The sequence below is a fragment of the Panthera uncia genome, assembly GCF_023721935.1.
Source record: "Panthera uncia isolate 11264 chromosome C1 unlocalized genomic scaffold, Puncia_PCG_1.0 HiC_scaffold_4, whole genome shotgun sequence".
In the NCBI taxonomy this organism is placed as follows: domain Eukaryota; kingdom Metazoa; phylum Chordata; class Mammalia; order Carnivora; family Felidae; genus Panthera; species Panthera uncia.
In genome coordinates, this window is record NW_026057585.1 from 17,908,558 (window position 1) to 17,980,646 (window position 72,089).

A 72,089-nucleotide genomic window follows, 5' to 3' on the forward strand; every position below is an offset into this window, starting at 1 on the left:
GACTTTATATATTTCCAATTTGTATGGTTTTTGTTTTATGCACTGGCTATCAGTAGATATTGAAGTGGGGAGATTAGTGTGCACTTTCTCATTTTGTTCTCAATCTTGGGGGAAAGAATTAGTTTTTAGCCACCATCAGGACATCTGTATGTTTTGTAAACACTATTTACCAGATTTAGGAAGCTCTTTTCTAGTCCTATTATTACTAAGATTTTATTAAGAATGAATGTCTATCAAATGCTTTCCTTTCATTTATTAAGATGATCATGTTTTGTTTTTTTTCCACCTTAGCCTCTTGATATGGATTACTTTTACTGATTTTCAAAGGTTGGGCTAGCCTGTATTTCCCAAGAAAAACTGCATTTGGTCATGATTTATAAAACTCTTTACACATTACTTGATTCAACTTAATATTTTGAATCTACACTCATGTGAAATATTGATATGTAGTTTTCTTGTATCCTGTCTTGTTTTAGCATCAGGGTAATACAGGACTCATAAAATGAATTTGGAAGTATTCTCTTGTATAGAATTGTTGGTTTCCTCATTAATGTTTAGCAAATTTCACCAGTGAAGCTATCTATCTAGGCCTTTAGTTTTCTTTGCAGAAAGATTTTAACTACAAAGTAAATTTATTAAGTAGCTATAGGATTGTTCAGGTTACCTACTTCTTGAACAAGCTTTGATATTTTGTCACTTTTATGACATTGGCCTATTTCATCAAAGTTGTAAATTTATGGAAACACATTTTCAAAATATTCTAAATATTTTCTTACAACTTTGGGGGTATTTTTTCTTTGCAATTTGGCCAGAACTTTCTCAGTGTTATTGATCTTTTAGGCATTAGTTTTGTTTACAATACTTTCTACTGTTCTGCTTACAATTTCACTGATTTATTTATTATTTCCTCTTTCTGATTGTTCTGGGTTTAATTTGCTCTTCTTTTTCTAGTTACTTAAGGTGGAAAACTGAATCATAAATCTGATTTTTCTTCTTTTCTAATATAAGCAAATTCTCACTAAACACTCTTTTGGTATATTCCACAAATTTTTTATGAATTTTCACTTTCATTCAGTTCAAATACTTTTTAATTTCCATTAAGAATTGTCTTGATCCACGTTATTTAGAAATATTAATATCCAGAAATTTGAACATTTTTCACATTTTTTCTGTTACTGATACCTAATTTAGTTCAACTAAGGTCAGACAATATACTTTATATGATCTGTTAAGGTTTTGAACTTATTAATGTTTTATCAGTACCAAATCATGTGTCTTCCAAATGAATCACTGTTGTTTAGTTCTTGGGATGGAAAGGAAGAAAAATCTTACTATTTATGCATAACAGGTAAACATACAGTTCAAAAACAAAAAGTATACTGTGATATTAAAATTTCATGTAGAGTGATTAGTGAAAAAAATTCTAAAAATGTTCCTTTGGGGAGGGCATATGAAAACATAGCTGCAAAACACTGGATTAGAGGTGTTCCACTATTTTATTTTAAGTTGTGATATAGGTCATACAGAAAGATGCAAAACAACAACAACAAATTACAGACCCCATGTCCCAAGACCCAGATTTAACAGATGTTAATATTTTACCAAAATATTCTTCAAATAACTTTTTAAAAGAAATGTACAATATATAGAGCTATCCAAACCTCAATCTTTCCTTCCACCCTTTTCTCCCACAGCAAGATATTAAATGCCTCCATAAATATTATTTAATGGTATTTTATGCATCTTTTTCTAAGCTCTGAAGTTTCATACAATAAATTACCTCTTGCTCAGACTTGCTTCTTGAATTCTTAAGATTTTCAAATATCCTAGTGTATCAGTACTATATCATAATTTAAAAAAATTAACATTTCTCGTATAGTCAAATACCCCTTTTCTCATTTTCAGTTGATGTAGTTTCTAATAGATGTAACCCCTTTTAATCACAGATGTTCTAACATGTTGATTCATCTCCTAACTTCACCCCAAGGCATTAAAGCTTATGCTTGTTGCATACAGGTTCTCCCTTTCCCAGTATTTTTTCAATATTTAGTGAGTTTGAGCCATTTACTTTAGATTTCTTACTGGCCTTTATGTGAATCCAATACCTCTATAACAGCTTCCTTTCAGAAAATGTCAGAGTAGGATATATAGTAACTTCAGTTCTTGGATAGAACTGAATAGAATGAGAACACTATTCCTCCTGAGATCATCAGTTCTCTTATGTACCTAACATATGTGGTTGGCTATCACCTCTCCTGAGCAATCATACTGAGGTCAATATTCTTTGTTTTATATGTATTAGTGAGTTATAAATAAAACAAATATCTTACTAACTTACAGCTAAAGTTTATTAAAAAAAAAAAAAAAAAAACTCCTCCATTGCTCACAATGGGAAATGTTCTCTTCTTATAGGGTGATGAAGATCAAATAATTACTGTAAGTACAGGTGCTCAATAAATATTATTTTCCCTTACTTCTTTTAAAAGCCTTGATATATCTTGATATTGATTTTAAAGGAGTCTTATTTGTATAGCATATACTTTCCAAATCATCTAAAGCAGAAACCTGAATGCTACTGCCTTTTGATTTACCTAATCAGGATTATGCTGATTCCATTTATGTTACTATAGTAGGAGGCAGAGCCATGCTAGGTTGGGATGAGGAGCACCTGCATTATTCTGTGCCTGACTACTTAAATTTTATACCCTATAGGTCTCACTTCCCTCATACTAATCCCAGCCTTTGTAGAAGGCATAAATGGAAAATCACATGGAAATAAAAGTATATATTGTATATTGTAGTAAAACATTTGATTTTGGCTGTCAAGTACCTACTTTCTTAATTTCATAGCACTGTGCTTTTCCTCTGAAGAACAAACCCTTTCTAACTCTCACTTTATGTGGTTTATATGAAACTTCACTCCTTATGCTTTAAGGGTAACATGTATGACCCATAGTCAGCCCATAAGGGTGCCAAATCCCTCCAGCAAAAGGAAAAAGTACTTATTTAAAGTTTACTTTGTTTATAGTAACTAAAAAATTCAATGACAGACTAGCTGTTAGGGTTTTTAGTATAGGTTTAAATTATTAGTACTTCTCCATGATTTTTTTAAAAAACTCACTGATAACAAACAATTATCACAATTACCAGGATAATGCTTAGCAGCTCCAGGTATAGCTCTATCCAGTTGAAAGAAAGGAAGGAAGGAAGGAAGGAAGGAAGGAAGGAAGGAAGGAAGGAGAGAGAGAGAGAGAAAGAAAAGAAAGAAAAAGAAAGAAAGAGAAAGAAAAGAAAAAAGAAAAGAAAGAAGGAAAGGAAGGAAGGAAGGAAGGAAGGAAGATCTGTACAAGCCCTGGAAATCCTTCTAATTGGACCTATTCGGGTCATATGCTCAATTTATGAAATAGACACAGTGGTGGGATGGTTGTGCATTATCCATAAACAGGTTAATAATTCCTGGACACCAAAGTTCTTAAACTTGCCAAGAAGTCTCATCGTCCAAGTGTGGCAAGAAGTGTGAAGGCCAAGGACAGGCTGTCCACAAAATGTGCCACCTTGGCATACTAATTATTAAGAATGCTCTCCCCCTCCCCACCTTGTCTCCAGAAAGCAGGAAATAAATGAAAGGCACTCTCCCTGAGGTATCTTTATCACCAGAGATAGGAAATTCAGAGCTATGAAGGTTGTGTGAACATGTCTTGTTAGTTTTAGTAATTTACAGCCATAGCCTAAACTCTGTTTAGAATCCTTCACTATTTGAAGCTCCCAAATTAAGTTTTCTTTATCTTGTCAATTCCTCATTGATTTATGTCTGTGTTGGAGTAAGCAGTTAGGTTCTAACAGGATACCTGGAGACCAGCAACAAGGAAGTCATGGCCAGCTATCAGAAACGTCAGAGAGAGGGGCGCCTGGGTGGCGCAGTCGGTTAAGCGTCCGACTTCAGCCAGGTCACGATCTCGCAGTCCGTGAGTTGGAGCCCCGCGTCAGGCTCTGGGCTGATGGCTCGGAGCCTGGAGCCTGTTTCCGATTCTGTGTCTCCCTCTCTCTCTGCCCCTCCCCCGTTCATGCTCTGTCTCTCTCTGTCCCAAAAATAAATAAAAAAAAAAAAAAAAAAAAAAAAAAAGAAACGTCAGAGAGAGGCCTGTCCTGGTAGCAGTCCACAAGAATCTGGATCAAACCTGACAGGCCCAAGATGGCAGATGCCATGACAGGAAACCCCAGACCAAATTAGTAAGAAAAAGTATAAAAGCCTGCTTCCTGCCCCAAGTAATAAATATTCCACCCCCTAGTTAACAACTGTCAGTAAAAGTTAGAAACCCAACCCCTAAGGCACACAGCTCTCTCTTGAGCTCACTTGCTCTCATATCTCCAGAGTATACTTTTCAGTTTAATAAACTTTCCTGCTTATGTCGCTCATCCACTGTGTTGTGTGCCTGTCCTTGAGTTTTTTCAAGACAAGACAGACAGCTCTTGACAACTCCTTCAGCTAGGTTGAGGCCCCCCCTGGCCTGGAATCTCCCTGGGTCTCCCCAGTTCACCTGGCAACATCTGCATAAAATGTACAGAAGCATAAAACTTGAATATTTAAGACTTCATGTTATTATTGGGCCTCCATTAATTAAAATTTGTTTTTTTCCTACTATGAATTTGTTTCATGTCAGCTTAATTCTTAGACCAGTTAGAAGAATCTTGAAGGAAATTTTTTCCTCCCCAACAGTTGGCTAGTTGGCAGGATAAACTTTAACTGGCTAAATATTGCTCACCCTGAGATTGCTGTAGTTGAGAAATCCTGGCACATCTGAGACAGCTGGCAAAAGGTAAGATTTCTTACCATGTCAACCTCCTGCAATCTGTCTGCAAGGTCCGGTGGAACAAGCGGCATGAGTCCTTTTTCTTTCTAAATTTAGAGGAGCGAGAGAAAATATTTTTGGAAATAGTTGCTTGGGCTTAGCAATTCGAATTAATTTGGTAAAGAGTACTCTTGGTTTTTACTGACTGATTTCCTCCCAGAGATCGTCGCTCCATTGTTATAAAAAGGAATTACTACAGGTTAAGAATATCAGCAAAGGCCCTTACAAGTCTGCTGTTCAAACTAGTATTACAGACTTCTGAGTTCACAATTCTCATCAGACTGGCATATGTTTTGACAAACTTTGCTGTGTGGGTCTCCCACGTAAAAACTGGATGAGGTTTTTCCTTTTGTCTTGCTTTATGTCTTGAGAACTTGGATTTGTGATCTGTGAATATATTCTCTCTGGTCTCCACCACTCTGGAGGGTGTACTTACTGGGGTGCACCTTGGTAGCCACAGAGAGTGAGGATGTGAGATATGAAGTTGAAAGCAGCACTCTCTTTGTCCAGCCAAGCCAGCTCTCAGAAAGGTAAGTCATAAAAGGTCCCAGTCCATAAGGGACTTTTGTGGTTTGCTGCTTATTACTGCTGAAAAGTCCCATTCCAGTAGCATCTGCCTGGTGTCACAGATTAGTGGGTCTATGATTGGAGGTATCTCAGGTTTCTGTGTGCTATCAAAGACACTGTTTTCACTAAATTCATCCACACTGCCTCTGTAACAAAGGTTTTTGCTTCCTTAGACTATTTCTGGGAGCTAACTTTGGGATCATGAGAACTGTATCTATCATCTATGCCCTCTAGATATGCCTCTCACATTCATGGCCTAAGTCTAGAAAGTCACCTAGGAGTCTTTCCATAAAAAGGCTTATCGGTTTGAGTTGCTATTAAAATTAGTAAGATCTTGGGGTGCCTGGGTGGCTCAGCAGTTATGCATCCGACTTTGGCTCAGGTCATCATTTTGCAGTTCATGAGTTCGAGTCCTGCATTGGGCTCAGCGCCGACAGTTTGGAGCCTGGAGCTTGCTTCAGATTCTACGTCTCCTGCCCTTTCTGCCCCTCACCCGCTCATGCTCTGTCTCTCTCTCTCTGTCAAAAAATAAACATTAAAAAATAAGTTTTTCGGGGGCGCCTGGGTGGCGCAGTCGGTTAAGCGTCCAACTTCAGCCAGGTCACGATCTCGTGGTCCGTGAGTTCAAGCCCCGCGTCAGGCTCTGGGCTGATGGCTCCGAGCCTGGAGCCTGTTTCCGATTCTGTGTCTCCCTCTCTCTCTGCCCCTCCCCCGTTCATGCTCTGTCTGTCTCTGTCCCAAAAATAAATAAAAAAAAAAAAATAAGTTTTTTTAAATAAATAAATAAAATTAATAAAATCTTACTCATCAATGGTGAGACAATAAATCCTTCACATTGGCTGTTTCAAAAAAATTTCTTTATACAGAGCTCTTGTCTTAATAGTATAATAATTGCGAGCCTTAGGGATTCCCTTGACAAAATGAAAGAGAAATTAGACCTAAGACAAATACTGATGTCTACATTCAAAGTAAATTCCCCTTCTTAAAATCTGGCCCCATCTGCCTATTTTAACTTCCCTTTCCGTACAAAAAGTACTCCAGCCTAAACTCTAGATTCAAAGTATATAGGTTACTTATGTCAATGCTAAATAAAAACCCGTGAAGTGGAATTTAACAAAAGCACTGAAGCAAGTGATACAGCTCACTTTCCTGTTTCATAAGAACTCCTACTTTCCAGAGCTCTGTAATCAGGCTCTGCCAGCTGTAGGCATTCCTATGCAATATCATTTGTAGATATATCCTGAACCACCCCACCCAGGGGGAAAAAATTTCATGTCCCTAGGAGAGCAGTAAATCTTAAAAATTACAAAGCCCGTTTTTACCTCCACTTTCAGAAGATCCCACCAAATTTAGAAAGAAATTAGAAGATTAGTAGCCACTCACAACCTCCCCACTACAGAATAAACAGATGCCCATAATTTCTTATGGCCTTCCTACAAATGAACAGCAGAAGGCTGATATTCAGGGGCTAACAGAAGCCAACATTGAATTGTGAAGGCTTCTGTTAAAATAATTTCTACAGAATTTTTTACAAAGATATAAATCTTCTGATTCCCACTTTAGTTGAAATCTCCCTGATCTAAAGAGGCAAGTTTAGTTAAAATGGCTGATCAATCCTGATATTCTAGCTGTAATTCAGTTCTTTGTGGGAATTAGAAACAAGTTTGCCTGCCAAATTTCTACAAAACCAAAAATGCAACTCTAGAAGCAAATCACCCCCTCCCCCCTCCCCCCACCCCCCCGCAGTCTACCAATTCCAAAACCTCACCTATTCCTCTTGACACATTTATAGATACTATAAAGATCAGGATATTGAAGCAAAATTGTCCTGTATTTTAGAAAAAGGTAAATTCTAAACAGCAATTATCCTGTAACTCCTAGAAAACACACACACACACACACACACACACACACACACACACACTTTACATTCTTTTTCTGTCCCTTAAAGTCATAAATCTTATATCTCTGAAGTGTAAATACAGCCCACAACTACCAAGGCAAAGGAAAAAAAGAAGGAAGCAGGCCTTTTTTTTTTTTTAATTCTTATTTATTTTCGAGAGAGAGAAACAGAGCACAAGTTGGGGAGATGCAGAGAGGGAGACAAAGAATCCGAAGCAGGCTCCAGGCTCTGAGCTGTCAGTACAGAGCCCTATGTGGAACTCAAACTCATGAATCAGGAGATCATGACCTGAGTCAAAGTTGAGTCATTTGGCTCAACCAAATGAGCCACCTGGGCACCCCCTGAAAGCAGCTCTTTTTAAAAAGTACACTGCAAAAGGGCTCTCTTGCCCCTTTTTCTCTTCAAATATTGCTAACTGTAAGGCTTCTGCCTTTGTCAGTATATGTATCTATTGTAGATATATGGCTGTTTCTAACTCCAGTTGGTATTGCTAAAATTAATTTGTAAAAGACCTCTGTTTAATTTGCTTAAAGAAAATTAAGCACATAATAATTTTGAATTCCTAAAATTTCTCAAAAATAAAAAAGAAAATCCAAATGAATTTCAACTTCATGTGATCTGGGAAAGTATTTGGTATTAAAACTAACTGAAGGTTTTAGTTTAATTAAAATAGACATGTCTTTAGAGTTATCAGCATTAAAATAATACTTTTATTCCACCTGGGTTTACTGAAAGTCAAATAAGTTCATGTAATCTCTACTGCAAAACTTGTCAGCCCAAAACAATATAAACTGAGAATAATGTCAGATTCTGCAGACAGAGTTGTTTTTGTGGGCAACCTACACCTAATTGTTAAGAACAAGTAAGTAGACAGATATAGGTAAGATAAAACGGTTTTAGGTAAACTTTTAAAATATTGTCCCCAAATCTTTTTGGTAATCTGAAACCTAAAAGTTTTGCTAACTGAGGAGTTAAGGTAAATTTAAGGAATATCTAATAAATCATTTCCAAATATGATAAAATAATGAAACATTAATTACTGAACATAGATTTATCTACTTTTGGCTTCCTTGTTACAGAGAAACTAAAGATAAGCTTGAGTCTGATACTGAACATTTTATGTTTTACTGAAAGATTATATTTTGAAGAAGCACATTTCTTGAAATTATGAATTATGTCTCATGTCAATTTAATTCTTAGATCAGCTAGAAGAAACTTGAATAATAGAGGAAATTTTCCTGCTGAACAGAGGCAATAGAAGTTCTGGTCATCACAGTGGAGAAATTGACTGTCTAAGATCTCAGAATGTTTACGTCACCTTTGGAATCGGTGTGAGTTGAGAACCACCACAACTACTACTACAAGAGTTAATATTTATGGAGAATTTGAATACAATATAGATATACATATATCAGACTCGTTAAGTATTTTATATTCATCACACATCTTTACAACAACCCTAAGTATTATGATTATGCCCAGGGAAACTGATAGAGAAGGTAATAACTTGACCAAGGCCATAAAGCAATTAAGCCTTAGAAACAAGATGTGATGTTAGAATATACATCTATAAAACCACTGCAGTATACCACTTTTCAGTAAATTAACCTGAACTTCCTGTCACTGTAGAAAAGTTTTATGATTAATTTTTAAAAACTGTTTTTTGCATACCTAACACAATTACATGTTCTAAGGAATAATTTTATTTAGCTCTTAGCTCACTGCTCCTGTCATAAATCTTAATAATTTCAAAATCCACTTAGATATTTCTTTTAATACCCAAGTTTCTCAATATCTTTAATTAATCTCTTTCCATGACTCTGCTTTCACTCAACTACCATGTCCACATCCTGGAACTTGCAGTCACTAATTACCGTATTCTCTCTACTATTGTCAATTGCAGTCACCTTACTCTCTTATTTCAACCTCCCAAATTTGTACTTCTTACTCTAGTATATAACTCCAACATATCTTTAATCATACTGCAATCTGTAATTGATCATACCATTTCTCCATTGTGTCTTAACCTTCATTTTCTCACTTTGCTCTTTACGCAGATCTCTTTCTACACCCCTTCTTTATACTCATTCCCTTGAGTGTATCAACACTTTTTCATTTCTCCCACTTGGCTGTATTCACCTAGGAATATTCCAATTCTAATTAAATTCAATTCTGTCTACTTAGTGATAGCACCAATTCTAGAATACTTGGAAATGAACATAGAACTATTTGACTAGTGTCACTTAAATTAACAACAGACTTCAAAACACCACTTAAGTACCTTCTAGCCATCCTTCTAAGTCTATTCACTCTGCCATTCAAGTGTCTATTTTACACCTTCCTTTTTGCCCCTGGATCCAACACTCTTTTCCTCTTCAAGATCTTACTTCCTTCCTATTTCACTGAAAAAAATAGAACACAACTTCTACATGCTCCTACTATGTATCTACCAAACTATAACCATTTAGACTTACACAATCTGTCCCTTCTGTTGCTATTAATGAGATGTTTGCATGCCCATCTTTAAAACTAACTCTTCTATTTGTACACCATATCTGTACCTCCAGCAATATCCCTTTCCCTCCTATATCATCCTTGGTTTTGCTTTTTCCTCTACTGGATTAGTCCACACAAATGTGCTATATCCTAAATCTTTATAAAACAAAACAAAATCAAAAACCTTTTTCATACTGTATCTCCCTAGATTAAGAGAACATTTTTCTATTCCCCTTGAGAGCAAGACTCTTCTAACAGTCATCTTCATTTCTCACTATATTAAATTCCTCTCTGCTATTCTCTCTAATACCTCCTCTCATTTCTTCCATCCATCAAATCAGTTTGTCAGGAGAGAGGTGTGTTAAGAACAGATCTGATGTAGTTGACCACCCCTTCCTACTTGAGATACCTTCTTCATTTGGCTTCTGCCTATTCCTTAGTCTTCTTTACATATTTGACATCTAAACACAAGCATGTTCCCGGATTCACTTCACCATACTTCTAATGCTTACCTTTAAAATTTCTATTTTCTTTATTTCACGATGCTATGAGGAATAAAATGTGATTCACAACAGCATTCTAACAAAGACCCAAGTCTTTGGGCAGTGATTCTAAGATGAAGCTACTATTACATATTCACAGGACACTTTTAATAAACAAATTAAATATATCAAAGTTTTATATTAACACATAGCTGAAACTAATTTCACTAAGACAACAGGATACTTTTGTATGGAAAACATTTACACCTTTAAGGTTTGGGGGCACCAAAATAAAAGACAATTAAGAACAAGAATACAAATCCCCTGAAGTGGGAAAAATCTCCTACTACTAAAACAAAACAAGCAACAACAAAAAACAGCAAAACTCATAGCCAAACAAACCACTCCTAAAATAATTACAAGAAATAAGAAGTAACATTAGTATAAAAAAAAAAAAAAGTATGTGAGTGCAGTGGTATCCAGGTAAGAAGGAAAAAAAAGCTGTATCCGTAATCATAAAAGAAAATTTCTATTTAGTATTGTAAAATTACCTGAAAAAAAAATTTTTTTACCTGAAAAAATTTTTATGTAATTATCAAATTACACTTTCCAAATGTATTAAACATAAAGAAAAATTAAGAACATTTATTGGAAAGAAAATAATTTATTATATATGAGGAAGATGATTAAAATAACATGTAATATATCCCCAATAAACAGATTTAAATGCATATAGATTTAATTTTTAAATATACTTTAAAAGCTGTTACGCACAGTTCCATAGTCCAGGTGTCAATTTCTTCTCCTCAAAGTTGGAAAGCAGTTGGAAGACATGGAAGCAAAAGGAACCTAAAACACCATAAGAATTCATTAAAAATAATGATTATAAAACATTTCAATTGTTTTAAAATAACTAAAAGCTAAAACATTTATATTTAGAAAATTAGTGAATCATGTCAGTACTACAAATTTTTGATTGTCAACATAAACAGCTTATATGGAAATGGATTTATAACATTAGAAAATAAAACATTTTAACTGTCTCTATTAAAAAATAGCAATTTCAACATCTGCAAATTTTCATACTCTTAGAGTGATAATTTATTAACAGAATTTTGAATTATTTTCATAGTACTAGTAATAGCAGGATTTGCAAGAAATGTAGAGGCTCTAATTCTTGATTTTCCTACTTGTAGAAGGTTGGATGGCTACGCATCTAACCATTCTAATCTAAGCAGTATCTAAACTGGTCAGCCCTTGTAACTACTGAAGGAACCTTTTCGAATTAGATTCTTGGTCTCATTCACAGAAATTCTGATTTATTAGTTTTAGGAGAAAGCCCAGGAACCTTTATATGTAAAAATCCTTCCTCAGTGGTTCTCAACCTTGGTCACACATTAGGAGGGTTGAAAAATTCCAGTATCTATGTTGTACGCCAGACCAATTAAATCAAAATGGAGAGAAACCTAAGCAATAGTGTTATTTTTCAGGGTTTTTTTCTTTTTTCTTTATCAGTATTTTTGAAAAGTTTCTCAGGTGATTCCAAAATGTGGCCAGGATTAAAAACCACTGTTTTGGGTAATACCAGTCAACAACTAGTCTGGAAACCATTGTTATTATGTATACCTACCAGTATTGTTTCTTTTCACTTAATGTGCTACCCTGAGTCAACATTATGTCTTCTCCTCTCTGTTCCTCTTTTCTTATTCCTTTTGTTTTGTTTAGAAAAAGAAAGAGGAAAAAAGATACTTCTGCTTGCTATCTATCTCAAAAGACATATCAATATTAAAACCTCAGAGGTGAGGTCTGCTCCTCTTATTTGGAACTGACAAGGAAATCCAGTTATTTTAATTTTCATTATGTGTACTTTTTTAAATGAAAAAAATCCTTTCCCCAAACAAAATTTACAACACATTATATAGAATACCTAAACCAGATACATCACAAAACAGAAGGCATGTTACTGAATTAGGTTTAGGAAATACATAAATATAAGAAACAAGACTAATTTCTGTGTTAAAGCAAATGCATACATTCTCCAAGTAAATACGTTGACCTGATTCACTAACTTTCCCTGGAAAAATTACATAACCTCAAGAATGGCATAGAAAATTCAGCAACAAAGCAAAAAAACCAAAAAAACAAAAACAAAAACAAAAAAAAAAAACAACAAAAAAAACAAACAACAAAAAAACTCCCCAAAAAACAAAACAAAAAAAAACCACATAAATGATTTGTCCAATCAATGTTGATAATTTTAAAAATAACTCATTTGAATAAAATTATAAAAAACTATTGCTTATTCTGAATCCATGAGTGGGAAAGTGATAAAACATTTCTAGGAAGAACAAAAAACACTGCCCCAAAAAGGATACAACAAGAAAGGATACACTTTGTATGACAGTATTACAGCAGTATTTACGCAGGAATGCTTCTAAAGAAGAACAGCAGAATTCAGTTTAATTTTTTTTTCTCAGTTTTCACATTATATTTACAAATAAATTACTTTTTTAAACACACACTGAAAATTGTTTATTTTTAACTGGTCCATTAAGGTATTTGTAAGAATTCTGACTACATCAGGATATATACTTCACAAAATTCAAATTATCATGGCATTTCACAAAAGGAATAAACATTTTGTAAAATTTTCCCTAATTATATTTTTTTCAGCTTAACACCAGTGAAGTTGACCAAGTTATTTCATGTTCCTCCAGTTTATAAAGGCAGGAAGATTTAAAATAAAACAAAATGAATGTATTTCTACTCATTTGATTTCCTAAAATCAAACAATGTAACACAAACTTTGAAGCTTAAAATGGTTAATTCTACCACTTCTAATCATTAAATTTCTTAAGTACGCATTAAAATTACTTATTGGAAAGGCAAAAAATTTCATGCCTCAAAACATATGTAAATAGTTCTGTGACATATATAATTAGTAATGCAAATTCTTAGGCCCATTAAGAGTGACCAATTTGTCTTGGCTTGGTAGACACTTTCCCAGTCTCAGCACAGGAAAACTGGGATGACTGACTACCCAAGACCCCTACTCCAGACCTACTGAGTTAGAAAATGGGTGAGGGTGAGGGGAAGCCTAGCAAACTGTTTTATCAGACCTTCAGAATACCATAATACATATTAAAGTTTAAGAAGCATTGCTTTCCTCTAGCTAGAAAAAGATTTAAGACAAAGACTCATTCCTCTCATAAATTCATTCTCCAAACTAAATTTTTACATACATATGGGCTTTATTCATAAGGTAGTTATAATTTTGAAATTCACTGAGAATTAACTGCACAGTGACACAGAGATAGAGACATGGGTGGATCGATCAATTGATTCACATCCTTTAAAAACCTTAGGAGATACCTGAATTTATCACTATCAGGCTTTTATCTTTCCTTAATTTTATCTCAAGACAGTTTGTTCTTTTATTATGTTATATCCACACTTACCTTTATTAATTTTTAACACTTTCTTTTTCCTTCTTTAGAATCTTGTTTTGGTCTAGCAGATCGAGCAAATTGCTAATATTTAAAAATTAAGGTTTCCTTCACAAACATGACAGTAATCCTCTCTAAATAATTATTAAGAACATTCTAATATAGGGTAGAAGTACAGTTTTTAAATTTTTTTAATGTTTATTTATTTTTGAGAGAGGCAGAGCGTGAGCAGGGGAGGAGCAGAGATAGGAGACACAGAATCCGAAGCAGGCTCCAGGCTCTGAGCTGTCAGCACAGAGCCTGATGTGGGGCTTGAACCCATGAACCTTGAGATCACGATCTGAGCCGAAGTCGGATGTTCAACCGACTGAGCCACCCAGGCGCTCAAGAAGTACAGTTTTTAAAATATATTTCTTATACTTGTCTTCCTACTCTCAGACATGTCAAATATTTTTTTGAGTGCCTACTTGCTCCCCATGATTTGCAAAAGTAAAAAATTTACCTTTTCTTTATAGTCATTTTTTTTACACCTGGACCTTCACTACATATATCCCTCTGATTTCCATCTTGCAAACTGCATTAACTACTAAAAGCAGAATGTTTAATCAATAATATATTTTGGTAAATTTTCAAATAGAAATATGAATTACAAAATAAAACAGTAAAACTGCAGTGGATCATATCTTTTTTTAATGACTCCTAGTGGATTTGTGAATACTATAGTCTTTTAGGCTTAGCATAAAAATGTACTACTGAGCTATAGAAATGAAATGTTTAAACATGGCTAAATTTTAATAACCCCATGCTGCTGAGGTTCCTCTATTCTCCAATAAAAATCTAAACAACCACCTGATTCAGCTAAGTATGTTTGTAACTGAGTATCTGGAGCTAGAATGCCAAGTGTTGAGACTTCTTAACAATAACATAAAAATTAGTTGGAAGTATACCCTTCTGCTTAAAAGACACATTGTCTTTGGAACAGGCTGTTTAAAGGATACAACCACCATAGGTTTTCCAAAAAGAACATATCCATTAGCTTCCTTTAAGGCTTTTGCTGCTGCTTTTTCATTTGGAAGTCCAATGAAAGCTTGTCCTTTCATGCGACCTTCTTTCATCAAACGTATATCAAACCTAGTAGTCAAGGAAGAAAAAGAGGTTTTGATTTAAAGAATGTCAAACAATTTTGATGAGGGGAATAGAAATGTGTCAAACATCTAAAATTTTTTCTATTTCAGAGTATAAATGACTACAGTGTCTGATTAGAACATTACTCAAGACTTCTTAAAATTATGTTTTGTATTCTGTTCTAAAATTGATTCTACGTAATATAAGTTTGATAATGTGCTTATATCTAGCTTTTTAAAGCTATGTTAAATGTATTTAGGTAGTTTATTTTTATTTATTTTTTGGGGTGTACCAAATTACTTTGTTTGAAGGAATGTTACAAATGAAGGAAGTTAAGTAGATGTTTTGGTACAACTTATAGAAAAGGGAAAATGTCACCCCAACATACATGCACTGCCTCAGTGACCAGGGAAGTCACCCATGTGGCGATGGGAAGACAGCCTAAGGCTTAGCTCTCATTATCCCTGTTTCCCAACGTGTGCTTGTCAAAGAGATACTCTGCCATGCTGTATTTACATAGTTTAAAAATTATATTGCTAGAAACTATGAAAACAAATTTAAATTTTTATTTTGTAGCTCTATTTTTAAAAAATTTCATACAGCCAACTCAATACTATCTACCCAAGTGACAAAAAACAACTACATAACCAAGAACAGAAAGGCTGAGAGGTACCACAGAAAAGTAACATAGAATTTCAAAGTAGAAACGGACTTTATTATCTAGTCAAAATCATTTTTACAAGTGACGCCTACAGAGAATGAGTGACTTCTTCAAGGTCATACAGGTAAAGTTAGAGTGAAACAGAAATCAGATTTTTTTTATTCTAAGTGTAGTGTTCTATTATTTTATAGCATATTCATTTTTCAACATTTTTTGGAAAACTATATTAGAAAATCGGAAAAACCAAACTGTAATTTACAACTAAAGTACTGCCTACAACTGTGATAGTCCATACAAAGCATTTTAAAAATGCAGTAATTTTTTTTTAATTCACATGACTAGTCCCATGGAAAACAATTAATTGATCATTTTGACGTACACAGCTTTCTCCATATAGAATTATCTTTCCCCTCAAATTCTAAATGCAGCAATACAAAAAAACAGAGGAAATGGATAGACACACACACATATGTATTTATGTACACTAAACATTTCATACATATATTCTTCTGTTTCTTATAATGATTCAAAAGTAGAAACAAGAAAAAGGACCAGTATTTTGCATGCCTAGCAACAGAAACTATTGGTATAGTATAAGAAGAGATATTTGCCACTGACAAGTATAAACAAGCCAGACAGACTTTAAAAGATTAAAACAAGACTAACTAGTTCCAGTTACTCTTTTATCTCCACTCTTTTACCTCTACTCAAGTCTCTCTCTTTGCCTTTTCTACTTTTCCCTACTTCTAATTTATATGGTTGAGGGTCTTAAATACTTGAGTTCACTAATGATGGCATTTTAAAGAATGATATTCTAACTCTAAACATTAGCTCTTAACTCATTCACAAATCACATCCATTTCTTTTGCTCTCACCAAAAGTGGGAGACTTGCTTAATGCAGACTAATTAAAAGAAGGGAAGTTACTACCAATGTTAAGAATCTGAAAATTAGGCCTGACTGCTATATATTCCTGCATGAGTTATTAAAGCAGTAGTTTCCAAAGTGTAGTCTTTGAACCAGCAGCTTTGGCATCATCCATGAGCTTTTTAGAAGTCCAAATTCATGGGTCTTACCTCAACCCAGATGGACTGAAGAAACTGTTTTTACCAAGCTCTCCAGGTGATTTTTACTCAGGGTAAAGTTTGAGAACCACAGCTTTACAACTGGGGATAAACACTGGAATTTATGCTACTTGGATAAATAAAGTTTTATTGGAACTCAGCCATAAATAATAGTTTATGTATTGTTTATGCCTGCTTTCATACTACAAAAGTAGAACTGAGTAGCTCCAACAGACGCTTTATGACCTGTAATAAATTAAAAATAGAAAATGTCTGCTACCTGCCCATTTACAAAGAAGTTTGCTGACTACAGCTTTAGATATCTAAAACTTATGCAACAGGGAAAATGCTGGGATAAAAAGGGGTTAATTTGTAACAGATAAAATAAAAAAATTTAAGAATATGCTTCCACTTACATTATCCGTTGTGTTTCTGAAGAAAAGTCAACGTATCTCCCAAAAATAAACTTAAGGTCCTAGAATTTTAATAAGAAAAAGACAAATAAGAAGGTTCAGGGGAAAAAAAAGGTAAAATAAAAAGCCAATTTATAAATTTCAACTTACCTTTTCTTGAACATGTTTAGCTAAATTCTTTACGTAAATTCTACAGTTTGGTTCACCAGGTTCATAACTTCTGAAAACTGAAAGTGTTTCCATTTCTTATTTAAAAGGAAAACAAAACAATATAAAATTAGTATTTTTTCATTAATTTTTTTCAAAGAAAAACCATAATAACAAATACAAATGTTAAATAGATGAAAAAAGCATATGAAATTGTCAAAACTATAGCCATTAATAGCAGTATTATTAACAAAAATACCCACTAAAAATGTGAGTTGATAATATGAAAATAAATTTAAGAACTTCAGGCATCTAGGGGCACTGGGTGGCTCAGTCAGTTAAGCATCTGACTTTGGCTCAGGTCATGATCTCACAGTTTGTGAGTTCGAGCCCCACGTGGGGCTCTGTGCTGACAGCTTTGAGCCTGGAGCCTGCTTCAGATTCTGGGTCTTCCTCTCTGCCCCTCCCCCCACTTATGCTCTATGTCTCTCTGTCTCTCAAAAATAAATCAACATTAAAAAAAAAAAAAAAAAAAAAAGAACTTCAGGCATCTAGAATAACCAAAACTTATCCAATAAAATATTATTGAGGCTCCTTTATGATGTTACTTTATTAAAAAGACTGAAGCAATTTAATGTTATCAACCATTTGTGTCACTGTTTTGCTTAAAGTCAATTTCCCAAACCACCAGGCACAAACACAGTCAAATGTAAGTATTAATTTAGTCAAACCTGATAATCAAGTATTTCATACACACTGTGGCTTCTGAATCCCTATACAGTTACTCCTATTAAGTGTCAATTATCAGTTCCTAACAACTGACATTCTATGCAAAAATGCTAGTTGGAGGGTTATTTCCCATTATTATGGAAAAAATTATAACATGCTACACGTCAATTAAAACCCCTAATTTCCTAAAATGTAGTAAAACAGGAAAAATTCTTTAGAAATAAAAAACTATCATGTTAGGAAATAAAATCCATAAACACAGACTTTAATCACTACAAAATTGAAACTTTTTTTTTAAAACAAACAACTGCTTTGCATGCATCTCAGACACAATATTGTGATGATATATCTACTGTATTTGGAATATAGAACTACAAATTATGGGCCACTTGATTTTTTTAAATGTCATATGAAAGTTTTAGGAATGAAAACAAAATTTTTTTCCAATTATATATAGACTGAAAACACTGTATTGAGAGACACTTTCCTCCCTACCGAATATGGGTATTAAAAATCAAAAAAAGTGATTAAAAACATTAACTGGAAAGATGTTTTGAAGGATATGCCTTAAATATGGTAAAGAACATGAAAAGTTTTGTTTCTGAAGCATCAAAGAAATGGAATGAGCACTGGTTTATTTCACAAAATTACCTTCTCTAGAAATTCTGCCTTTTTCCAACTCCCTTCTAGAAATACACTCTGATGGCATTTCATCACAGTCTTCTTTAATCTCCTCTGTGATGTTCAAATTAGGTTTGGGGAAGATTTTTCCAAATCCTACATTGGGTGCATCACCCTCAGTAGCAGGTAAATCTAAAAGTTAACGTTAACAACAGCAATTAAAAATTCCCTCCCTTCAAACAGGTTTTGTTTTCCATTTTAAGGTATCTTCTGGCACTAAAACTCTATAGTGTTTTTCTCAATGCTTTAGAACTTTTCTGTAGGCAAACTTTTTCTGTAAATGTTCAAATAGCAAATATTTTAGGCTTTGCAGACCATATGGTTTTTATCATGGCTATTAAACTCTGTCACTGTAACATGAAACAGACACAGACAAAAGCTAAACAGTCAAATGGTTGCTTTGTGTTGTTACCTGTAAGGGCCTGCAAAGTGGAAAGAAACTGAATTTATTTTCAAGGAATTTAGTTTGAGGTGCCAGAGGGGATAGCTGATTAAATGTGGTGAGCAAGATAAGCAGAAACGTGTGTTGGAGGGGAGGAGGTGTCAACAGTATTTTGTTTAACCTACCCACTCTGAACTATGAATAATTACATGAAAGAAATCTGCAATTCATTAAATAAATTACATAACTATCAAAGGCATTCTGTAATGGCATGTGGTCATTCAAGATTATACAATGCATTTGATGACTTCATAATGCTACATCAGAATATTAGAAAACAACCATCAAAGATTATTAAAAGATTAAGATCAGAACATCTGCTGAAATCATAAGACACTTTCATTCGAAGTTACCAAAAAAACTTCATTAAACCTCTCCCCACTCTCCCACCAAAAAAAAAAGTCAATCCTACTCTTGAATCCTGCAAGAAGTACAGAAAAACAAGTAATCATACTTAAGAGATTACTGACTAGGAAAATTAAAAAACACTGCAATTTTTAAAAATTTTTTGAATGTTTATTTATTTTTGAGAGAGAAAGAACAAACAAGCAGGGAGGGGCAGAGAGAGAGGGAGACACGAAATCTGAAGCAGGCTCCAGGCTCTAAGCTATCAGCACAAAGCCCAATGTGGGGCTTGAACTCACAAACTGCAAGGTCATGACCTGAACTGTTGAAGTCTAACACTTAACAAACTGACCTATCCAGGTGCCCCAACATGGCAAATTTTAAATTTTATATAGCAACATTAAAGATTTCATTTACAAAACATGAATTTTACCTTCAGCAAAAATTAAACTGGTATGGGAAGGATAGGGTTAGGGTTAAACGTTCACTAGAAAAATTCTAGTCATACTACCAAAAAACTAAAAAGCTATGTAAATAGTGCAAAGAATATGCCATATTTAGAATTATAAAAGTTTGTACGTAATGTTGAAAAATTGTTGTACAAACAGATCTCCTGTGGCCTGAAAGCATCAATAAGAAAAAAAAACTTTAAGACTGCTTCTACTAGTACTTCAACATTACTACTTGCACTGATGTAGAATGGGAAGACTATTACCCTCTCATACAGGTCTAAACCTTTGAGAAAATTAAACTTAAAAACTAAAAATATTGCATGTAAGGGTGACTAACATGAAACAAGAAAGAAAAATATACAAAAAGAAAAATATAGGGGTGTCTGGGTGGCTCAGTTAAGCATTGGGCTCTTGATCTTGGTTCAGATCATGATCTCAGTTTGTGGGTTTGAGTCTTGAATCGGGCTCTACGCTGATGGCATAAGAACCTGCTTGGGATTCTCTTTCTCCCTCTCTCTGTGTCCCTCTGTGTGGTTGGGCTCACTCTCTCTCTCTCTCTAAATAAACAAACATACACACACACACACACACACACACACACACACACACACACATAAGCAAAAAAGGAGCTATCTGTGCTCTACCTACTGTTCATTTATTAAACAACAATAGCTAATATTTAGACATTTAGACCAGGCCAAGCAGTTTACTTGGATCATCTTGGTTGTTTCTCACAATATTTATTATCTCCTCTTCTGTGATGGGCACTGTGCTCTGGGGCCAGGGTACTGTACATGCTGCCTCTCTGGTGGAGATTATGGTCAGATGGCTGACACAAGCCCGACCCTAATGCCAGCAGGGCCAGGACAAGAGTACAGATGGAGGCATCATACCATTCTCTTAAAAAAAAAAAAAAAAAGAAGAAGAAAAAAAGGTAATGCCTTCTCACTAACCATGAGAAAGGACTTAAAAGCAGTTTTTCCACTCACTTTCTAACAGTTATTGGAACTCTGATCATATATTCACATAAGTGCTCAAAAACACATGTGCAAAAATTTATGTTCCAGTGGTTTCTCAAATAGTAAACAGAAACAACCTCAACTTCTACCAACAGAGCATGGTTAAATAAAGATTGATGAAGGGCACTTGGGTGGCTCGGTCAGTTGAGCATCCAACTTTGGCTCAGGTCATGATCTCACAGTTCGTGGGCTCAAGCCCTGCATCAGGCTCTGTGCTGACAGCTCAGAGCCTGGAGCCTGCTTCGGATTCTGTGTGTCTCTCTCTCTGCCTCTCCCTCACTCATGCTCTCTCTCTCTCTCCCTGTCTCAAAAATATACAAACATTAAAAAAAAATAAAAATAAAGATTAATGCAACTAGACTATGTAGTATTATGCAACCATAAAACAAAATAAGGTATATATTTTATGTTCTAATACAGTAAGCCACTCCCACTAGATTTTAAACTCCAAGAGGTCAGAGACGATGCCTAACTTGTCTTTTAGTGCCGAGCAAAGTCTGCTATGCTCTACACTTTCAATAAGTCAATAGTAAGTGAATGGCAAATACATAAAACATGATGCCCATTTAAAAAAAAAGGAAACGTGTTTACACATGTGTAGGATAAGGTCTGAAGAATAACTATATTCTACATTATTAACAATGGCTGTCTCTATGGAGTAAGACAGGGCACAGTGGGGTTTGAGGTATTAACTCTTAAAATGTTACTTTATATGTTTATTTTCTATAAGCTCGTATTATTTCCAAAATTAAAAAACAAGATTAAAAAAAAAGGAATGTCATTATAATATCAAATTAATGCCTGAAGTAAGCAGAAAAAGTATCTGTAATGTTAATAATCTTTAAACTTAACACCATCTTAGTAAACAATCTTCCATGTCTTTTGGATAAAAAAAAAATATATTTACATGAAATCTACAACAGACACAATAGTCACATAGCTTGTTTCCTAATCAATAATACAACATCACATCTAACAATGAAAACATAAGTCAACAGAAGAAACTTTTCCATTGTATTTTTAGTGTAAACATCAGCAAAAACCAGACTAAATTTCACCCCATAGTTCATTACTAGCAAAAGACAACAGTGATGGTCTCATCATTAAGGACTAATTTTGATTACAGGAAAAAGTTCAAAATGGATAGTATTTCATGATATTAAGGAAGTCTGCATATTTCAAATATTTAATTCTAACACAAAAAGCAGATTAAGAATTTTTACATAGCATATTAAAGAACTAGAATATGCTTACCATAATTTTGTTCTTCACAATTTTGTTCTTTTTCTAGATCTTTCTTAAATGCAGATGGCATGTCAGTAGATATATGAAATTCAATTTTCTTATTACCTACAGGTTGTGGTTGGTCAAATACATCCGAAGGTAACAACACTGGATGTAAACTGCTGTTTATAAACAGTGACAGCATTACTTTGTAATTGCAAATAAAATCCTGAGTAAAACTTCATTTCATATTTACCATAACAATGATAAAGTGCTCATAATACTATAAGCATTACACAAAGTAACTTCCACTTAATACTTCAATAAATCCTAACAAATTTTCTAATATGAGTATTATTAAATTCCTAGTTAGACAAGGAGATTGACATTAAGGGATATCACTCATTAGATGATAGAGACAGTACTTGGGGACTACTGATTCCAAACTTGAGGATATTTACCAATACACAAAGAAGTTCATTCTATGTTTAATATACACATTTTTATGTACTGTATTCTATATGCTGTACAATAAAGCTGTACTGTCCAACAGAATTTCCACTAGCCAAACATGTGGCTAATGAGCACTTGAAATATTGCTTTCCAAATTAAAATATAAGCATATAAAATACACACAAGAATATAGCAACTTTGTACAAAAAAATGTTGAATGTCAATAATTGTTTATATTAATTATAAGCTAAAATAATATTTTGGATATTATGGGATAAATAAAATATACTATCAAAATTAATTTCATCTGCATCTTTTTACTCCTTTAATGTGGCTATTGGAAAACTGAATTTGGTTCACATGACTTATCTTTAGTTATTTGTGCTGCTATAGAGATTAAAAGCATGGGACTGTGGTATCAAGACATACATAGGTAAGAAACATACATCATATTTATACTTAATATGAAACTTTAAAAAAATAAGACTCATTCCTTTCAAATGGAAAAAAGATTTTTAGCAAACTCTCTATGAAGTTACTTACAAGTTCAAGGGAAATTATATTGTAGAATAGCTAAAAAAAAAACAAAACTAAAATTGCAATTAATGATAATTTTATCTAAGATATTAAAATGCATAGAATTCCATGGCAAACAGGCAAGTAAAATATCTGCCATAATTGTTTTTAAATGACATGAGTTAAGCAAGTAGACAAAGTACACAGAAAATGCTTATTTCATAACCCAAAACAAAATTACCTGTGTGCAGTAGATGGTGTTTTCAACATATCCTTTATTTTTTGCTTTTTTCTAACATGGTGCTGCTTTATTGTTTTTGGTCTTTTGGGCTGAAGATTTGCTAGTTCCATTAGTTTGGTCATTCTACATTAGGGAAAGAAAAATAAAAACAAAAAATTCCTCATGTAGGCGCACATAATATAAATTAAGCTAGAAGTATAAATGACATATTCTAGTAAATTAGGATTTATGTAGCATAAGTATAGTCTGTTTTTTTAAATTTTTTTCATGTTTATTTTTAAAAGAGACAGAGTGCGAGTGGGGGAATGGCAGAGAGAGAGCGACACAGAATCCGAAGCAGGCTCCAGGCTCCATGCTGTCAGCACAGAACTCAATGTGGGGCTCAAACTCATGAACCGCCAAGATCATGACCTGAGCTGAAGTCGGACACTCAACAAACTGAGTCACCCAGGGCCCCATTAAGTACAGTTTCTAAGCCATCAATTAAGATAATAATTTAAAATAAGCTCATATTCTAAATTTCCTTGGTCAACTTTCATCTTACTTTAAAGGAATTGGAAATTTACTTAGTTTCAATTTATCTCTAAAAGATATGTTTTAGTATAAAAATTATTAGTTGTTCAAATAAAATGACTACACCTGATGCCAAACAGTTAAAACAAGATACAGTAATACAACAACTTATGTAACTTTTCTCTTTCCTTGACTGACTTTTCTTCTAATTAAAGATAGCCTAAACTGAAGTATTTTTATTTTAAAGCATTTTGTGTATAATTGTTGCACATGAATCATTACACAAACAAGATAAGTTACTTGAGAACAATGTTTTCAAATACAGTACTATACTCTGAAGTAGTTTATAAATAACTATCAAGGTGTAACAATTGATACATTGTATGTAGTTTATCTTCATTGTGAGTGTGAATAATATTTAGAAAAGATCTTGTCTAGCCTTTTTTGTATCTTCCACAGGATCGGACATGGTGTTTCCACAGAGCACAAGCTCAAAAACCACTAGTCATAGATAGCTCTATATCTATAGTTACATTTGTGAAATTTGGAAGCAAAATAAACATGCACACAAAATTCAAGAAAAGAGAATTAAGTCGTTAACATAAGCTTTAAATCTAAGTGAGGAAAAATGTAAACTTATGCTATGTAAACATAAAGCCTCTTAACAATCATAGTTTACCCAAAATTTTATGAATAAATCTAGTAATACAAAAACATGCCTCTGTTCACAAACTGCTCAAAGTACACTAAGCCTCTACAACAATGCCAGAGATAAGTTAGGTAGGTAATCAACAAATATTTGCTGAATGAACAGTACAGGTTTTTGTTTTTCCTTTTTTTTTTTTTTTTAATTTCCAGAAGATACTAGAAAAGCAGAAACCAGAGACTGTTTCTCATTACTCAAGGTGAATTACTTAGAGAATTCCTCACTATATCCCTAAATGAAAACCTAAATAAAACAACAGAGTTTTCACCAGTTTGCATAATTTTTACAAAGAAAGTAAAATTTACAGAGGTTATGGAATTAACACAAGGCAACACTCTATGCTGTTCTTTATTCAGTAACAAGTTAAAGTTATAGTCTATCAAGAGCTGTCAGCTTTCCTAAAATGTCTCTATTGAAGACACTCTAGTCACCCCATTTATGTAGTTTTGGCTCCACCTACACTTTGATTTTAACTATTTCTCTTGAAAGAATATATATATTGAGCCACTACTTAAGTGAACACTGACTCAATAATAGTGAAATTCTTACTGATTATTTGTAAATATTGCCTAGATTCTCTGCTTGGGTTTTGACTCCTGTCAAGCATTCCTGTATCTGACTTCTGTACACAGTTACCTAAGATTCCCAACCTATGGGGTACCTGGCTGGCTCAGTTGGTGTGCTCCACGTTTGGTGTAGAGATTACTTAAATATAAAAAATCTTAGGGGCGCCTGGATGGTTCAGTTGATTGACCATCCAACTCTTGATTTTGGCTCAAGTCATGATCTCATGGTTCCTGAGTTCAAGCCCCGTGTCAGGCTCCACACTCAAGTGTGGAGCATGCCTGGGATTCTCTCCTTCCCTCTCTCTCTCTCTCTGCCCCTCCCACACTTGGTCTTTCTCTCTCAAAACAATTAAACTTTAAAAATAAATAAATAATCTTAAAAATAAATAAAAATCTTAAAAAACAAGAAAAAAAAAAAAAAAGATTCCCATCATGTGCACATACTAGTCTGCTGGAGGAGGGATTGGCCAATTAACAGCCTTAGGACCAAATTCAGCCAGCTACCTGTTTTTGTAAACAGAAAGTTGTGCTGAAACACAACAAAATCTGCTCATTTAGGTTTGTCTATGGCTACTTTCCTACTATAACAGAACTCTCTAGCCCTATACAGAAAATGTTTAGCAATTCCTATTCTAGGCTATGCTATGGATTGTACACCTGGACATTGTTAACAACTTACTGCTTTTCACCAGAATCTTTAAATAAAATATATGTAGGCTGTCAAGAACAACCAATAAATTCATCTGCATTAGTAACTATGAATGGCTTTGCATAAATCCCTCAGAAATGCTCTGGAAATACTCAGAGGTGAATAAAATTCACGGAATAAGCTGAAAAAATATGAATACAATCTATTCTTATTCTTGTTATTCGAGAGAGTTATGTTTTATAAAGTGTCCCCTCTGCCAAAAAAAGTCTCCACAAAGAATTAGTGAATAATGAATGAATCAATGCCCCTAGGGGAAAGTCAGGATTAGTTTCCTGCAAGCCTATTCTCTAACATTTCACCAACTGATCTATAAACACCTTGTTTTATGTGTTTCTGGTTTAAGGGCACCTTATTTTAAATATGGTTGACTCATTAACACTGAACTCACAGTCAACAGCACTACAGCTCCAACCTGAACAAGGTTTATCTAATGTGTTTTTTCCATCAGGCACATCACAGCCTCCTTGATCTTGTAAACATTAGACAGAACTACAACACTATGGTTGGAGACCGCTTTGAACAGCAAAATCACCAACAAACAGCATAAAAATGTGAAAAGATTAGTATTAAATAGACCATGAAAAGGATACCTGTTAACAGTATGGGAGCAGAATGTCACCCTGTTATACCTCATCTGGGAATACACATGTCAAGCAACTCAAATTTTTCATCATTGCACCATGCCCACATTGCCAAAAGACCATAAAAGCCCTATCTATAAGTAATGATTTGGGGGTTACAAATAAATTTTAGCAGGTAGGCACATTCACAAATAAGCAATCCACAAATAATGAGGATCAATTGTACTTTATAGTATCATAATCGTCAATCTAAAAAATCACTCATAATCCAAAAATTTTTCCTTAGGTCTTAATATATAGTCCCAGGTCTTAATCTGTACCTAATATGCATGGTCAAGAGTTGGAGGGTTGGGGACAAATTCTAATCACCCCAAATTACGAACAATTATAGGCAAAATTTAGTAAGAGCAAGTGAATCATTCTGTTTCTTCAAATCTAAACAAATCTTATTTGATATTACAAACCTCTGTCGGTCTTCATCATCACTACTTTCATATTCTGATTCTTTACTTGATAATTCCTCCTCCTCATCTGGCAAAGGAGGTTCCTCTGGTGGCTGAGGAGATGCAGGTGGAAGAGGTGCATGTAATGGCATATAGTCTTCATACTAATTAAAAGAAAAAACAAAAAGACTACAGCAATCTATGATATTTATAGAACAGAAAAACCATTTCCATCCAGACACATTATTCTCAGATCTCTTTCCCTCACGATATTCTTTTACACATGCAACACTGAGTAACACCTGCTACAGAAGATGGCTAATTGATCACAAAACTTGTTTCTTCCTCCTTCACACCTAGCTGGACTAAATTTCCAAACCTCCTACAGTTAGATTTCACCATACAATAGTTTTAACCAACAAAATGCTAGCATTAAAAAAAAAAAAAAAAAAAAAAAATCCACCCATAATCCTCTCTTCCTTCTTGATCTGCAAGATGTATGGTAATACCCTCATTGATATGGGAATGCACATAATGAAGTTATGTCTTTTGAATGATTCAGTAGAGTACAACACCATTCTGTCCATTTTGGGATGGACTTAACATGCATAAGAAATAAATTATACTGTGTTAAGTGACTAAGATTTGAGTTTTATGTTAACAGTGGTTAGCCTAATCTTTGTTTATTTTTTATTTTGAGAGAGAGAAAGAGTGTGCATGTGAGCTTGTGGGGCTGAGAGGCAGAGGGAGAGAGAGAATCCCAAGCAGACTCCATGCTCTCAGCAAAGAGCCTGATACAGGGCTCAATCCCACAAACAACGAGATCATGACCTGAGCCAAAATCAAGAGTTGGACACCTAACCAACTGAGCTGAGCCCCCATGCACCCAACAGTTAGCCTAATCTTAACTAATAATCCTGTAATGTGCCAGGCATTGAGATGTTGGGATTACAAAATATTATCAAGGTTAATAGTATAGACATTAGAAAAGTAGCCAATATGCAATACATAGTAGAAAAGCAAATGTTCTACTTAAATGTTAGGATTCAAAATAATTTCTCAGTGCTACTGTCTAAACAAATACTAAGAGTACTACACCAAAATAGAAACTAGAATTATTCAACAGCAGACACAGATGATCTAAATTACTGATAGGTTTGCACAGTAAATTCTAATAAAAATTATTAGCAACATTTCTTGTCTTTTGCAAATGAAGTTCTATATGCAGTAAAACCAGAAACAATGGAAATTTTCATAATTGTTGAATGTAATTATTTTATAAAATGGCAGAATGTTCTGGATCAGAGGACTGAACAACAACACTGGCAGCAGACGATGGCCTCTAGGGAGCCAATGGCTGGCTCAGTAGGTAGAGCATGCCACTCTTTTTGTTTTTTTGTTAGTAGGCTTCACTCCTAGCATGGGGCCCAACACAGGGCTTACACTCATGGCCTTAGAGATCAAGACCTGAGCTGAGATGAAGAGTTAGACACTTAACTAAGACACCCAAGCACCCCAAGCATGCGACTAGATCTCAAGGGCATGAGTCCAAGCCCCACGATGTAGAGCTTACTTAATTTAAAAAAATGTTTAAAAAAAAAAAAAGATATCACAGAAATGATGGCCTCTATTACCAAATGCATCTCTTTCATGTTCTGGCTTTTTTCCACTTTTAATTATTCATTTGACTAATGTTCTATTAACTTTGTATTTGTCCCTTATTTTCAATGCACATTAGAGGTTACTGGAACAATATTTGTGAACTTGATCCTAAATAATCCCACCTCAGAAGAGATGTTGTAAATCTTTAAAATTCTAAGAGATTTCTTACCATGGGAGGTCGCGCAGTAATTGGTCCAAAAGGTGTGGGCAAATTCATTTTATTCATAAGATGAAGAACCTTAAAGCAGAAACACATTTAAAATCATATAATAAAATGACAATTCAACTCACAACTTTTTTTTTTTTTACATTTATTTATTTTTGATAGAGAGAAACAGAGCACAAGTGGGGGAGAGGCAGAGAGAGAAGGAGACACAGAATCCAAAGCAGGCTCCAGGCTCTGAGCTGTCAGCACAGAGCCCAACGCGGGGCTCGAACCCACAAACCGTGAGATCATGACCTGAGCCGAAGTTGGATGCTTAACCAACTGGGCCACCTAGGCACCCGATTCAACTCACATCTTATATTTTATGTAATTTAAAACTTTGCAATAACACTCCTGATTTAGTGCAAAGGCTGGCCACCTCTTGCCTTATCCCAGAACAGGGATAATACCAGGTGCTGGTATATCTCAGAAGATTAGCCTTCCTGAAATGTTTGTCAATTCTACAAATACTATTATTCTCATTATTAAAAATGTCATGTTCTTGCAATGTGAATGCTATCAAAATGTTATGTCTTTCCCCTTAATTATTGTAGAATTATGAAACAGAAGGTACAATAAAGAAAATAAATATCATCTACATTTTGTACCTCAAAGTATCTTACTACTATCAATACTTTCAAGCATTTGCTTAAGGGTCTACTATGCCTTTTTCTTTAAGAAAGAATATCTACATTAAAGGTGTATGCTTAAGTAACAAAAATTACCAGAAATTATATTTCCCAAATTACATTGTGTTTATTAGTATTATTAATAGTAAGCATATTACTATGTTTATACCACAGTTTAGAAAAACTTCTACTTGAATCCAGTAACACTTCATTACCTTTTGCAACGGACTGAACCTCCACCCATATACATATACTGAATCCTAACACTCAGTGTGATGGATGGTCTTAGAAGGTAGGGCCTTTGGGAAGTAATTAGGTCATAAGGGTAGACTCCCATGAATGGGATTAGTATCCCTTATAAAACAGACCCGAGAGAGCTCTCTCACCTTTTTTCGGCAAGGTGAGGATCCAAAGAGAAAACAGCCACCTGCATCCCAGGAAAGGGCCCTTACCAGAACTTAACCTTGCGGGCACCCTAATCTCAGAGTTCCAATCCCCAGCACTGTGAGAAATAATTTTCTGTTTATAAGCCAGTGAGTCTACAGTACTTGGTTATAGCAACCCAAACTAAGACACCCTTAATTACTATAATACATTGCATGTTGGAATTAGTCTGATTAATACTATTATGAAAAGTATAAAAATTAGCATGGAGAATAATTATCAAGTCATTTAAGCATTTACTTTGAGGAAAGTTACGTTTCATTCTACTTACCTGTACATAGAACTTAGGCACACTTGCCAAAGCATTTACTATGTTTGCTAGGATTGTGCTTGAAGGTGGTGGGTACATATACTTGAGACATGAATTCAGGGGAAAAGTCAGCCTAAAAAAAATATTTAAAATGTTTATCATGTTTTAGCAAATTTCATATCAATAACTCACTTTTAGGTAACATACAAAATTGCTCACATAATTCAGTACTTTTAGATTTACCTTGTTCCTAATAATCCCAAACAAGTACATTTAAAAAGAAACTTGCTTTCTGACTGCACTAAAAAAAGGTATTTCTTACCAGAGCTTATCTTATAGCTCTGAACATTTTTTTTTATGTTCATTTATTTTTAAGAGAGAGAGAAAGAGTGTGAGAAGGGGATGGGCAGAGAGAGAGGGAGACACAGAATCTGAAGCAGGCTCCAGGCTCTGAGCTATCAGCACAGAGCCTGACGCGGGGCTCTAACTCATGAGCTGTGAGATCATGACCTAAGCCAAAGTTGGATGCTTAACTGAGCCACCCAGGTGCCCTTATAGCTCTTAACATTTTAATGGTCCCAAATTCAGTGACAAACTCTAACTGCTGAAAATGTTCAATCAACATGTTAAAAATATACATGACAGATAATAAAATATCCTGTAGAACATCTTATTTGCAATACAGGCACGCACACGTGCGTGCGCGCGCGCGCACACACACACACACACACACACACACTCTGAATGACAAAACTGAAAAAACAAGACACTAACAAAAAATACTAACCCATGGTTTGGTGCAATCCCATTTTCTATGGTTAAACAACCAAGTTCTTTCTTTTCTTTATCATCTTCCACAGGATCATCAGATCTAAAAAATACAGAATCAAAGTTGATCTTATGTTTAGAAATAGAGTAAAAAAACTACATACAGAAAAGACATATTACCTTTTCAAACATGGTACTGTATTACGAAAATAGTTCCATAATAAATAAAACTTCCAACCATTTCTCAAACAAATAGCAAAAGAAAGGTAAATAGTAATCAACATTAGTAAACGTCCTTCTCTATCCTAGACATTATACAAGGCACACATTTTCATTTAGTCTTTTTACTCTTCAATGAAACCCTATGAAGATGGTATGACAAATCTCATTGACAAAACATACAAAAAAACAGCAACAAAAAGCAACAAAAAATACCCCTGGAGTTCACACGGTATACAATAGTGGTACTCAAATTTCTTAACATGTATCAATATCACTTAAAGAGTTTGTTACAATTCAGACTGCTGGGCTTTATCTTCCCCTTCCTACCCTTCCCCCCACCAAATTTCAAATTCAGTAGGACTAGGGTAAGGCCCAAGAATCTGTATTTCTTTTTTCATTAATGTTTATTTATTTTGAGAGAGAGAGAGAGAGAGAGAGAAAGAGCGAGAGTGAGCAGAGGAGTGGCAGAGAGAGGGAGACAGAGAATCCCAACCAGGCTCTGTGTTGACAGATAATAAACACAGGGCTCAATCTCAGGAATAGTGAGATCATGACCTGAGCTGAAATCAAGAGCTGGATGGATGCTTAACTGAGCCACCAGGCACCCCAAGAATCTGAGGTGATGATGCAGCTGGTCCAGGGAGTACTCTGAGAACCACTAGTGCAAAGCAAATTTATAAGTTTTATAACTACAAAGAGTTACAGTTGGGAACTAAATACAAGTCTTTGATTTCAAAGGCCATGCCTTTTCATGACACCCTGCTATCTGTAATACAAGGACTTATACTAGTTTTATTCCTCCACTTAAAATTGAAGTCTAGTTATATTCCTCCACTTAAAATTGATTACTTTTCCTCCACTTAAAATTGATTACTTTTCACCCTACCCTCTTCTCACTTCACACTGATTAAATTCTTAATATTAAATCAACACTGAAGATTCCTAATGCACAATTAAGAACAAACATAAATATAATATACTAGATTCAAGAGATGTATCATTTATTATCTGAAATCATTTACTTGCTAGTCTGAAGACAACCCAATAGAAACACAATTGATTAAAAACACTTTAAAATTTTAGGAAAACCTATCTACATACCTTTTCTTTTTTTCAGGGTCTGAAGAGGGACATGGGGAATGAACTCGATCTTGTTCTTTTGCAAATTCAACAACTAAAGTATGACCCAAAAGTTTCAGCTGATGTAGTCTTGTCAATGCCTTCAGTTGGAAAAGCAAGAGTAAAATATTTTATAATTCCACCAAAAATTATTTGTTAGAGAACATCTATATAATAACTTACACATGTTCTTTGTTAATGCTGTTAATATTTCCTTGGCTATTTCTTACCCATTTCTAATGTCAGGCTGGTTAGCCTTTGTCGTTTATTAAGAAACTGCTTCCTATCACTTACCAAAACTAAAATCTGCTGAAATCCAAATCTGCCTATACCTAGGCAACTGAAAAGGTTAGAAAAACAAACACAATCAGCCTGGACTCACTTTAAATTCATGACCACAACCACAAATCTGGAGTGGAACTTAATGATGCCATACATATCTCATTTTTAGTTCATTTTTTCTACTAATTTCTAAGACTATTTTGTACTTTCTCCTGGTTCCTCAACCCTCACAACATTCCTTTCCCATTCTTTACCTTAGGATTTTGCTTCCTACTTTGGGAAAACTGAAACAACTATACGAGAACTTCAGATTCCCACCATAACTCCCATCTACCAGCATATGCATCTACATATTCTACCTTCTGCTATAATGTATTAACTAGTCATGTTTTTAATCTCAATCCAGTTGCTTGACTTGTATACTAAATCCCACCCTCCCATCTACTCAAGAGTCTCTCTTCTGCTCCCTGAAACTGTATGGGAAGTCTTCTTTAATTTTCTGTCCTCTACTAAATCGTCCATATTAGCACACAAATATGCTTCTATTTCTCCCATCCTAATTTGTTTTTCTTCATCCATTGATCCCACTTTGCTCTTCTCCCCTCCTTTAATTACTGTTGCAGTAAAACTCCTTAAGAATTACCTAAGCCCTTTACCTAAAATTCCTTTGCTCCCATCCAGTCGCCAACTCAGTCCACTGGCACTGCTTAGCAAAGACAACAAATTCTGTACTGCCAAGCCAATGGTCTACTTTCAATCATCATCTTATTGCATTTAACACAGTTGATCACTCCCTCCTTGATACATGTTCTTCACTTGGTGTCAAGACATCACACTTTCTTGCTGTTTGCTTCCTAGCTCACTGGTTTCTACTGCTTAATCTCTTGGCTTGTGCCTTCTCAAATTCTAAATGTTGGCATACACCCCAGAGTTCTATTATGGGCCCTCTTTCCAGCTACTATCTTGGTGATCTAATCAGCATCCTAAATTTAAATTCCATCACTATGCTTATAATTCCCTAATTCATAACCTCAGTGCAAACCTGCCCTGAAGTTCAAGAAAACATATCCAAACTACAGGATGGCTCCCGTTAGGTGTCAAACAAACATCTCAAACTTCTCACACTTCAGAAACTAAGCCACTAATGTTCTCTCCTCATCCCCTCAAATATTTTCTATCTGGGACTTTTCACATTTCAGTTGCTGGTATAACTCCATTCTTCTACTCACTTATGTCAAAAATACTGGAATCATCTGTAAGTCTTCTTCCCACATCAAGAAATTGTTTGCTTCTATCTTCAAAATATATCCAGCATCTAACCACTTCTATCACCTCATTCCAAACAGCTATCATCTCTGAACTAAATTGCCACCATAACCTTTTTACAGATTTCCTTGTTTCTACTCTTCCCTGCTTTACATCTCTTCTCAACACAACACCCAAGGTGATCCTTTTAAAGATATGTTAGATTATGTTACTGCTTTGCTCAAAATATTCCAATTGCTCCCCATTTACTCAGAGTAAAATCTAGGATCCTTAGAATACCTAAATGAGGGTTGCCTGGGTGGTTTAGTTGGTTAGGTGTCCAACTCTTGATTTCAGCTCAGGTCATGATCTCAGGGTTCATGAGTTTTGTCAGCACAGAGTCTGCTTGGGATTCTGTCTCCCTCTCACTCTGTACCTCCTTGCTTATTCTTGCTCACTCTCTAAATAAACTTTAAAAAAAAAAAAAAAAAGAATACCTACATGATATGGCCTCTATTACTTCTCTAACCTCAAATCCAATTATTTCCCCCTCATTTTGTCTGCTTCAGCCATTTTGGCTTACTTAAACATGACGTTCTCCCATACTACAGCCCTTGTTCCAGCCATTATTCTGACTGGAATGTACTTTCCCCAGGTACTCTCTTAGCTAACGTCCTTCACCTCCTTCAGATCGTTGCTCAAATATGACCCTTATCACCTCAACAGCAACTTAACCATTCCCATCTAGCACTCTTGATCCTATTTCCTTTTCGTTTGTATTCCATAGCATTTATCATTTTCTAAAATATTAAACAATTATGTTTATTATTTATAATCTGCCTCCCCTTTAGAGAATGTGAGCCTCAATGAGAACATAAATCTTTATTATTATTTTCTTCCTCGCAAAATGGATGTCATACATATTCTCTTTAAGGATATATGGTTTTTCATTTTTAATGTTAGCTAATTTCCCCCACCTCTCTCAGCTACTTACTTTGTAGTTCTACTTCCTTTTCAACTTCTTCTTCTCATTCTCCTTTGCTGGTCTGTCTTCCTTGGGCAACCATACCCATTCACCTGATTCAAAAAACTCCATTTTGAGCTTGTCTCAGCTCTAAAGCCATATTTTTAACTGTATTAAAAATATTTCCACAGAAGTAGCTCATTGACTCCTCAAAGTTAACAGATAGCATTTGAATTCATGATCTACCTTTGCAAGTATCTTTTAAATCCTGCCCTTAATGTCAGCTAATGTAATAACCTAATACCTCAGCCCAAAAATCTCAAACCTAATTATGTATAGGAATCACAAGACCTACAAACTCAATCTCTACCAAGTGTGTATCTACTTCTTCCTTTGTCTTCTTATTGATTTATTCAGACCTTTTATCTTGCCTTGCCCATTATAACACTTCTCTTGTCTTGGCTTTCCATTTGGTCTTCCTACCTTTAGTTTTTCCCCATCTAATCCATTACATGAACTCTACCAGATATTTTCACAGATCTGACTATATTATTGGCCAGCTCAAAACTATCAGTGCCTTAATATCTACTAAACAAAATTCAGTCCCTCCCTCCCACCCAAATTTAGATCTCAACCTATTTTCCAAGTCCTAGTTCCATTTCAACCCTTAATTCTTGCTCTACTTACAACTTTCCATGTTTGACAGCTTCACTTAGTGTTCACCCAACCTGAAAGGGCCCATCTCCCTTTGTTTTCTTCTCAAAATCCAACTAATCATTTAAAGGTCTACCTCAAAGGTCAACTTCTTTGTGAATGAATCCCTAGGATTTTTAAAATACATGTATTTTCCCTTTAATACTTAAAACATCTTACCTTGCAGTTAAAGAGAGTTATCAATCTTTGCATCCTTTAGAATTTATTTTTAAGTACATATGAAATTACAATTCAATCTTAATTTGCTTTCCAGTTAATCTATGTTTGTTTGTTTGTTTATTTATTTATTTATTTATTTATTTATTGTGAGAGAGAGAGGGAGACACAAAATCTGAAGCAGACTCCAGGCTCCGAGCTGTCAGCCTGACAGGGCTCGAACCCCCGAACTGCAAGATCATGACCTGAGTCCAATGCTGAACTGACTGAGCTACTCAGGCGCCCCTCCAGTGAATCTATTCTAATTTCCAAATACCTAAACATTGGAGAAGATTTGCCAACTGATAAACCAAATGCAGTCTGTGAGGAAAACTCTTGAAATACAGACCCTTTTGCTTTTGAAAACTGTGGTTTAACATCACATTTCATTTTTGAACAAAGATAAGTTAATAGGAAATTGCTGACAACTTTAATAGTAAAAAAATAAATAAATAAAAAAGTCATACCTTTATAGCTGCTTTTTCACTAGGAAAAGTAGCAAAAGCTGTATGTTTCTGAAAAATAATTAAGGTACAAATTATTTGTAACATAATTTCAGTCTTCCATAAGGAAGTCTGATACTTCACCAGTTGACAGTGATTTCAAAAATTAATAGTCATGGAAAAGGATGGAAAATCGAGATTGTTTTAACTGATAATTAATTTCAGTACAGTGGTTCTGAATCTTTTTTGCTTCAGAGTTCCTTGAGATGACAGCTATGTAGCCTTTTAAATACGAAGGTGTACACACATATACAGTATGTTTTACACATGCTTTTAAATAGTTCAATAGACCAGAAGTTTAAAAACCCCTACTATACACAGGACAACTCTTAAACTATCTCAATATACAAATATCTGCAATTTATAATATATATGAAGATCTTAAAAACTTTCCTCTATAAGATAAATGCAAAGTTTAAAAATGTTTACCAACAGAAAATCATTAAGTGCATGTTTCCTTTGTGATTTATCCTTGTAATAAGGGTTCAATGGGAGAAGTCTATTTTTCAATATAAACTGTAAATAGTTTAAAAACCATCAGAAAAAAACATAAGTCAAAAGTAAATGAATCCTTATGCTGTGAAAGAGTTGTTGTCAAGAGTTGCTTATATTACATCACACATTCTAATTTTGTCAGATCTGATCCAACATGACCTAATAAGAGTGTATTTAAACTGAATAACACAGAATACTTGTACTTGCTGGTATACATGACACTTTGATCAAAACTGGTCGTTCTTCTCAGTACTTCTTAACCCTGGCTGCATATTAGAATCACCAGAGGAGACTAAAACCACTGATTTCGCTGCATCATAGACCATCTTGCAGAAACTTAACATCACCGTACTATTTTAATGGAGAGAAACCCATCTAAAACATCTTCAGGCATAAAAGCAAATGAAGTTATTGAGTAAATTCCTGCAGTCTCAAAATATTGTTCCCCAAAGATTCCGTCAGAAATAAATTTTTATTTTATTTTTATTTTATTTTAGAGAGAGAGAGAGAGAGAGAGCGCGAGCAAGCGAGCATGAGCGGGGCAGAGGGGCGAGGGAGAGAGAGAGAATCCTAAGCGGGGTCCAAGCTCTGCGGGTAGCCGGAGAGGAACTCCATCTCACCTCCCACGGAACACGATCTGACCGAAATCAAGAAATGAAGCCTCAACCACTGACCCACCCAGGTGCCCCTTTTTATTTTTTTCACTTTACTTTAGAAAAAGATTTTATGAATAATTTCTTCGTAAAAAGTCTAGTAGAAATTCTATAACTGGCTTACTGAATTTACTATTGTAGTTTCTCCTCTATTTTAATGAATATCTTCACAGTGGCATATACGTGAACCAACATTTTTGCAAAGTCCTTTGTACTTTGTATTTGAGTACTGAGTCTAAAAGAAATGCTCTCAAATTCAGAGGAGTTTTGAGATTCCCCGGATGGATCAGAAAAGGGAACATAAGCCACTCTTCTGCCTTGCCCTTCTCGGCGGCGCTGTGACTAATGCAGGCTCAAGCCAATTAAAACTTCACATGGTACGCAAGACATCTGCACATTAAAGAGGAAAGACAGACACGCCCTCACTACACTAGCGCATTTTCCCACTCTTTTCTGTCTTCCTTCTGTCAAAGCTTCCCCCTCCCCGAGTCAAGGGCCTTCCCCGGCGGCTTGGGACAGGAGCGCCCTTACCAGTCGTCCCTTATCTGACAGGACGCGCACCGACTGCGCCCCGAAATATTTCAGCAAATCCTCTTTCTCCTCAGCAGTCAGCTCGGCTGGCAGGTGCCTCACAAGAAGGGTTCGGTCGCCCCGTGACGGAGAGAGTGAAGCAGAGCTCTGACATCCTCTTGCCATCGGCGGTAGAGGCTGCTCGGGAGCCGCCATTTCCCTCAGAGAAACTGCAACACGGAAAGCGAAGAGAAGAGGCCGCAGTGAAAATGAGCTAATCAACAGAAGCTGGGGATAAATGAGTATTTTTCCGCCTCGCGCTAAGGATTCTGGAAACAGAGAAATACCGCGATAGACGGTCACTTTCTCGCGAGACTTGCATCCGCGACGGATGTCTCTTCGGAAACCGGTTTCTGAAAATGAAGAACTAGGTTCCAAACGAAGGGAAAGCAAAGTGGTTTTAAATTACAGGTAGCTGCTGAAGGTATTTAAAAAAAAAAAAAACAAAAAAAAACCTTTGCCCTAGAGAAGCGTGAGGATTTAAAAATGTATCAAATAAGGAATGAGGGGTCCCAGTCGCGTGAAGGGGAAAGAACGTAAACCCAGGGAATGAAAGAGCCACCACCGCGACAGCGCAGGCGGGGAGCAAGACTGGACGCGGCGCTGGCCTGGGCGGGAGCTGAGCTCACTGGATTCCTATTTCCTGGCCAATCGCGAAAGCGTATTGACTGGCTGGCCGGCGGCGGGGGGGGGTTGCTTACAGTCTTGGAAGAGTAAAACCTAAAGATAGCATGTTCTTCCTTCAGTAAGTGCCCTTAGAACTCAGTTTAAGGAACAAAAAGTTAACAAAGAAATGTGTTTTGTTTTCTTGAATCATCGTGCATATAGCAGCCTCATAGGCTCTGGCCACTGTTTATTTCACGGAATTGGTGGCCTCTAGGGAGATATACTCTAATAAATGTAAATAAATGATTATATAGATAAAGCGATAGATCTTCACGTTTAATCCTCATAACAACCCTAAGGGGGTAGGTACTCATTTCGATTTTATAAGTGAGGACGTTGATGTACAGGGGGCATTGATATACAATGAGGGCATTGATGTTTAATAAATGGCAAAGCTGAGATTCGACCCTGTTAGCGTGACTGGCGTTACACTTTGATCCACTATCCTGCCTAGTTTCTGAATGTAGTGAGGGAGAGATCATCCCAAGAAATCAATCAGAAATCTTCCTCACTGATTTTTCTAGTAGGGGGTGTGTGTGTCTGTGTATAATGATTAAATTTTGGATATGAAAATTTCTCTCTAGAATCCCTTGAGGATTCTAGAGAGAGGTATTGGTTACAGTCGGCTACATTCTGTACAGGTGCTGCTATAGTCTAGGGGCCTATGGAGCCTACTTTTTATTTCCTACTTAATTAAGTATTAAAGATATAACAGCAAGCAATATACTAAACTTCTGCTTTCATGGAGCATTGTTGGAGAAGCAGGGAAGGGACTTTTTTTTTTTTTTTAACATGAAATCCCTGATGTTTATTATCATAATAAAGCTTGGACGTCTAAATTCTAAATTCTATAGTTGTATTAAGCACTATGAGCAATTCAGGAGGCTCTAATTTAGTATTAGTATTTGGTAGTACTCGACAATTTTCTGATTTTTTTAAACATAATTTATTGTCAAACTGGCTTACATACAACACCCAGTGCTCATCCCAACAAAGGCTCCCCTTCAAGGCCCATCACCCATTTTCACCTCTCCTCCACCCCCCCCCCCCCATCCACCCTCAGTTTGTTCTCTGTATTTAAGAGTTTCTTGTGGTTTGTCTCCATCCCTCTCTGTTTGTAAATATTTTTTCCCAGGAAGGGACAGATTTTAATAAAAACTAGGAAAACATGGGAAAACCCCCAAATGTCAGTTATGTAGAGTCAGACCTTGATGCTCCAGTATGTTTCTTTGGAGTCTTGATTATATGGAGACTAATTGTAAACTGACTGATTTTTCTAGTATGGGTGTGTGTGTCTATGTATAATGATTAAATTTTGGATATGAAAATTTCTCTTGGTTGCTGTGTGAAAAATATAGTAGAAGCCAGTAGAAGCTATTATAGTAGCCCAGGCACAAGACATTGCTTGAAATAGTTTGGTAACAGTAGATATAGAGAGAAGAAATTGGAATTGAGACATATTTTGGAAGTAGAATTGATAGACTTTTAGATGAAGAAGAGTGATTAAGGATAGTTCTGAGTTTTCAGCTTGAGCGCTAAACTGTTCACCATCTAGGTGGATGATGGTGCCATTTACTGAGCATAAGAGCGACTAAAATGTTAACTAGATTAGGGACTGCAGGGAAGGGTGGGAAATGGAGGAATACATGTTAAATTTCAAGTACCTATTCAGTATCCATGTTTCAAGTAGGAAATTGGATGTGTAAATATGGTATTCTAGAGAAATATCAACTGGAGATGCACATATAGCATCAACACACATAATGTTTCTATCCAAGGGATGAGAGATAGTGTAGGCCAGGGGAAGGGGGCCCAGTATTGATCGATGGAGCATGCCAATGTTGGGAAATGGAGGAGAGGAGAAAGAACAAGATAATTCTTTTTTCTTTTGGCACTTATATTCTAGTAGTAAAGATAGACCACAACATGTAGATAAGTAAATAAGTTCCTTTGGAGAGTTATATGTGCTTTGGAGAAAAAAAAAAAAATAGAGACAGGGTAGAGGGATAAACTTATTAGAGAAGGCATGCTGCTTTAAACACTGTCTTTTGCAAACTTTTGCTGTGTCTCGTACCATTAGTTAAATGATGAGCATATAATGTATAAATATCTGTTCAAGGAATGAATTCAGGAATGGATTAACCTTAATATTTATAACTGCTTCTTATGGTCAAAAATTGCTCCATCAGCCATCAACATAAATTTAATGGTCCTTATATATTATAATTGAGTATCACAACTCATTGGGATAGTTTACCATTTAATTTAATTACTTTTATCTGCACTCACTTAAATCTGTCTTATCCTTCTCTTGCCAATAGCTCAGACAGATTTCATAATTTCTTAGTCACTTTCAGTTAATAGTCCCAGTGGTCTTGAAATGTCAACTCTAAATTACATTCAGGCCTCACTTTTTACCCTCTTTTCATATTAGCCTTAACCTGAGAGATAGGAGGAAGATATAATTTGCTTTTATTTCTCCCATGTTTGAGTAGAAGTAGATGTGCTCTGTTCTGAGTTGCACATTTCTCATTTTCTTTTCTTGTTATACTGCAGAGGTTCCCAAATTTTCTCAACTCATGTTGCTTTTATTGTCTCAATAATTTTTTCATAATACCCTTGGTGCCTCCTTGCTTCCTGTTCCACCTTGACTTTCAAGAGGCACTTGTTTTTTCTCAAAGCAACAGGGGTAAAAAAAAAACAAAAACCCAGCTTTGCAAAGATTTTTTATTCATTTATTTGTTTATTTATTTATTTATTTATTTATTTATTTTTAAGTAGGCTCCACACCCAACATGGGGCTTGAATTGACTGACTGAGACAATGGGCACCCCACCAAACATTTTTAAATTCAAAAATATTTCAAGCTGGTGATTCATGTAGTGTCTGGCAGATATTGAGTGTTGTTGTTTCCCTCAAGTATTTAAAATATTCCATAGCAGGGGCATCTGGCTGGCTCAGTCTTGATTTGGGGTCATTAGTTCAAACCCCACGTTGCATGTGGAGATTGCTTAAAACAATAATTAATTAATTAATTAATTAATTAAAAATCAAAATAAATTATTCCATAGCACTCCTGTGAGGTGGCCGGGGCACCTGGGGCACCTCAGCGTACAGTTTGAGAATTGTGGCTCTAACTTCTTTTTGGTTTTGATTTTCTTCATTGCAAGGAAGGAGGGAATGTTAGAGGTTGGGAGTATCTTACTTCATTGACCAAATGTTGGTTCTTTATCTCACTCTGATTCTCTCTGGTTCTATCTTTCTGTGGATGGAAGCCTCTGCTAATGTGGTTTTCAGGGGCTCATATTCATCAATTCCCCCTCTATCACTGAGTACCTTCTGAGATAAGAATAGCTTTCCCTGATCCTTGGCCCTTACTTTGGTTTCTGTCCCTAGTTTATCTGCATTCCTTTCCATTTTCAAGCTCCCTATTTTTTCCCATGAAGCTAGGAGCACTGCTGGGGCCTATTTCTGCTATTTTTGGAAGGCTGTGGAGAACTAACCTGAGAAAGGAATTTACTCTTTTTTTTCAGACTTTTTTTTTAAATTAAAATATAATTGACATAGAATATTACATTAGTTTTAGGTATACAACATAATGATATGATGTCTGTATACATTACAAAATGGTCACCACAGTAAGTCTAGTTTACATCCATCATCTTACATAGTTACAAATTTTTTTTCTTATGATCAAGAACTTTTGAGATCTACTCTTAGCAACTTTCAAATATACAATACAATATTATTAACTCTAGTTACCATACTGTACATTACATCTCCAGTATTTATTTTATAACTAGAACTTTATATCTTTTGACATCCTTCACCCATTTCTCCCATCTTCCCCCCACACCGCTCCCCCCCCCCCCCCGGCCTATGACAACCACTTTTTGTATCTCTGAGCTTGGTTTTGTTTTGTTTTGTTTTTGAGTCCCATGTAAGTGAGATCAGATGTCATTTTTCTTTGTCTGACTTATTTCATTTAGCAAAATGACCTTGAGATCCATCCACTTTGCCACAAAAGTCAAGATTTCCTTCATTTTTATTTCTGAAAAATATTTCATAATATTTCATTACATATCACATTTTCTTCATCCATTCACTCATTAAGGGATGTGTAGGTTGTTTAGCCTATATCTTGACTATTGTAAATAATGCTGTAGTAAATGTGGGGATACATATATCTTTTTGAGTTAGTTTTATTCAGCTGAGACCCACAAGTGGAATTGCTGGATCATATGGTAGTTCTTTTATTTTTTGAGGAGGCCCCATACTGTTTTACATAATGGCTATACCAGTTTACATTTCTGCCTATAGTGCACAGGGATTCCCTTTTTCTCCACATCCTTGCCAACACTTGTTATTTCTTTCTTTCTTTCTTTCTTTCTTTCTTTCTTTCTTTCTTTCTTTTTGATAATAGCCATTCTAATAGGCATGAGTTGGTATTTCGTTGTGGTTTTGATTTGCATTTCCCTGAGGATTACTGATGTTGAGCATCCATTTGTGTATCCATTAGCCATCAGTATGTCTTCTTTGGAGATACGTCTACTTAGATTTTCTGCTCATGTTTAATTGAATTATTGTATATTCTTTTGCTATTGAGTTTCATGAATTCTTTCCCAAATTTTTTGTTAAAAACAGTCTCCTCTTCCTTCATAGCCAAACATCTAGAGAGAAACATAAATTATCCTTATTCACTTACCTTCTACTCACTCAAAAATGCATTTCTATCTGACTTCTGATTCCATTAGTCCTTAGAGTAATTCTCACTAGGGTCAACAGATACCTCCAAATCTCTAAATCTAGTGGACTTTTTCAGTGTCATTTTAACTTTTCACAGCACTTGAAACATTTGACAACTTTCTTTTTGAAGCATCAGCTTCCCTTGGTTTTCAAAACATACCATTTCTCTTATTGTTCTATCTCACTTTTTCTCTAACCTGATTCTAATAAATTTTCAATTCCTTATTTTTCCCTCTGTCCCCTAACTTTGAACTTTCTTTCCACTTTTACTGTTATATTACAACCTTGTTTGTTAATCTCATTGAAAAAAATTGAGGACTCCCATACCCATCAATCATACTTATATTTGTTCTCTTTGGTTAAGCCAAACTCTCACCTCAGAAGTGGATCCCCTGCCTTTTTGGGTACTCTGAACCATTCTCATTCAGTATGTATGCTATTATCATTTTGCTTTTTGAAAAAGCAAAGCAGGGGCACCTGGGTGGCTGAGTCAGTTGAGCATCCAGCTTCAACTCAGGTTGTGATCACATGGTTCATGGGTTCAAGCCCCACATCAGGCTCTGTGCTTATATCTCAGAGCCTGTAGCCTGCTTTGGATTCTGTGTCTCCCTCTTTCTCTGCCCCTCCTCTGCTCATGCTCTGTTTCTCTTTGTCTCTCAAAAAATAAAAATTAAAAAAAAATTAAAAAAAAAGCAAAGTAAATGATTTGGAGAACAAAGGCTAAAGAAATATAGAAAAAAAATTAAAATTTCTTACAACTTACAGCCCATTAACAAGTACTTGGGACAGGTAGGGTGATCTTTCTTTAGTAACTCAAGTGCCTTACCTTTAATACTTTGCTAGAGGCAAAAAGCAAAAGCAACCTTAGCTTGACATTAGGTTGGCCTCCAGGATCCTATAAGTCTTCTTTAACATATAAAAATCCCTTTGGAAACTTCCTTTATCTCTTACCCTCACCTCCTCCTCCTGCAGAGGATATATGTTAGCAATAGCCCTCCAAACATATGGCCCACTGAAATACATCTGCAGGATCTCATGACTAAGGTTTTACTAGACAGTAGTAAATGACTCCTCAAGGTCCTAGAAACCTTGCTTGCAAATTCCTTGGAGACTTATGCTATCCCTAACCCCCTCCCAACTTGAAAGTGTATAATTAGTCACTCCTCACAATTGTAGTGCAACTCTTTCAGGAATCTGTCCCTGTGCTTTAATAAAACCATCTTTATTTTTGTACCAAAGACATTTCAAGAATTCTTTCTTGAACATTCACTACTGAACCTCAACATGTCATATCAGCAAATATACAAATTAAAAAAAAACAACTTTTGTTTCCACTTCCCTCTCCAGCTGCCATCTCTTTCTGTTTATAGCAAAACTTCCAAAAATAGGATTTATATTTGTTGTCTCCACTTTTTTTCTCCTATATTTTCTTCAGTTTTGTTAACAAAACTGCAGGCCCAAAATGGCATCACTTAGGCCAAGTCATTGAAATAAGGATTAATATATAACGGGAAACATTATAATTAGATAAGATCACTTAAGAAGAATACTTGAAATTAGCAGTCCCCAAATTAAATAGGATGGGATACTTATTTTAATTTGCATGCAGAAGTCTCCAAAAGTTTTCAAACTTCTAAAATAGTTTCAGTGGAAGATTCATTGCAAATGTCTAATAAAAAAATAGAGAAAATGTACCTAAAACAAAGATTATAAGACTTATATCTACTCTGAAGAGGCTATTAAACAGCTATCTCTGTTTTAAAAGTTTATTTATTTATTTTGAGAGAGAATGTGAACAGGGGAGGGGGGAGAGAGAGAGAGAGAGAGAGAAAGAGAGAAAGAGAAAATCCCAAGGTGATCCCATGCTGTTTGCTCAGAGTCTAACATGGGGCTCGAACCCACAAACCATGAAATCATGACCTGAGTCTAAATCAAGAGTTGGATGCTTAATGGACTGAGCCACCAGGCACACCTCATGGCAGTAATTTTAAAACGGAAGCTATAAGGTCTCTGTATATCTGAACATACAGTTCATATGTGTCTATATCTGTCTTGTAGATGTGTGATATTTTCTACCTCCAGATGGTATTGCCAAAATTAATTTGCTAAAGCTCTGTTTAATTGGCTTAAACAAACTAGCACTTATGTAAATTAGTGTACATAAAAGTTCTCAGAAATGTAATAGAAACTAACCCAAATGTTTTTCAGGTTCTTGTTGGTATGGTTTGAACTAGGGTCCGTGAGTCAATGGCCAAGAAAGAATTCTTGAAAAGTGCAAAAGGGTGTTTTTATTGTAACACTGGGACAAGATCCCTGGGCAGAAAGAGCTGCACTGGACTTGTGAGAAATGGCTGATTTTATACTTTGGAGTTGGGGGAAGTACAGACAAAGGAAGTTTCCAAAAGGATTTTCATTTGTTAGAGAAGACTTACAGGATCTTGGTGGTCTGGTTAATATTGTTAATATTAAGATTAGGTTGTCTTTTGCCTCTAGCAAAGTTTTATCATCATTGAGGCAGCTAAGCTCCTTGAGGAAGGTCACTCTGGCTGTCCCAAGTACTTGTCAATGGGCTATAAGTCCTAAGGAGATTTAATTTTATCTATATTTCTTTTACCTTTATTCTCTACATCATTGTATTCTGGGATAATCTTCAGTAAATTAAAGTTAGCTCAATAAATTCACTGGTTTAATTAAAAGAGGCATGTCTTTAGAGTTATCAACATTGAATATAATTCTGATAAACAAATTTTATTCTACTAGTTAAATTTATTTACTAGTTAAATTCATGTAATATCATTTGCAATTTGTTAGCAAAAATAATTTAGAATTATAGTTGATTTTATCTGGTGTCTTATGAAGTTTTTATACATAATCTAAGCATAATTGTTAAAAACGAGCAGATTGAACAGATAACGTTTTGGGTAGACTTTAAAAAATATTTCCCCAAATCTTCTTGGTAACTCAAAACGTTAAAGTTTTGCTAAGGGATGAATTAAATTTGTTGAATATTGGGATCATTTCCTAATAAAGTAATAAAACGTTAATTACTAAACATAGATTTCTCTACTTTTGGCTTTTTATAACAGAGAAACTAAGATATTCGGATGTGTTAATGCTACATTGGAAAAGGCACATGCTTCTGGAAATTATGAAATGTATTCATAAATTTTCCAATGTAAAGAATGCTGGTATAAAGGTTCACAATTGCCTACTTCTAGTTTTCACTAGAAATTAAGGTTTCTAAGAGTTAAGAATTCTAATTAATATGTGATTATAACAACTAGAAATAATAAGGAAAATATCTCCTTATGTTGTAGGATTTTTTTACCTCATTACCTGGGATTCGTTGTTTCACTGCTTTGAAAACTGAAGAGGTGGACACAGAATGAGCAGCAGGCAGAGGTTTATTAGAATATAAGATTAGAAAGGAAGAGTAGTAGGAAAGCTCTCTTTACAGAGAGGGGCATTCGAAGGTGAATACTTGATAAAGTTTTGGGATGATGGGGGGTTTGTGGGGTCTGGAGCCGATGGCCAAGAAAGAATTCTTTAAGATGTCTTTGGTGCAAAAGGGTGATTTTATTAAAGCATGGGGACAGGATCCATGAGCAGGAAGAGCTGCACTGGAGTCATGATGGGTAACTCATTATATACCCTCAGGTTGGGAGGAGACCAGGGATAGAGTAAGTCTCTAAAGAATTTTGGAAACAAGGTTTCCAGGACCTTGAGGGGCTAGCTATTGCTAGCGAAACACCATTCATCACCATTTTAATAAAACCTCAGTCATAAGACCCTTCAGATGCATATTGGGGAGCTATAAGCTTGGAGTGTGATTGCCAGCATATATCTTGAGGCAGTTAAGATAAAGGAGGTAAACTTACAGGATCCGTGAGGTTGGGACAATGTTAAGCCAAGGTTCTCTTTTGCCCCCAGCAAGTGTCATCACTGAGCTTCTAGAGGGAGGTCACTCTGCTGGTTTCAAGAACTTGTTAATGGGCTGTAGGCAGTAAGGGAATTTAATTTCTCATTTGCCTTAGTTTCCCACATTATCATGGCAAGCACTTAAACCCCTTTCCTTTGTTCTTGGGTACCAGGAGTGTCCAAGGAGTATCACACATGTCCCACCTTGAGGGAAGGTTGGTTCTGGCTTGTGTTTTGCCCTCAGCCTGCCTCATGCTCAGTCATCATACCTATGGACAATAGGCAGGGGTCCTTGTTTTATAAGGTTCTGGTCACCACCACCCCACACCCCCACACCCTTCCTCCTTATTCCTTCTCAGGTTCTACTCTTATTGACTGGATAGCTAGGTGCTGGGTTGTCCATTCCTGATTGACTCATTTCCATTGTATAAGGGGTGGTCTAAGGCCATACCTGTTCCTTGTGAATCATAGGTTTTATGGTCTACTTATTTTTAGTGAGGTCTTTTGTCAAATTCCTGAGAAAAACCTAAGGGGGTGGTGTCTGTTACATTCTTAAGAGGAACCTTATGCCCCAGGGGGTTTGCTGTGGTCAGATACTCCCAGCATTGTTCCAAAATACGTGTTTTTCCCCACCAAGGGACCTCAGGAAGTTTCCCTCTCTGCTTATTTTATCCTATCTTTTCCTATCATACCAAGAAAGTAGGATGTATTTTCGATATTAAAAGATACAAGAAATTGAGATGCAATTTTTGTTGAGGAAAAAGAAAGTAATTTTGTCCTAAAATGAGACTGGTTGTTTAAAGAGAAAATAGACAAAATCTGAATATAAAAAAGAAAATTGTAGAAAGTTTGTGAAAAAGTAAACTTTGGAAAATAATTTTATATGTGGTCAGTGATAAGGGACCATAAGGCAAGCTGACACCCTATAGCCACCCCCACCCATGGTATATGTGTGATATTCCTCAGGTACTCCTGGCTGCCCAAGAACAAAGGAAAGGAAAGAAAACAAACAGTTAACTGATAGAGATCACAGTCATACAGGACAATTTTCAAATATCTTAGTAAATTACAAGAAAAAGGCAATCTTATCAATAGCCTAATGTCTAGAAACGTGTAGCCCCAATATCACCCTCCCCTCCATAGTGATGTGGGGAACAAAGGCAAGAAGGAAATGGCAGGTAAAGTTAAATTTCTTTATAACCTGCAGCCCATTGACAAATAAATACTTGAGGCAAATAGAGTATAATATTTCTCCAGGAACCCCCTACTGTCATAATGTTAATCCCTTATTAGGGGGAAAACAACCTTAGCCTCACAAACGCAAGGACTCAGGTATCTTAGGAGTCCTCTTTAGCATATATATTTTTTCTCTTTAACATATGAAAGTCCTTCTGGAGGCCTCCCTCTTGCCTTTACTTCCCTCAAATTACATAGTATATAACCAGTCACTCTTCATAACCCCAGTGCAGCTCTTTCTGCCCAGGAGCCTGTCCTCTGTCCTTGTGCTTTAATAAAATCACCTTTTTTGCACCAAAGATGTCTCAAGAATTCGTTCCTGGCCATGGGCTACAGACCCCCACCATTCCAAAATCCCATCAGTCAGGAGGTTGGAATGAGTAAGTTTTAATATCAAAAGTAAACTTACAAAATTGGAATTTGTTTTTCTCCATTAAAAGGACAAAGTTGCTGGATTTTTGGTCTGCTTTTGTTAATAGATTATGAACATTTCTTTACCTTTTGAATGATTTGCCTAGAAAACAAATATTCTGTGTTTTATAAAAAATAATTTCCTGTGTCTACTGTCTTTATCATGTCTTTGATTACCTAGGAAAACTGAGTTTTCCATATATGTGTGTGTGTGTGTGTGTGTGTGTGTGTGTGTATGTATGTACGTATATATCTTTTTTCTTTTTAAAGTAATCTCTGTCCCCAATATGAGGCTCAAACTCATGACCCCAAGATCAATAGTTGCATGCACTACCAAGTGATAAAGCCAGGTACCCCTGAGTCTTCTTAATATTAAAAAAGCTAAATTTGGGGGATCTTGGGTGGCTCAGTTGGTTGAGCGTCCAACTTCACCTCAGGTCATGATCTCACAGTTATGAGTTCATGCCCTGTGTCGGGCTCTGTGCTGATGGCTCAGAGCCTGGAGCCCGCTTGGGATTCTGTGTCTCCCTCTCTCTTTGCCCCTCTCCCGCTTGTGCTCTGTCTCTCTCTCTCTTTCAAAAATAAATGGATATTAAAAAAAAAAAAGCTAAATTTTGCTAATAGGTAATTAAGTTTTATAATGGTCTGTGATACTACTCAGGTCAGCACCTAAAAAAATTTTTTGTGTGCTATTTTTACAAACTTCCCCAAATCAAATTCTAAGTGAAGTCTTTTAGTCCTAGAAGAAACTGGAATTTTTCTAGAAATTTCCCTGGAACATTCCAAGGGATTTGTTAATAAACTAGGCTTATTTCATATGTTAAACTATATGGGAAGTATTGTCAAATAAGAACTAATACTATTCTTTTTTTATGTTGTTTTTGTATAAATATATAAGAGTTCTAGAAATTATGTGAAATTCCTAGAAATATGTGTCCTGGTATGTTACCACTTGAAAATATTCTTTCACCTTCTGAAGTGTCTCATCAAAAATGAGACTCATATTAAAAGGACTAAACTTGAGTATCAAGGAAATGCTTTAGCTGACTTTCATGCAGAGGCAGCAGCAACAGAATCTATAAAGATTGTGGCATATGTGGATGAAGTCTATTCTGCCTCTGCAGAAAATGACCCTTTGATGCCAGACTTTTACCATCCTGATGTCCTTGCCCATGGCAACAGCCTACTTCTAAAACAAAGAAATTAAGATGGGTAAACAATAGTTGTAAATTAAATGAACAATTAAGGCTATGGGGGGTTGGGGTGCCTGGGTGGCTCAGTTGGTTGGGCGTCCGACTTCGGCTCAGGTCATGATCTTGCAGTCCGTGAGTTTGAACCCTGTGTCAGGCTGTATGCTGACAGCTCAGAACCTGGAGCTTGCTTCAGATATTGTGTCTCCCTCTCTCTCACTGCCCCTCCACTGCTCACATTGTCTCTCTCTCTCTCTCAAAAATAAACATAGAAAAATTAAGGCTATGGGAAACCCAAGATGACTGCACAGTTCTTTCTGGCTCCCTGGCATGCCCCATTTTTTTGGTGTTTACATTTTTTTAACCACTCTCATGCATTCAAGATGTCTCAAATTATTAATAGACATTGAAGGGAAGACTTTTATAAAATTGCAAAAATAGTCTACCAATGATGTCTGACCTGTCATGTTCATAATCCTGGAGAAACTTGTTTTTTTCCAAGAGGATTCACACTTCCTCCCTTTGGACCCTTTGGATACCTGAAGCTGGACTTCATTCAACTGTCTCTTAGTATAGTTTACCAATATGCTCCTGTTCTTTTTTGTGTGTTTTCCACATAGATTGAAGCTTTATTTTCCTATAAGGCTGATATCCTCATGGTAGCTAAAAAAACTGCTAGAAAATGTGTTTCCTACTTAACATACCTTCCATGATCTCTGATGACCAAGGCACCTACTTCACGGAGAAAAATCACATAAGCCTTAATGGAAATCTTGAAAACTTTTTGGAATTATCACTGTTCATATCATTTCAATCATCAGACAAGGTTGAGAGAACTAATGGGATCCTCAAACTGAACACTTCTAAACTTGCCAAAACTACTGGACTTCTCTGTCTTAAGGTATTGCCCTTGGTCTTACTATTAGAAGCTTTCCTTTGGGAAGCATAAACTCATACCACATTATATAGTCACAGGCAGACCGATGTCTGTTGGCATACAGCCTTCTGTAGATCCCTTGTTTTCTCATGCTAGTATGACCAACTACAGTAAATCTTCCATGTCTTATGCTGAAACCTGTCAACAGGTTATAGAAGACTTTCTGGATCCCAACTCAGAGGAACCTGTTGGGCACAGTCTAAAGCCTGGTGACTGGGTATTCTGGAAACATTATCAAAGGAAGACAGTTCTTGAGCTCAGCTAAAAGGGACCTTACCAAGTTCTCCTAACCACTGATACTGTTGTGAAACTATAAGACACTGGAGACCTCTGAATCACATTGACAAGGAGGAGAAGTAGGTGACATCAAGGTAAACTGATTCTGCCCATGACAATGGATCAACTGCAGACTTTAAAGATGAAACCCTTTCCCCTTGTTTTCTTTTCTTGTACTTTGGCATTTGCCTGGAAAGATAATGCCATCATCTATATCTCCCAGGCCATTGCTAAGAGGGGGTAATCTAGAATTTATTTCAGGCTAGGAGAAAATCTAATTGTGCCCCTAACTTTTCACAAGCAAAATAAGATCTCTCATTGGTTGACTCCCCTGAATTTACATTGTTGAGTTAGAAAGGACCTATTAAGGAAGTTTTCATGATTTAGGATTCTTTCTGTTTGTCAGGTCTCTATTTCCCTGGTTAGGGCTAAATGCAAATGAGGCTATGACCAACAAACTCTCCTTAATTCTTAATTATTGCAGAACCACCTGCTGAAGTAATGGTGGCCCCAAAAAGGTCTTTAGACTCTCTGGCCAAAGTTCTTGATAATAGGATAGCCCATAATTATCTTTCCGCTGAGCAAGGAGGTGTTTGAGCTGTGGCCAACACCACTTGCTGTATCTGGATTAACACTTCTGGGGAAGTTAAAACTTCATTATATTAAATCATGGAGCAAGCCACTTGGCTTAAAAAGTTCACTTCTTCAAGGAAGTCTTTCTTTTACTTTTGATTTAGGTTTATGAATTCATGATTATACTTATGTCTTGGGGACTATGGCTTTGAAGTGCACTCTGAACATTGGGAACTATTCTTATAATCTCCTTGGCATATTGTATCCTCTCAAAAACTTGAAATGCATGTTTGTAACTGCTAACTACCAAGCAGATGATCTTCCTGAGAGTGAAACCTTGGAGGAGAAGCCAAGAAAATGACTGACTTAAAGAATTTGAACCTGAAACCATGACTTGTGAATATCATGGAGGTTAAGCATGACATATGGCTACCACACTGAAGGAAAAACACAAATTGCAAGAATTTTAGAGCAGTAGCTAAGAGCGGTGCTGATGCCTTACATTTTTATCACATCTCTTAGTTAAACTGAGTCTGATCAATGGCGGGGGGAGGGGGAGAATTGTTAAAAAGAAAACCACAGGCCCAAAATGGTTTCACTTAGGCTGTCACCAAATCAAAGCTTAATGTACAACCTACTTGGAGTTTTAACCTCCCCCAGAAATTTAGTCTTAAGTAATCAAGAGTTTTCTCTTAAGCATCAATTAGGTAGTCTGTCACATGCACCCTCTCAGCCCCGGAAAAGAAGATGAGGTAATCTGCCTAAGCTCCCCTAAGGGAAGGTAAACCTGTCTGGAACAATCCTTTCTTTTCTTTTGCTAATAACTTCTTGCTTCAGCCCCCTACCTATAAAAACCTGCTTGTTAGATCGGATGCTGCCTGATTATTAAGTGATTCATGAATCACTTAATAAAGCCAATTAGATCTTCAAATCTACTCAGTTGAATTTTTTCATTAGCAGTTTATTCTAATCAAGTGAGCAACCCCACTATTCTACTGAAATTGCCCTTTTCAAGGTCACTAATGACCAACACATTGCTAAATCCAATGGTAATTTCTCAGATCTTATGCTACTTGATCTATCAATATCACTAAACACAATTATTTACTCTCTGCTGTAAAAACAACCAAAACAAAGCACAACTCCCAAACTAAGCTCCCTTCATTTGACTTACTGGGTACCACACTTGCAATGTTTTCCCTCAGTCATTCTGATCACTCTCTTTGTTTCTTTTGCTGGTTCCTCCTTATCTCCCTGACCTCCAAATGTTGGAGTTTCTTTTTACTCTACCCATCCTACAGGTAATTTATCAAGTTTCATGGCTTTTAAAACCATCCATATATTGATGCCTCCTAATTTAGTATCTCCAGCCTATACCTCTTTCCTATATCTAACCTCTTGCTTTGATACCTCCTCCATGTTATATAATAATCATCAAAAACATAACTTGTTTAAAACTGAGCTCTTGGGGCTCCTGGGTGACTCAGTCGGTTAAATGTCTGACTCCTGATTCCAGCTTAGGTCATGATCTCACAGTTCATGGGTTCAAGCTCCACATCGGGCTCCATGTTGAGAGCACTGAGCCTGCTTGGGATTCTCTCTCTCCCTCTCTCTGCCCCTCCCATACTTGCTCTCTCTCTCTCTCTCTCTCTCAAAAATAAGTAAAATAAATAAATAAATAAAACTGAGCTCTTGATATTCTTTAAAACTCTCAAGTTTTTTCCATCTCAGTTACTTTTGATTTCTCTTTATCTTTTATACCCCATGACTTTCCATTCAACAAACCCTTATTGTACCTTCAAAATGTATCAAAAATTGGACCATTTTTCTCCATCCCCTCTGTTACCACCCTTGTTAAAGCCACCATGAACTTTCTGAAATTGCAGTGGCCTTATGGCCATTCTACTTTTGTCCTCGCCCCTTGAGCAGACACAAAAAGGCTCAACAATTATTCCATGTGTTCTTCATTTCCCAACTCCCTTGTTCTTAGGTATGACTATGCAGTTCATTCTGGTCAATGGGCTGTTAGTGAAAGCAACATGTGTCAATTCCAGACCATAGCATGGAAGAGTAGATGTGAAAGCAGTGATCATGGGGACCACACATTGAGATTATAGAGATAAGGTAAACATAAGTAGACAGGTAAACATAGCAGAATACACAGTCACCATTTAAATGACAACTGCCTTACAAAATTACTTGACTCCCACCAAACTTTCCATAATTAAGAAATATCTTTTATTATGTTAATGAACTGATAGTTTAGGGTTATTATTTTTTTTAACCATAGCAAAGCAAATTCTATTATGAATAAAAATACACTCTGATGGTGGATTTTATGAGTCAACTTGACTGGCCACAGGATGCCCAGGTTAAACATTATTTCTTGGTTTGTCTCTGAGGGTGGTTTTAGATGCGATTAGCATTAGATGTGGTGGACTCAGTAAAGTGGTTTGCCTAGTCTAATATTGGTGAGCATCATACATTCCCTTGAGAGCTTGAATGGAACATGAAGTATATGGTGGAAGAGTCTGTCCCTTTTTTTCCTGCCTTACTATTGAGCTGGAATATCTCACCTCTGGCCTTTATTGGGAATTATACCATTATCTTCCCTGGTTCTCAGACACTCAAATTTGGAGTGATTTATATACCCAGCGTTCCTGGATCTCTAGCTGACAGAAGGAAAATCATGGGACTTTACAGCCTCCATACTCACATGAGCCAATTCCTCAAAATAAGTATTTTCTCTATGTGAATATATAGCTTTTATTTATTATAAGATTTTAAATTTGCTTTATATACATATTGAAGAATATATGTTATATTATATATTAGTCTTATAATAAGAGTATATTTGGGGAGGGGAAGATAGCAGAGGAATAGGAGGACCCTAGGTTGGCCTCATCCCACAAATGCAATTATGTAACTATCAAAGCATACTATCTATCCCAGAAATTGATCTGAAGACTGGAAGAACAAACACCACAATTACAGGTAGAAAAGAGGCCACATTGAAGAAGGTAGGAAGTGCAGAGATGTGGCTTGGGAGAGAAATGGATTGTGGTCACTGTGGTGAGGAGGGATCCATGGTTATGGAGAAGCTTGAGAGACTAACACACAAGAGTGCATGGGGAAAATGAATCTCCATAGCAAATTGGCTTGGAAAGTGAGAGACCCTGAATTTTGTAAGTTCCTGCAACCTGCAGGGCTTAAAGCCTGGAGTTTTAAAGGTCAGTGTGCTTGGCTCTAAGAGAGCTTGGAGGACATTGGGACTGCTCTTAGAAAGAAGGCAGGCAAACAGCACATAGACATACAACATAGAAGCAGTCATCTGTCCTATGTTCTATGCTTGGGGCACAGAGTGGCCCATCTTGCTCATCTTGGAGTGTTTCCCAGAGAGGCAGCATTCACAGAGAAAACACTCCAGGAATAAAGGAATTGACAGGCACCTTTTCCTCTATCTGCCCTTTAGCATAAACACAGAATCACCTGCAGGAACCAGTGCAGTGCTGGCTCTCCCTACATAACTTGCATACACCCCCACCCCACACCATGTTCTGTAAGAAACACCCTTCTTAGTCATGCATGCCTCAGTCCCTTTACTGTGGACCCCTACCCCCAGAAGATTGGCCCATACCCCTGCCAACACTGCATATCCTGACCTTAGAGTTTTTTAGGATCTTGGTTCCAGCAGCAGGTCTCATTTCACAAGCAGACCAGGGCCCACCTAATTAAAATATGCCACATTTAGGCCAGGGACCAAATACTGCCCACAACAGTCAGAGAACCTCTGTTGATGACTGACCTGAAGGATAAAGCAACCATGACACAACAGCAGAGTGCACACAGCACAACTGGATATACTTCTGGAAGCACCAGTCCTTGGGGAACAAGGAACACTATACTGCAGGGCACTCTAAGACCTCTTCTTCATAAATCCATTACCCTCAAGAACAGGAGGTATAGCTGACTTCTTTAACACACAGAAACAGGCACAGTGACTTAGACAAAATGAGAAGACAGAGGAATTTGTCCCAAATGAAATAACAAAATAAGGCCATGGCTGGAGATCTAACCAAAGGATATCAGATATAAGTAACATGCCTGATGGGGAATTTAAAGTACATGATCCTAAATGTCGTCACTGGACTTTAAAAAAGAGTGGAGGACATCAGTGAGACCACTAACACAAAGATAAGGAAGGAAATAGAAATAAAGGACTCAATAAACTAAATGAGAAACACACTTGATGGAGTGAACAGCAGACTGGAAGAAGCAGAGGAATGAATTAATGACTGGAAGACAGTAATAGAAAGTAATCAAGCTGAACAAAAGAGAAAAATAATTTTGCAAAATGAGAATAGTTAGGGAATTCAATGACTCAATCGAATGTCCAGAAGAAGAAGAGAAAGAAAAGAGGACCAGAGAGTTTATTTGAAGAAATAAAACTTCCCTAATCTAAGGAAGGAAACAGATATCCAGATCCAAGTGACACATAGAACCCCCAACAAAAGCAGACTCACACCAAGACATATTGTGAGTAAAATGGAAAAATATAGTGATAAAGAAAGAAATATTAAAAGAAGCAAGACACAGGCACCTGGGTGGTTCAGTTGGTTAAGCATCCAACTTCACAGTTCATGAATTTGAGCCCTACATCAGGCTTTCTGCTATCAGCACAAAGCCCACTTTAGACCTCTGTCTCCCTCTCTCTGCCCTTCCCCTCCCCCAAAAAATAAACATTAAAAAAAAGAAGAAGACAAAAGAAGACAGTTACACACAAAGGAAATCCCATAAGGCTATCAGCAGATTTTTCAGCAGAAACTTTGCAAGCCAGAAAGGAGCAACAAGATGTATTCAAAGTACTGAATGGGAAAAACCTGCAGCCAAGAGTACTTTATGCAGCAAGGCTATCATTCAGAAGAGAAGGAGAGATAAAGAGTTTCTCAAACAAAAGTTAAAAGAATTCTTGATCATTAAACCAGCCCTGCAAGAAATATTAAAGAGGACTGTTAGAGTGGAAAGGAAAGAACAAAAATGACAGTATGAAGGTAGGAAACACAAAGGAGTGAAAAATGAGTATTTCGCTTAAAAACTCCATCATGGAACTCACAAAACAAAAGGATGCAAATCTGACACCATATACCTAAAATATGGGGAGGAGAGGAGTAAAGAATGGGTTCAAACTTAAGCAACTGTCAACATAATATAGACTACTATGGGGCACCTGGGTGGCTGAGTTGGTCAAGTGTCTGACTTTGGCTCAGGTCACGATCTCTGGGTTTTGGGTGCGGGCTTTACATCAGGCTCTGTGCTGACAGCTGGGAGCTTGGAGCCTACTTTGGGTTTTGTGTCTCCCTCTCTCTCTGCCCCTACGTGACTCATGCTCCCAAAAATGAATAAACGTTAAAAAAAATTAAAAAATGTATAGACTGCTATATGTGGAAGATGTTATTACAAACCTAATTGTAGCCACAAGTCAAAAACCACTAACAAATACACAAAAATAAAGAGAAAAAAATTCAAATATATTATGAAGGGAACCAACAAACTATGAAAGAGAAAAGGACAAGAAAGGACCAGAGAAAATCTTTGGAAACAACCACAAACAAGTAATAAAATGGCAGGCAATAAATATATATCTATCAATAGTTACTTTGAATGTAAATGGACTAAATGTTTCAATCAAAGACATAGGGGTGACAGAATGGATAAAATAACAACACCCATCTATTGCTCCCTACAAGAAACTCATTTTTTACCTAAGCACACATGCAGATTGAAAGTAAGGGGATATAGGGGCACCTGGGTGGCTCAGTCAGTTAAGTGGCTGACTTGGGCTCAGGGCATGATCTCACGGTCTGTGAGTTCAAGCCCTGCATCAGGCTCTGTGCTGATCGCTCGGAGTCTAGAGCCTGCTTCTGTTTCTGTGTCTCCCTCTCTCTCTGTCCCTCCCCCATTCATGCTCTGTCTCTCTGTCTTTCAAAAATGAATAAATGTTAAAAAAAATTAAAATAATAAAGAAAGGGGATGGAAAACATTTATCATGCAAATGGATGTCAAAAGAAAAAGTAGCAATACATATATTGGACAAAATAAACTTTAAAACAAAGACTGTAGAGATACAGAGGATACTATATAATAAAGGGGACAATCCAACAAGAAGATAACAATTGTAAATATTTATACACCTAACAGGGGAATTAACATAAAGGAATTAATCAACAATAATATAATAATAGGGGACCTTAACCCCACTTATATCAATGGACAGATTCTCTAAACCGAAAATCAACAAGGAAACAATGCCTTTATATAACACACTGGACCATATGAATTTAACAGGTATATTCAGAACTTTCCATCCTAAGACAGTGGAATACACATTCTTTTCAAGTGCACATGGAATATTCTCCAGAATAGATCACATATTAGGCCTCAAAAGATGCCTCAACAAATTTTAAAAGATGAAAGTCATACATGCATCTTTTCCAACCACCACAGTATGAAACTAGAAGTCGAATACAAGAAAAAATCTGAAAAGACCACAAATATATGGAGGTTAAATAACATGCTATTAAACAATGAATGGGTTAACCAGGAAGTAAAAGAAGAAATAAAAAAGTACCTGGAAAAAAATGAAAATGAAAACACAGTGGTTCAAAATCTTTGGGAGGCTCTAAGAGGGAAGTTTATAGTATTACAGTTCTACTTCAATCAGCAGGAAAAGTCTCAAACAACCTAACCTTACACCTACAGGAGCCAGAAAAAGAACAATAAGTAAAACCTAAAAACAGCAGAAGGAAGGAAATAATGAAGATTACAGCAGAAATAAATGATACAGAAACTAAAAACAAATAGTAGAACAGATCAATGAAACTAGGAGCTGGTTCTTTGAAAAAAATCAAGAAAATTGGTAAACATCTTGCCAGACTCATCAAGAAAAAAAAAGAGGAATAACCAAAATAAATAAAATCACAAATGAAAAAGGAGAAATAACAACAAACACCATTGAAATACTAGCAATATTAAGAGAATATTATGAAAAAATATATGCCAACAAATTGGACAACCTGGAAGAAATGGATAAATTTCTAGAAACATATAAACTACCAAACCTGAAACAAGAAATTTTCAAATATAAATTTTTAACAGACTATTTCCCAGCAAAGAAATTGAATCAGTAATCAAAAAACTCCCAACAACCAAAAGTCCAGGATCAAATGGCTTCACAGGCGAATTTTACCAAATATTTGAAGAGTCGATACCTATTCTTCTCAACTACTCCAAAAAATAGACACAGAAGGAAAACTTCCAAATTCATTATATGATGCCAGCATTGTCCTGATACCAAAACCAGATAATGATACCACACACACACACACACACACACACACACACACACACACAGAGACAGAGAGAGAGAGAGAGAGAGAGAGAGGAACTACAGGGCAGTATCTCTGATGAACATGCATGCAAAAATCCTCAACAAAATAATAGCAAACCAAATCCAACAATACATTAAAAAAAAACATTCACCATGATCAAGTGGGATTTATTCCTGTGTTGTGAGAGTGTTTTAATATTTGTAAATCAATCAATGTGATACATCACATCAATAAGAGAAAATATAAGAATGATATGATAATTTCAAAAGAAGCATAAAAGCATTTGACAAAGTACAGCATCCATTCATGATAAAAATTCTCAACAAAGTAGGTTTAGAGGGAACATACCTCAATATAATAAAATCCATATATGAAAACCCCCTAGCTAACATCATCCTCAATGGGGAAAAACAGAGAGCCTTTCCCCTTAGGCCAGGAGCAAGACAAGGATGTCCACTGTTACCACTTTTATTCAATGTGATACTAAAGGTCCTAGCCATAGCAATCAGACAACAAAAAGAAATGAAAGGTATCCAAATAGGTAAGGAAGTAGTGAATAGTATCCAATAGTATCCAATAGTAAGGAATAGTGAAATCAAACTTTTACTATTTGCAGATGACATGATACTCTATATAGAAAACCCAAAAGACTCCACACACACACACATAAAACTACTAGAACTAATACATGAATTTAGTAAAGTCACAGGATATAAAATCAATCTATAGAAATCTGTCACATTTCTATACATCAATAATGAAGCAGCAGAAAGAGAAATTAAGGAATCAATCCCATTTACAATTGCACCAAAAACAATAAGATACCTAGTAATAAACCTAACCAAAGAGGTAAAAGACCTACAGTCTGAAAACTATAAAATACTGAAGAAAAAAATTGAAGGCAGCATAAAGAAATGGAAAGAGTTCATGCTCATGGATTAGAAGACCAAATATTGTTAAAATGTCTATACTGCCCAAAGCAATCTACACACTTAATCCATCCCTATCAAAATACCACCAGCATTTTTCACAGAACTAGAACAAACAATCCTAAAGTTTGTATGGAACCACAAAAGACCCCAAATAGCCCAAGAAATCTTGAGAAAGACAAGCAAAACTGGAGGCATCACAATTCCAGACTTCTCATTATATTATAAAGTGGTCAAAATATTATGGTACTGGCACAAAAAAAAAGGATACATAGATCAATGGAACAGAATAGAGAACCTAGAAATCAACCCATGAACCAATGGTCAATTAGTTTTCAACAAAGCAGGCAAGAATATGCAATGGGAAAAAGTCTCTTCAACAAATGGTGTTAGGAAAACTGGACAAGTACATGCAAAAGACTGAAACTGGACCACTTTCTCACACTGTGAACAAAAATAAATTCAAAATGGAAGAAAGACATAAATGTGAAAGGTGAAACCATAAAAATCCTAGAAGAGAAGTGGTAATTTTCCTGACACTGGCCATAGAAACATGTTTCCAGATAATGTCTCCTGAGACAATAGAAACAAAGCAAAAATAAACTATTGGGACTACATCAAAATAAAAAGCTTCTGCACAGTGAAGGAAACAATCAATAAAACTAAAAGACAACCTACTGAATGGGAGAAGGTATTTGCAAATGACCTATCTGATAATGGCTAATCCAAAATATATAAAAAAACTTCCATAACTCAACACCAAAAAAGCACAAATAATCCAATTTAAAAATGGGCAGAAGAGAAGAACAGATATTTTTCCAAAGAAGACATCCACATGGCCAACAGACACATGAAAAGATGCTCAATATTACTAATCATCAAGGAATGCAAATCAAAACCACAGTGAGATATTACCCCACACCGGTCCAAATGGCTAAAATAAAAAACACAAGAAACAGGTATCAACAAGAATATGCCAAAAAAGGAACCCCTGTACACTGTTGGTGGGAATGCAAACTGGTGCAACCACTCTGGAAAATGGTATGGAGTTTCCTCAAAAAATTAAAAATAAAACTGTCCTACAATTCAGTAATCACACTACTGGGCATTTACCCAAAGACTACTACTAGATATAAAACTAGATATAAAAACACTAAGGTGAAAATATATAGGCATCCATATGTTTATTGCAGCATTATTTATAATGGTCAAAAATATGGGAGGAATCCAAGTTTCCATCAGTAGGATGAATGGATAAAGATGAGGTGTTTTATATATATGCAATGGACTATTAATCATTAAAAATGAAATCTTCCATTTGCAACAGTGTGGGTGGATCTATAAGGTATAATGATAAGTGAAACGTCAGAGAAAGACAAATACCATATGATTTCATTCGTACTTAGAATTTAAGAAACAAAACAAATGAAGAAAGGAAAAAAGACACACACAAAAAAACAGATTCTTAAGTATAGAGAACAAACTGATGGTTACCAAAGGGAAAGTAAGTAGGGGGATGAGTAAAATAGACGAAGACGATTAAGAGTATACTTATGGTGATGAGCACAGAGTAATGTACAGAATTGTTGAAGCCACTATATTGTACACCTGAAACTAATATAACAGTGTGTGTTAATTACACTGGAATTAAAATAAATGAAAAAGTAAATTTTAGTTAAACTCTACCTTAACCCCAAATTGATAAGACCACTGGCTCTACCTTTGTTTTGGTGAAATCCTCGCATTTCTTGCTAATGTATAATTTTTTGGCAGCAAATACACCTACGTTTGTCAGACTAGAGATGTGGTACAGTTTGGTGGTCTTTGAACAGATTTATTAACCATTTTTGAACAACATTTTCTCTCCCCAACAGTCTCAAGGACATTTAAAAAGACATAGACCAACCACAATGACAGATGGAAACTAGCATGTAACTGAGTTGTTACAGGAAGCTGTGTAAGAAAGCAGAGAAGAAAAAAAATAAAGAGACTAATTTTAATGTCCCTAGTCCTTTTAGTTGCTCCATTATTTGACTCTAATTTATGTTTCACCCTTCCATGCACCTTATTACATAGTAAAGTGTATTTACTCTTTCTTGAACACATTCACGTATTCTCTGTGTACTTAAGTATGCTTGTGTATGCTGGCCCCTAGTGATGAGTTTCTTGGTCTTCATACAAATACAAACTTTGATGCCCTATATACTTTGTAACTTCTACTATGACACCTATAGTTTCCTTTGTATTACAGTTATTTGTAAGTTTGATTATTAGATTAAAAAATTTTTTTAAAGATTTTTATTTTTAAGTAATCTCTACACCCAACGTAGGGCTTGAACTCAGAACCCTGAGACCAAGAGTTGCATCCTTTCCCTTCTGAGCCAGCCAGCACCCCTGATTTTTAGATTCATAATTGTGACTTACCTGGAAAGTTGCAATAACCTTCTGATCAATTTCTTTTGTTTTCACTCTATACATCCTACAAGCTACTCTGTTCACAGCAATTAGTGTGATCTTTAAAAGACATAAATTTGAGGGGCACCTGGGTGGCTCAGTCAGTTAAACATCTGACTTCAGCTCAGGCCATGATCTTCCGGTTCCTGAGTTCGAGCCCCGTGTCAGGCTCTGTGCTAACAGTACAGAACCCGGAGCCTACTTTGGATTCTGTTTCCCTGTCTTTCTGACCCTCCCCTACTCTTTCTCTCTCTCTCTGCCTCTCTCTCAAAAATAAATAAACGTTAAAAAAAGACAAATTTGATTATGTTATTTCCCTGTTGGAACCTTTCAATTGGTTTCCCATCACACTTGGAATATAAAGTCCTTACCATGTCCTCTAAAGCTTTTTAAGGTACTTCTGTAATCTCATATAATCCTACTATGTTTCTTATGCACTCCCCTTTAGTCACCCTTGTTTCATATGGGGAGGGGAGTGGGAGGGTGGAGACAAAGAATGAAAAATAGAATCCTTCCTAATGGCGTTTGTGTTTTCTACCTCTCTAGCATTCTTCTAGATGCTCATATCACTCACATTTATTCAATGTCTATTCAGATGTCCTTTCCTCAGAGAGGATTTTCCTGGAAATAGTGTACCTCCTCACCTTCCCATCACTAATCACTTATCCTGATGTATTATATTTTGGGCATATAACAGCCTATGCATTATACATTAGTGCTCATATATATGAGTGTGTTCATGCGTGTGTGTGTTTATGATATAAGTTTTAAGAAGTTAAGTGTGTTTGTCTTGTCTTTTTAGTATTTGCTTCTTCACAGGCCAAAAATAATGAATTTTTTAAAAATGTTTACTTATTTTTGAGAAAGAAAGAGCATGCAGGGCAGGAGCAGAGAGAGAGGGGGACAGAGGATCCAAAGCAGGCTTTGTGCTTAGAGCAGAGAGCCTAATGTGGGGCTCAAACTCATGTACTGTGAGATCATGACCTGAGCCAAAGCCAGACACTTAACCGACTGAGCCCCCAGATGCCCCCAAAATAGTGAATTAATGAGTGCTTTCCAATCATATATTTGTCTTTCTTGCATATATAAAAGTTTCAGTTTTAACCACCACGTTCAGAAGTGTTTAAAAACACAGATTTGAGAGTGAAACAGTCTGGGTTTATATTCCTGTTCTGTGTGACCTAGGGGAAGTAATGTGACTTTCTGCCTCAGTTTTCTGATCAGTAAAATGTAGAAAATATCTTCCCCATAGTCTTTTTATGAGTATTATATGAATTAATCTGGCACAGAGTCAGTGCTCCATTGTTATATTTGATGCATTTTTTTACGTTAATTGGTGATTGAGTAACATCTGTCTTCCTCATGAGACTTTTAGGAACCATATTGTCTTTTTTTTCCTCACCACCGTATCCCAAGATTCCAGTTCATAATAGAAACTCTATAAATTCTGTTGAAAAAAGAAAAAGCAATGGTATAAGTTTTGAGGTAATGAATGCATATTTGTATGCACTGAATGCATTCTCATATTCTGTAGTTACTAGTAATTGACAGTAGATGGCAAACTTGTTTTAGGCAAGGCAAATGTTGCTGGCATCAGGCCTCGTGAAACCGAGTGAAAGTGCGAGAGAGGGGGAAATGTCATATGTATGTTTTTTAGGTTGGCAGGATGATAGGAAGATGAAAGTTTAATAATAAAATAAGAATAGTTGCCTATATTTTATTCTGCTTTATTCCATTGTATGTTCTACCCTTCTGACCAGCTTCTTTTGCAGTGATGATTTTTAGCATTTCTGTCATTCTACTAGCTCCTTGTTGCATTATTCATAATTATCTATTAAAAAACAGTGTTTAGAAAGTTTTATTATAGTATTTATTATTAACAAAAGTTTCCTTTAAAACCTATGCCTGCTGGTTCTAAAAATCCATTATGATTTTGGCTGAGACATGAGTTACTCTATATCTTATACCCTCCATTTCTCATTCTTATACAAGAACTTTAACTTTTATTTTGATTATTGGTCACTCACACTGATGTGAACCATATGTCATTTTTGTTTTCTTCTAGCTACTAATATATCATCTTGGGAAAATAAATTGTGGGGTTCAATGCCATTGTGTTTGTTCAACTTTACTTTTGTTTAACAAAATTATTAACAGGCACCTGGTATAAAAGAAAGAAAAGAAAGTGTTGAAGAGCCTACAAATTTTTTGATTCTGAAAATTAATTTTATAAATATCCATTAATTAAAATTGGTTAAATATATGCAGATGCTCTGGTAAAATAAATTTACTAAAATATATTCAAAATGTGGACATGTAAAATGAATAATAGTACTTTAAGAGAGTGGTCTTATTATTTTTCCCTTTGTAATGTGATGTGAAATGTTGTTGGCTATAAGAAAGAAACTTGATTAACTTTCTTTCAACTGCTGAAGAAATGATTTTTTTTCTTCCTTTTCTATGCTTAGTAAGAAGGGTGATTATCTATTACTCAACTGTCTCAATTACAGTGGCTTAGAATGAAAGGAATATAAATTATTTAATTATTAATATTAATTTTTTACACCTTGCTACCATTAGCAATGTTGGAAGGAATTCAGACATATTAAAAGTCTTTCTCAGTTTAAACGATTCAAAGTGGAAAAACACATTCAGTATAGTGATTTCTTACATCATGGGAAGACTTGTAGCATGAATTCTGAGTCTTGCATTGACTTCTGCCTCTCTCTAATCTCTCTACTCTATTGTCTTTCAAACCTGACTCATAAAATTATTTTATATTCAACTTGAGAGAGGATTTATGAGTTGAGCTATTATACTAAGAAGGCTTCCCCCAAGTAAAATTTTCAAATATATGACTGTCCCACAAATATCCCAGATTAAGTCACCTTAACAACTCACATATTTAAAAAACAACTATACCATCCTGGAAATTAATAAGTTAATATTTTCTAAAAGTAGTATATATTTATATTGAACTGTGCTGATTAGCAAATGAAAGAATGATAAAATATAACCCCATCAACTATTGATAAAGTCTGTTAACAGTTTGTATATTCCTTTTACTTGTTTACCTATTTTATATACATGTATTTGTAAAAATTGAAGTTTATCATTCATATTACTTTGTAATTCTTAGTAATGTATTACAAACATCTTATATAATTATATACTGTTCTTCAAATCATGTTTTATAGTATCCCAATGCATGAATTCAACCCATCCCTTTATTATTTTCCCTTAATATATATCGAATATACTATTAGATAGGTATAAAATAACATATCTAATATAAATGTTATAGAGCCTAGTAATAATAAAAAGGACATCCATGAATCTGCTACCTCACTTCTAAATTAAAACATTGCCGGGGCGCCTGGGTGGCGCAGTCGGTTAAGCGTCCGACTTCAGCCAGGTCACGATCTCGCGGTCCGTGAGTTCGAGCCCCGCGTCAGGCTCTGGGCTGATGGCTCAGAGCCTGGAGCCTGTTTCCGATTCTGTGTCTCCCTCTCTCTCTGACCCTCCCCCGTTCATGCTCTGTCTCTCTCTGTCCCAAAAATAAAATTAAAAAAAAAACAAACAAACAAAAAAAACATTGCCTAACAATGATCACTATACATTGACAAATTCCTCAGTGTATATAATACCATGTGAGCAAGTACAGCTGAACAATGTAGGTTGGGTTCCAGCACTCACAGTTTTGCCCCTGTAGAATTTTTTGCATCTACTTGAGGTCAGCTTTTTCCTTCTTGCCTTTATCTGGTGTCTTGTTTTGATCTGTAACACTTACGAGTAACAATTTGGATAAGGATAGGCAGGCATGTAGGTATCACATCTCCCCCAAATAAATAGTTTTCAAAAACATCATCTTCATCCAAATTTAGCAAAGATTCATTTTCATAACGGAGACTACCTATATCAATGCAGCTCCTTTCACAGTAAAGAAAGCACTTACAATATTATATGAAACAACTATCTTGTTATATTTTTTAAAATTTATTTATTTTGAGAGAGAAAAAGCATGAGCAGGGGCAAAGCAGAGAGAGACAGAGAAAATCCCAAACTCATGCTGTCGGCACAGAGCTCAACACACATGGGGCTCTCTGAGCTGAAACCAAGAATCCAATGCTTAACCTAATGAGCCACCCAGGCACCCCTGACTTGTTGTCTTTTTAAACTTTTCATTCCAGAATAGGATCTTTGCTTTACCTTTTCTTAATCAAAAGCCTCATTTAAAGTAAATTTTCTCTACTTCTAGAAAAAAGGATTTTTTTTTTTTTTTTGCTTAAAGGGTTCTTTTGCTTCTATCATGTTTTAAACAGTTTTAACTATTTTTAGATAATTTTAGATAAACCAAGTTTATAAAGTCAGAGAAAATAGCTATTAAGATTAAAAATGATATCTTATTCTCTTCTGGATAATTTTTATAGTATAGCTAACCAATCAAAGCGTGGCAGTCAATAGTTGCTAAATAAATGATTTTGGTGAGTAGAATTGCTCAGTAATTCTAGAAAATACTCTAATTTTCTAGAATTAAGCAGCCTGGCAACCTATTCTATGTAAAATAAAGCATAGCCCCCATCAGAAAAATACTTGCAAGAGTCTCTTGATAGTCATCTGGGGAACTTGCTCTCTGCTCAGCCATTCCTCAGACTTCATGTTTGAATTGAGTTACCCCTAGGTACTTCAGGGTTAGACTCATTGACTTGAAGCGGTTGCCACCTGGCCACTGAGTTTATTTCATACATGAGTAGAAGAGCCAGTCCAACTGAAGTAAACTTCAGGACTGTTGCTGTGAATACCAGGGCAGATCTTCTCTTCAACACTGGACTTGATGTGAGTGTCTTGGATTCTGTTAATTGGAGGACCATGGCCTGAGATCAGAGCCTCAAGGGGAGTAGAGACTGAAAATTGATCCTGGTGCAGTTTTGTTTCTGAACTAGAGATAGATTTACCCCTACAGTGTTCCTTTATGTTAGCCAGTATCCCTCCTTTTTTGTAACATCTAGCTTTGTTGCATTTTCTGTCACTTGCAACCAAAAGAATTCTAACTTATTGATTTAGTTTATTGGGGCTATGTCTTTAGTTTCTTATTCAGATACATATCTTTAGTTTATGAATGATTCTAAAAACCTCCATTTTGTGGTTTTCAAGCAAACAGTTGACAAAAATTTGAAGGAGAAAAATGGGTAGGCTCACTGCCATCAGTCAGCCATTCAATCAGTCAGTGAATATTTATTAAACCATCATCAGACTAAGAAACTCATGAAGGTAGTGGACCATATCTTCCTTTTTATGTCTCTGTCAACAATTTCTAGGGCAATTTCTTACACATTCTAATTGTTCAATTATTACCTGAGGGAAAAATGAACAAAATAATTAAGAGCACTATAACTTAGTAGAAAAAAAAATCTGGGTTATTTTGCCTGAAATATTTGATGATTGCAGAAAAGCATATTTATGTTTATACTATTAAGCCATAGATAGACATAAATAGGTAAGGAAAAGCTCATATTATTAATTGTATAATCATGAGAAAGTACTTTTTTGAACCTCATCTGTAAAATAATTATAATATCAAGCTTAAGAATTTCTTTGAGGATTTAATGAAATAATGTATGTAAAGTGCCTATAAGAGCTCAATAACTGTTAGCTACTCTTATTGTAATGAATGAATGATGAACTTTGACATAATTTAATAATGTTTGGTTTTTACTGCATTGTTATAACTTTCAAATTTTGTTGAAAGCTAAATTTTGTAGTTAAATTTGACACTAAGCATATCCAGTCAAGGTTGGATTTATATATTCCATTAAGTAATCACTTACCAGATTCTCACATCAGATGTCTCAATTTAAGAATATTGGTGGCATTCATTTGTATAGAATGTTGACAGCAAGGAAGCTGAAAATCCTGCCTGGCTTATCCAACTATACTAATTCTTATAGCAGATTAGATATATTAGAAAATAATATGAATTAGGGCTATCAGTCATGAGACTTGAGGACATCTTAATAACAGAGCAAGAAAGCAAATTATTCAAAGTCTTTACTTCTAATTAATAATCAAGGAGAGTCTGAAAAGCATCTTATTATGACTTTTACAGTTAGGCAATTCTACTAAATATCCACAGATTCATTGCAAATACTAATGATATACAAAATAGCATGCATCTTCATTTACCAGTTCCAGTGTGCTTTAAACACACTCATCTAGTGCATGTCATTTATTTATTTATTTATTTATTTATTTATTTATTTATTTATTGTTAAGTTTACATCCAAGTTAGTTAGGCTATGGTGCAATAATGATTCCAGGAGTTACTGCATTTCTTATTTTATGTTCAAAGTACATACCAGAAAAAATAAATAGCCAAGAATTGAGAACTATTTTTGTCCATTATTATCTGTCTTCATATCTTTTCTCCAGAGTTCCTAAACCCAAAACCTGTTCCCAAAGGGGATTCTAGGACTACCTGTATCAACTGACTGCTTTTTTATAACATGTATTGAATGATTTAATCAATTTTGTATTAGGTGTTTTTGAATCCATAAAAAAGCCTACACCACCAGACTCTCTTGAATGACACCTGAGAAACTACTTTGTTAAACTCCCCTTGTAATGCAAAGGCAAAGTCATGTTCTCCATGGAACTTAAAACACACATACATAAACCTGTTAGTTACTGTTAATGTCCTATTAATGGCCACTGGTTTTAACTTTACTAAAGTCAGTCTACAAAATTAAGTCCTATATTATTATGTTTAATAACAACAACAAATAACCACCAAAATTGGTACTGAGAATTTAATAAAGGGCTTAATTAATGTATCTATATAGTTATATCACAAATTAATTCTGTGAAAATATAGAAAAGTGGCATAGAAAGTATAAGGGGCATCTGAGTGGCTCAATTGGTTAAGCATCCAACTCTTGATTTTGGCTCAGGTCCTGACCTCATAGTCATGAGATCGAGCCAAGCCCCACATCAGGCTCTGCGCCGAACGTGGAGCCAGCTTGGGATTCTCTCTCCCTCTCTCTCTGCCCCTTCCGCTTTCATGCTTTCTCTCTTTCTCTCAAAATAAATAAATAAACATTTATGTAAAGAATGGATAGCTAAATACTAAATAAATGTTATCATTGTGGACCATGGTACAGGGAGCATTCCCAATGCTGTAGGAATTAGTATGGTGTATATTTATTAACATATCCAAACACATACCATAGTGCCCAACATTTGATATGGACTAAATCACATCTAATATGGACTAATCACAATATAAACTGAGTATGTATTTTTAATTGCATTTATTCATTTTATGTATTTGTTTTTATTATAATATTAGACATATATGAATATATATTAATGTAGACAGATCAGTGTTTGTAGGAAATGCGGTTTTTGGAGGTTTGTTTTACTTCTATGGTAGACTGAGTTATTTGCTTCAGTTCTTTTGCCTGCTCCCTGTAATCATTTGCCCTGTAACTTTACAACTTTACCCTCCTTCCCAAACATGAAAGAGTATACTTTCTTCCCTACCTTTTAATGTTTTACTCAGTCATATGACTTGCTTTGGCCAGTGGGGTTTTAAAAGATATAACACAATGTATTTGTATATTCAGGCTTTCCGTCCAGCTTCTTACCATTACCATGAGGAGAATACCCTGGCTAGCTACTGGCTCCAGGTGGGAAATGAACATCATGTGAAGTAGAGCCACTCCAGCAAACCCAAAGACATGTGAATAAAACTTCTGAGAGGTTTTCTGGGCAGTTTTAATGCATCAAAAGATAACTGATAGAATTTAATTCTCTTTTACATAGCTTTTCAAGACATTTCTTCCAGGAAATCTTCCCAATATTCTTCCTTTTTCTTAGGCTGGAACAGATGCCTTTGTGTCTGTGAATTGCCCTCTCCATATCTTTATCACTGAATTTACCACATTATACTATAATTGTTTTTTAGTTTGTTGTAATCATCCACCAGGCTAATTTTCTTTAGAGTAGGAAGTGTATTTTTTTTTCAAAAAAAAATGTACCTTGCACATAATAGGAGCCAAGTAAGTATCGGATCAATAAAGTAATTTAAAGGAATAAGTCTGATATGCCATGTGAAATTACATGTAGTCATCCTTATAATAGTAATATATATCCACACCATTGCCATGTCTCCAGGTAGGCAGGAAGTACTTCATCAGCCTTTAATTCAAGGCTTGCACATTTGACTAGCAGTGGGGTATGAACTGTTAGCAGCCATGACAGAACTTATATAAAGTAGTTGAGTCTGCCCTGTTGTGCTTCTGTTATTGTCATGTGAAGAACATGTCCTGGGTAACCCACTAGTTGCACTGATCCAAGAAAGATAGAGCAGACTTGAACCTAACCTATAGTTTGGAACCAAGGTCAGCCTAAATCATCCGACCTCTATGGGACACAAATGTGTAAGCAAGAATAAATGTTTTATGCCTCAGAGTCATAGGGTAGTTTGTTACAAGCACAGTTGTGGCAATAGCTGAAACTTATCTACGAAGAGATTTTTTTAATATGACTAATTCATGAATAAACCACACAGTTTATTTTATATCCACAGAAAAATTTTCTAGTGCGTACATATTTTCATAATCAATCAAAATGAAACTAGTATGCCTTATGACATAAAGCAAATCCTATTGACAGAGTTGAATTATATTACCATCATAGCAGATGGATAGTTACAATTTTAGTTAATTTCAAGCTATGAATCACACTATTCACTTCCTTCCCCACTTCTCTCTCTCTTCCCCTCTCTCCCTACACACACACACACACACACACACGCACACACACACGTACATACAAATACATATCCATCTAATTATTAAGCTAAAGCTTACATATGTGGTCAACTCTGCTGGTTATTTATTCCCTGTCATCCATTTTCCCTCTTCTTATAATACTAGGCACTAGATCATGCAGACTAAAGATTCCCAGTCTCCCTTCAAGCTAGCTGTGCTTGTGTACTGGACAATGGCATATGAGCAGACCTAATCTCTGCCACCCACAAGTAATACCCTTAAAAGAAAGGAAAATACCTTTCCTTCCTTCTTTCCTTTTTACTGCTAGCTAGAATTTGTACAAGTGGTAATGAGCCGTCTGGGACTCCAGAGATGGACAAACCACAAGACAGAAGGAAGTTAACCTTCTGATTACTTCGTATAGTACAACTGCCATACCTGCAAGGGCCTTTAACTTGTGTGAAAATAGACTTCATTCTTGTTTATGCAGTTGGTAATACTATATTTGAAATGTATATAATAAAAATGCATGGTCTATATAGTATTCATCAGAGCTACTCTAATTAGATGGCCTACTTTTAAAATGAATTTTTTTAATATGAAATATTTATTTGTTAATACACGTATACATTGATTAGAAACTAGAAATTTTAACCTCTGCACTTCTGTCTAGGAATGATCATTTTAACAGTTTGGTGTTATTGCTTTTGCATGACTGGGCCAGTTGTCATGTCTGCATTACCTCCTGTGCAAAATACTAGATGACAAACAGTCCTCGCCAGAGCCAATGATTAAAAGTAATTTAAAGGTTTATTACCCACTCAGGCATAGGCTAAATGAGGGGAGTCCCTGGGTTTGGAGACCTCCAAAGAGAAAGGGGGAAAGGAGGGAAGCAGAGGAC

The 72,089-nt window shown here is 35.7% G+C and overlaps 1 protein-coding gene across 6 annotated transcripts; it reads right to left on the reverse strand.

Annotated features, from left to right (window-relative positions):
* Positions 1 to 4,125: 4,125 nt before the first annotated feature.
* Positions 4,126 to 38,079, reverse strand: RNPC3 (RNA binding region (RNP1, RRM) containing 3). 6 transcript variants are annotated; one of them, XM_049616694.1, is made up of 17 exons: positions 37,655 to 37,998; positions 35,940 to 35,987; positions 32,055 to 32,173; positions 30,751 to 30,834; positions 29,985 to 30,096; positions 28,605 to 28,673; positions 26,795 to 26,937; positions 23,256 to 23,378; positions 22,076 to 22,227; positions 18,534 to 18,695; positions 17,157 to 17,251; positions 17,010 to 17,068; positions 14,743 to 14,875; positions 13,757 to 13,828; positions 12,689 to 12,732; positions 11,073 to 12,007; positions 4,126 to 4,897 (listed from the first exon to the last, which is right to left on the reverse strand). In XM_049616694.1, the coding sequence occupies exons 1-14, from the start codon at positions 37,847 to 37,849 to the stop codon at positions 13,769 to 13,771; spliced, it is 1,554 nt and encodes a 517-aa protein (XP_049472651.1). In that variant the 5' UTR covers positions 37,850 to 37,998; the 3' UTR covers positions 4,126 to 4,897; positions 11,073 to 12,007; positions 12,689 to 12,732; positions 13,757 to 13,768. The 6 variants fall into 6 exon arrangements, with proteins under 6 accessions (XP_049472651.1, XP_049472648.1, XP_049472649.1 ...); XM_049616691.1 differs by lacking the exon at positions 4,126 to 4,897 and having other exon boundaries at positions 10,943 to 12,007; positions 37,655 to 37,863; positions 37,981 to 38,079; XM_049616692.1 differs by lacking the exon at positions 4,126 to 4,897 and having other exon boundaries at positions 10,943 to 11,147; positions 11,929 to 12,007.
* Positions 38,080 to 72,089: the final 34,010 nt, after the last annotated feature.

Excerpts from the sequence above, each read along its gene's own strand:
- RNPC3 (XM_049616694.1), bottom strand. The coding sequence starts at position 37,849 with ATGGCGGCTCCCGAGCAGCCTCTACCGCCGATGGCAAGAGGATGTCAG. Across the intron at positions 35,988-37,654 it reads TGTCAGATAAGGGACGACTG|AAACATACAGCTTTTGCTAC; the intron begins GTAAGGGCGCTC and ends ATTATTTTTCAG. Across the intron at positions 14,876-17,009 it reads TCAGAAACACAACGGATAAT|GTTTGATATACGTTTGATGA; the intron begins GTAAGTGGAAGC and ends CTTGACTACTAG.